Source organism: Thunnus thynnus, chromosome 7, assembly GCF_963924715.1.
Source record: "Thunnus thynnus chromosome 7, fThuThy2.1, whole genome shotgun sequence".
Taxonomy (NCBI): Eukaryota; Metazoa; Chordata; class Actinopteri; order Scombriformes; family Scombridae; genus Thunnus; species Thunnus thynnus.
The window spans coordinates 7,339,566-7,411,654 of record NC_089523.1 but is presented as its reverse complement, the minus strand read 5'-3'; the positions used below and the strand labels follow the sequence as shown (position 1 = coordinate 7,411,654).

The following is a 72,089-nucleotide window of genomic DNA, read 5'->3' as shown; positions in this document are numbered from 1 at the left end:
ATTCCTGTCTACAAACCTAAAAGCTAAAGTCACTTCCTCTCTGTCCTCTGCTCCATCCAACAAATTCCCCCCAGAGAATCTGCAATAAAAACAAATCAGCCATCCAGGACCCCCGAGGACCTCAGTGGCCAAATGCATCTATGCTCGATTATTTTTACCTGACACAGGAAAGAGCCCACTCATAATAAACGCAGGGCGAGGTGGTGACAGATCTTGTTAACCCTATTATGAATGAAAGGGGGGAAAGCGGTACGGGCGTGAGGAGGGGTGTGAGGTGAACGTGTGCCTAAACGTCTCCCTGAGGTTCAGCTCTGACCTTTAGCACAACCTGATGGCGAACACACACACACACACGGATATGTATGCACATATGCCAGCAAGTATGTGCAATAATACTCTACCATTATAGAAATTTCTCATAAAAACCCCAACTTAGTATAAATACAATTATCTTAATCTCTCATGGGTTTGCTTCAACTTCAGTGTTGTGCACTAATGTATTTGAAAGAGCTTAAAGAAACTCAAGTGCCATGGAGGACGTCTGACCACAACCAAAACCTTGTGGCCGCTCAAAGCATCAGTTCAGCCTAATGCTTTACCAGCTACATCAACAATAATCTTAGCCAGACCAAGCCACTGACAGATGTTATATGTGTGATGAGAGGCCAATCATACCTGATTCCAACAAACAGACAAAGAGCATATGGCCACAGCATGTGTCGACAGACCAGACAGGCCACTGTTCTGTCAGTCTGTGCTTGTGTATCTGATGCCAACCTATTTAAAGACTGTTCGAAAGTCATGGACAAGACAATAGTGAAAAGATCTCTCGGTGATGCAAATTATGATAAATCTTGAATAAGTTTCATGTTACCATAGATCATTATAAAAAAAGTTAAATTTAATCTTCCAAGACTACTCTGAGCACAGTTGGCTCCAATCAGAGAAGTTCCAGTCCCATCGCTGCCAAAAAACAGTAGTCATCCAGTACAATGTGCAGCTGCATCCAACCCCCTCTAAGTCCCAGGTGAGTGCAGGTCATGACCTAATCCTGGCTAGCTAAATGAACAAACTGTTTAAAACTCCAGTAATAATATAACGTGTTATTTACCATCCCTTTGTTTTTTCCTGAAATATAGAAATATGTGGAGTTTCATTCTACCAAACTTATCCAATACACTGATATACTGATCACTGAAATTCAGAAGATATTGAAACATTATTTACATCTGAAACTGTTGCAATTGTGGTCCTTGATTGTGACTCCATTCATTTTGTATTTCTGCTTGATTTACTGCAAAAATAATACACAAGAAGAATAAACATGATTACTACAGTAAGTAAGGAAAAGTACCTCATGGTTTTACAAGTTATTAGCTTAATGTAGCTTATGGTTAAATATTTTGGAAGGATAATGAAGCATAAATTTCTTTTTGTCCCTTTAGTACCAAGATTTCCAGCTAATGTACTCTGTATTCTTGTGTCCTAAAAGGTGCGCAGCATCTAATAGTTGAAAAATGAAAAAGAAAAAAACCCCAAAAAACTAGATAATTCAATATATTTCGAGGCCTAACCTTGATATCCCAGGGCAACATAACAATGTAACTTCACAACACTAGTTCTCTTGATTACAAAAACAAACTGGAACTTTTATCGTCTATTGTCTTTAAGTCTTACAGGCTAAATAAAAGACATTACAATTGCAATCTCAAGAGAGCTTGACTTGTAAAGAAGATAGTACCAGTTAGGATACTGTTAAAAAAAACTGACGTGCAGTAGGCGGGGAATCACAATCAACTAGGAGAAGGAAAACACGTCACATAGAAGTCAGTGCAGACTTGGCAGTTGGCCATTGTTCTAATGAGTGCCCATTAGGAAATGGACTGATTCCCTCTCAGAGACCTTAAACCAATTTCCTGAGGCCTACCGACTCCTTTGAAGAAAGGGGGTACTGAAAGGCTGCGTGTGCCACTGGGTCGCCAAGGTGACGGGACATCCCGGCAGGAAAAACAGGAAGTCAGGGTAAGGAGCAACTCTGATTGGACCCCGCCTCACTCGCGTGCAGTCAGATAAGAAAGGCACTGAGTGGCTGGTGGCAGCCCCGCCCCTTTCCCCTCTTTCATTTGTGGTATGAGTGTTAATGGGACTATGTCACTTAAAAAAAACAGACATTGTATCACATGTGACACCCAACACGCACAGCCACACCAACAATACTTATTTTTCTTGTACTGACAATTATGATAGCATTTGTGAATTCAAGGCTATCAGTGACTCGTTCTCCATGTCTGTCCTCAGCACTCAGTGACTCCTTTACAGCTCCACAATCCACACCACTGTGCTACCACTCAGTGATAGGGTGTAAGGCTATAGAAGGTCATTGTTAATCCAACTGTCTCTAGCCACTGCGTTATCTCTCTCTTCCTCTCTACCAAGTCCTTGGGCTCGTTATCAGACAAAACACCTGCTTGTCTACCCAGAAGAAGCGCTTTCAGGTTCACGCATTTTACATAATCCAAACAATGGAAGTATTGTATAAGTAAGAATGTGCACAAAATGAGCGTTTATCCCTTATTTTACTTAAAACTCTCATATTTAGCTATTTAGTCATGGCTCAGTGTCTTTTTGCTAAAACAAAATCAGTCGAAACCACTTAGACTTATGGACCTGTCAGCCTCTTTGAGATCACTGTAACCCAGCTTGACCCTCTGAAAGAGAAACAAAGTTTTTAGGCAGATAAATGTCAAATCCTTTTTCCTCAGAACCTTAGCCGTTGGTCTCGACCCCCTCTGAAGTTGTAGTCCGATGCGTGTATAAAGGACACTGTGTTATGACATGTATAATATGTTTGCTATTTCTTCCTGGAGGAAGTTATACAGAATCCCCCCGGAATCAAGGATGTCTGTGAACACGATAGTTAGACATTCAAACTGTGAACTCAACATAAAACACACAATATTCTTTAGATACATATAGAAACATTTGTGTAAAAAGCTTAGATTAATTTGACCTTTCAATGGGTCAACAAAGGACTATGTGTAAAGCAAAAGGAGGTGCTTGTAATAAACCCACAGAGATTTATTACCCAACTCTGCAGTTTCCATTAGCCCTATGGAGCATTTTAGTATCTTTCAGCTCATTGTTTTGGTTTTACAGTCCAAAAACTTGAATGTTTTTTGGTTCAGTCTCACCATTCTCATTAGCATCTTTTCCAGTTGCAGCAGGCCACTTATTTCCATACAAAAGCTTCAATAAACCCATTGTGTGCTAGCTTCCCGGCATCATGGCAGACAGACAGAGTTAGCGACTAGCTGGTGAAGATAGTGGAGTATTTAGCTTCTAGCAAACATAACTCAAAATGAATGTGGATGTTTCTCCATGTCTGCTGATGTGGAATTAATACATTTTTTTTGCAAAAACAGTCTTTGAATCCAGGCACTTGTATGTTGAATTTCACACAGATTATACATTGTAATTGTGTGGCTGTACGGAGAGAAAACAATGTTGCTATAGTTGATAAAGTGCCACCTCAAATAAATTACCTGACTTAAAAAAAGATTTAAATCTAAAATGGAGAAAAAAGGAAACAAAAACATTGTGAGCCCAACATAACTGCTATGACTTGTCAGGTGTTACGTTCATATTTAACCTTCATCGTCCTCCCCAACCCCCCACAAGTTCACCTGAGACCCTGTTGCACCTGAGAGAGGAGACGTTGGGGTGGTTGAGGGTCTGAGGGTTCGTCACAACACTGGGCTGCTCACACATGTCCAAGGACAAAGACCCCAACACCTGTGGGTGCAGAGGTCGTGAATGAGGTGGGGGTCTGTATGGGTGGATTGCAAGCAGGCTAAAGGAGGCATATGAATGTTACGGAGACATGCATGGTAACCGAGCTAAGTGCTTGAAGGCGTTTAAGAGGATGTGTGTGTGTCTGAAGCATAAACTAGAGAGAGAAGTGAATGAGAACGTGTTGAGCGCAGAGTGTGTCTTGTGTGTGTGTGTGTGCAGCTCTCTCCACGTCACTGCCTTTCCATACAGTCCAGGTGTGCATTGGGGTCTATTGTCATCCAACTGGACTTATCGGCCCCTCTTCTCCCTGTCAGCTACCTGGCCTTTGATGTCTGGGAAGTCTTTCACCCTCTTTCTGTGTGGGTCAACATTCCAGCAGCCGCACACACACGCACATACAAAAACACACCTGCACGTACGCACACAGACATAATGAAACGTGTGCTGAAACACACATGCACATCCAATACACACAGAAGAGAGGGAGGGATGAGGAGAGAGAAGGGAGGAATAACAAAGGAGCGGGAGGGGAGTGAAGTACAAGTAAACACTTGCTCTGTATCAAAGAGACGGGCTTAAAGTGATGAGCTAAAGCAGAATCTGCTGTGGAGAGCAACCCATCAGATCAATGGAATTGTCGATTTTTTTCATTTAATTCACATTCAAAAGTCATATTACACTTATTTCATAACAGTTTGGAGGAAATACTGTATCTGTTGTGGCTTTTGTCCAACTGTTTATGAAATATGGAACAGACAGCAGCAGACAGTCAATTCAACTCGCAATATGAAATAAACAATTTTAACATCAGTAACAGGATTCAATAAGATTAAACTTGAATAATGTTGAGCAGTTATTAACAGGATACAGAAATACTGAGCAGTAGTGGAAGAAGTAAGATATATCTTAGATTATATCTGGTTTGTTTAGTCCATACTGAAACCAGGCCAGGCTAACTGTTTTCCTTGCTTACAGTCCTTGAGCTAAGCTAAGCTAACCGTCTCATGGCTGTAGCTTTATATTCAGTGGATAGACATGATGTTATCAATCTTTTCAGCCAGAAGCTTTTAGGTAGATGAGGCAATACTACACTATAAAAATACTCAATTACTATCAAAAGTCATACATACTTAGCATACTCAATCATTTTCATGTTGTAGCTCTTTGAGGTTGAGCTAATCTTAATTTGCAAAGTAACAAGTGTGTAATATAAATGGAGTAAAAAAACTGACTGAAGTAGAAGTTGAACATAACAAAAACTGAAAATACTCAAGTGAAGCACTGAACTAGCACCTCAAAACTGAACATGAGTGCACAGTAAACTCGCTACCACAGTAATAACAATGGAGCAAATAAGTAAAATGAAAGAATAAAACATTCACTAGGCATGTAGTCACTTCCTCATCCCTACAGACCTGCTGTGTCCATGTACTGTATATAACCATATATTATATCGTCACATAAACACAATGTTTAACCAGAGTTTCGTCTCCTGTTACACTCTTCCCTCCTCACATTGAGCCTGAGTCTGTGTCTGTGGTTGTTTTCTCAGTGCTCTTGATGACTAGTGCTGACAGATGACAGACTGTCAAGGGCCTCTGATCATACAAACAGCTTCAGCAGCACACTTTCACTCACTGTTCAACCCACTTCTATACACTCAGATTGAATGGCACTCCTGCAGGACAGAAGAAGATGGAAATTATACCAAAATACATCAAGAGGAAGGGTTGAATCTTCGGGTTTTTGACATGATTTCATTAGTTTTGTTAAGTAACTATCTTTTCAGTCTGCATTTATGCTGTTTTAAATGCCAAATCTTTTTTTATTGTGTCAGGAAAGGAGAGAAGGGGTGGTCCTCGAGTTCAATTTTTCTATTTGACCTTTGTACTTCATGGTGTAGTTTTACATTTCAGGTTAATTGGTGCAGAGATGATGCCTCTGTGTGTGTGTGTATGTATGTGTGTGTGTGCGTGTGTGTGTGTCAGGGTTTGGGCCATGTCTGTATATCTCCCTTTCTCAGCCAGGTGCATGGCAGCGCTGTGGAGCTTTTATCCCAGGCAGATCCCTGGGAATGTAGGGAATTTCTCCCAGACGCTCCTGGTCACAGTGCCCTGGCAGCTCCTACTTACCAACACACACACACAGATACACACATACACACCTCCTCCAAACCCCCCCTAACCCCGACACCATTGACAGACACAGCCCAAAGAGCAGACACCTGGCTTTACATGCATACACACACACACACACACATAGACACACACACCCTGGGGAACTGCAGGGAAAGTCAGGGATCAGCAGAAACACTCTAGAGAAACAGGAGAAGACAGAAGGGACCAGATGCAAGATAGTACTCAACGAGACAGAAAGAGAGGTTGGGGGCAGGGGGGCAAAAAAGTGAGACTGAAACAAAGACAGAGGCAATGATTGAAAGGTCAACATGTCAAACAACAAAATGTGTTATAAAATGGTAAATTCACATTAGAAAAACATTCCAAATTTTAAAGAAAACAAGATCATATGCTCAACATCATGGTCAAGGTCACACTCACAACCTCTATCGCATGTCATTGACACTCTTTATCAAGCATTTCTCTCATTAAAAGGAAAAAAACCCAAACAACACTTTAAATACCAAAGTTTGAAAATGTCACAGGTACTGCATTGAGTCCAGCCTGGGAAGAGAGACTGCCTCTCCCTCCTTGTCAGTGAGGGCGCGGCCTGCCTGTCAGTCAAGTGTTAACACCACCTGAGAGCCCTGTCAGCCTCACTTCCTCTCCTTTTTACCGCCTGCCAATCAACCCGCCACATCGCACAAACCACACATGTGTATATTAGAGTGTGTGTGTGTGTGTGTCCTCACGTGTGTGTGTGTGTGTGTGTGTGTCTATTATAACAAGTTTGGGTCAACATGCGGAGTTTTGCTTTGATCGATGCCATGCCAATTAAGGGAGTGGAATTAATTGGGAGCGAAACGTGTGAAACGCTCCACAGATAATGTGAAAACAAAACATTGTAGCCACAGAGACCTATTGCTCACAGCTCATCTGCGGCATTTTTCCTTGTTGTTGCACTGACTGGCATGTGCGATAATGTCTTGTCTCAGTTCACACGCTGAAAGAATGAAAATCATTTGGCTGGTGGGAAGATAATCAACATGCTCCTTACATCGTAACACACACACACACACACACACACACACACACAAACGCAGTTCATTATCTAAACACTGCAGGGCATGGTTCTCCACTCCCCTCCTCTTCTCTCTGTCTGTGTCTACACCTCTGAGGCCAAGACAAACACTAGGTGTGTGTGATACACTCATATCTCAACACACACACCTATACACACTCCCTCCTTCCCTCCCAATTCCCCAGATGTGCTGAAACTTAAAGGCAGGTGGTATGTGTGTGTGTTTGTGTGTGTGTGTGTGTGTGTGTGTGTGTGTGTGTGTGTGTTGGGAGTGGTGCAAATCGCATCATATCCACAAAAGGAAAACAAAGGGTCTTCTATCACTCTACACTTTCATTCTTGCCTCTAACAAGCATAAAATCTTCATATTATTATACTTTATGTGAGGCTAATTGATTATCTATAAAAGAACAAACTACTTGTTTGCAGATACTGCCTCAAAAGATTTCAGTCTGTCACTTGTTGTCTTTGGTGACCACTTGAACAAGTAGATTCAGCTGGAGGAAGTGCACGAGATTTACAACAAAGGAAAATGGGTTTAAAGACACAGAAAACGAGTTTAAGAAGATGGCGAGTACAGCTTGTCAGCAGCGCTGTAGCCGTGCAGCTGTGTGGTGTCTCTGTCAGTCGGCTGGTCTCTGTTTCACAGAGAATTCCTCTGCGGCTCTCTAATAGGCCGACAGCCCCCCTCTGGCCTCACAACGCTGACCTGCTATTGGTTCCCTGGGGGCCACAGACCTCCCCCACACTCAAACAGATACAGACTCTGCACTTAAGAGTGTGTGTATGGATGTGTATGCGTGTGTGGGGGAAAGATAGAGAATCAGTGTACACCTGTCTGTTGTTGCGCTGCTCATGTTCAAAAAATGCGTGCGTAAAAGGAATCTCTTGTGAACAGCCGCTCAACACACATTTGTCACTTGTGTGGATGTGAAGCTCAAATTCTGAGGCAGAAATGAGGAAGAAAAAGGCAGCGGAAAGATAAAAGCACTCGCTGTGCTCTGAAGTGGAGAATCTGTCCCGTTTTATGCTGCGGTCACATCCTGTGGGAAAAACTGTCTTTAGAAAGCAACAGTTTGGAAGTGATCATGCTTGTGAACTTCTCTGAATCAATCAAAATGCTGTAATTGAAGTTCTCTGTTGACCTTGGATGCTCCTGGTCAGCTTTATAACACTTAGAAACACATATATTAGAGTTCAGATTGTACAGCATGCCAAACACAGCAATGTCAAGGTGTCCTGCCATTGCACTGTAACACAGATAATAAAATGATAAAAAACATAACTTGGTTACATTTATTCACTTCCTACACATCAGCTGAGATTGGCTCCAGCTCCCCTGCAACCCTCTAGTAGATAAAAATGAAAATGGATGGATGAAAAAGTCCGCCAACAAATTGTCTTGTGCAGCTGAATCTCACAACAGAAAGAGCAAATACCAAAACTCTGACTTTTTGTTTCTTTCCAGGACAGATTGTCACTTTCCTGTTAGCTCACACCTTCACAGACATTTTCACATGTGAAAGCAGGAAAAGCACAGGTGCAATTACAGTAATTACATTAACCATGGCCAAATCACATTTAGTTTGTCCAAATCCATGGCTTCCTTGGACAATTGAATGAAACTGAGCCATCATTAATGTTACCAGTTCCGCCTGTACAGTTCTTGCTTTTGCCAATGTCAAATTGTCCGCTGTGAAAAATGTCTATTGGTGTATGAAGCTGATGACCTCATGTATAGTAATTCCCAGCATGACCCCACCAAACTTCAACCTGTGCTAACTGAAAATACCTGTGTAGGTGTGCAGGGCCTTTAAAACTAAAAGCCAACAATCTGAATTAATATAAATATATTAAATATATATATATGTATACATAATATAATAAAATAACACTGACCACAGCTCGGTTTCATTTAGGTGTACCAGTTAAATGTAAGTTCCCTGCCCAGACTTCTCAAAATGAAATGCAGCAACACGAACTCGACAACTCAAAATGTCTTTCCTAGTGCAAGATATTTAGGGCAGAAGACGGATGAAAGTGCCCTTATCAGGTAAATTTCTCTCCAATTCCAAGTTCACAGAACTGAATTCAATATTTAATGGTTACGCTACCACAAAGTTAGCATTTGCTGGCTGATTTACTATGGGAAACACAACTCAACTGATGTTACTAACCTATGCACTAACGTAGTGAGACGACTGAAAACGTCAAAACATCTCCTGTATAGACGCTGTTCAAGGCAGCAGTAGCTTATAGCCTAAATGAACTAGAATGCCCACAGCAAGTTTAAGTCATCATTTATGATCTTAGCTCATGGTTAATTAGCAGTGTTAAGAAAACGTACTGAAGTGTATGAGAAAGAGAAATTAGCAAAGTTATCACTTACAGGTAAATCCCATGTAGACATTTTACATGTCATTGCAGGTAAAGCACAGGAGGAACTAATAACATTGATGATCCATAGTGCAGCATATAGACTAGGAAGCTTATTAGGGCAGTGAGGGGCAGGTGTGTAGGATAAGGGTGACTGGGGAACAGTGGGAAGAGGTAATGCTGTGTTCATATGTTTTTCCCAATTCTGAGTTAAATAGTGTTCACACCAACTTACAATTATTATCGTAATTATGACCAAGAAACTTTTGTGTGCCTGAAAATCAAGCAAATCACATCAGCCAAAGTCTGTTGTTCCAGGTGATTAAACCCCAATTTAATGGGTATAGTGTTATATTGTCAATGCACAGTATTTTTAATCCTCACTCAACCAACTGTGCGCTCATACAACCAGCTCGAGTTGTCTGATGACATCAAGTCAAGAATGGCAGGGTCTGGAATAAAAGGAGATATTAAAGGCAGGCAAACTCATGGTAGAGGGCGTGACACTCGGCTCCATTCATTCACTCAGTCACAAGGTCTTTCACTAGTACAACTGAAAAGAATTCATCCATTATTAATGTTACGTTACACATGTGTTTGGCAAGTCAGCATGTTCTCCATGATACAGGCTAATTAATCCGCTACCCAATTTATTTAAGTTTTTAACTGAGGTAGTACTATATGTTAACTCATAACTTGTTTTGGCTACAGGCTCAGCAAAAAGAGGCGGACCGAAACAGTCTGACATCTTAGGATCTCACTTTACAGACGTTCACAGCTCAGCCCCAGACTGAACCCCCAGACTATCAACAGGGGCTTGGTAGGGGTACTAGTTTGGCCCTCATCACTACATATGAGCCCGGGAGGAAACTGCTTAATGATCACAGTAAGCTTGGACTTGCACCATCACTCATGCAGTTTTTCTTTTGCCCACCCTAAGCTCCCAAGAAAGATTTAGTGGGAGCATGTGGAAGTAGAGGTGAGTGGGAGCAGAGGAGCTATTTTCTGAAACCAGTTTTAACTGTCTGTTCACAAGAATTAACCAAAAATAACATAACAAATTAATGTTGTGATATATTTTCCCATAATTAGATCAAGTTTTTAGCAAAACTTCATGGATGTTAGGTCGTGGTTATATCAGCTTTGTGAGTTCCCCTGGGTCAGCAGTGGAAGGCAAATAAAGGAAGAACGGGTTACAGTGGAGGTTAGTACAGCAGGAATGAAGGACAGGAATCTGTCACAGAGATTAGCACTGGCAGGGCTCTGACAGGATATATCACAACAGAAAGAGAGAGGAAGAGAAGAAGAAGGAGTGGAGGGTTATCTGTAGCTTATGTGCTGCTGACAGTAATTGTCCACAGACAAAAAGTAAGATTTGCAGAACAGCAGAGGTATTTACATTCTGGTATGGACATAGGGTATGAAAGCTACAACACCTTTACCAAGGGCTACTTGAGGCATTTCCAGTACACACTGTAGATCTGGCAGTGACGGGAAGAGAAATAAAACAACACACTCTCCTCAGTCATCCTGACATTGCGAGCTGCTCTAATGAACACAAACAGGAACAGGGCAGATGGATGGAGAGGGATGGAGGGGTGAAATTAAAGAAGGGAGCTCAAGGACTCTCCTCTTCGGCTCCACACCGAGTGCTTAACAATCTCTCCATCATCGTCATGTCATCACTCAATTAAAAGGTTAGGCCATGTTTGTTCTTTCTATTAGCAAGATTTGGAAAACATCAACAAGCACTTATTACCAAGACTCACCGCCTCCAGGCAAAGCCACTGCTAATTGTAGTGTGTGTGTATGTGTGTGTGTGTGTGTGTATGTGAGAGAAAGAGAAAGAGAAAGAGATGATTCTCTGGAGACTGTGAATTGTTTATTTTCCTAAATTTTACAATCACAAAGAATGTCACTTTCAATAAGGTGAGTTCATATAAAAAGAAAAGTTGTTTTATTGACTCCTGAAGATAACCAACTGTATGCCATGATGTTTTTCAAAGCTATAATCACTATCTTGATACCAGTGACCCACCTTTTTTCTTCAAAATTTCTTAGACAAGTGACAGTGAATTTTCACTCCTTGTGTGACAACATGATGCATTGAGATATTGCCACAATATCTGTATGTGGCAATGTATGTCCTTTACAGGGATGTGCAGAGAGCCCAGTATTTGTATTTATATTTGTTGAGGCAGCAAGATTATATATATTTGTATTTGTATTTGACTAAAAGTGGGAATAGGTGTAAAAATACAGTTTTTGTTTTTATCATGCTTTTAATTTTGGGATATTAAAGTGTTAAGATAAGTGTTTTGAAGGAGGTCCCCACACCGGGTCTCAAACTTGAGTCTCCCAGATTATAGACGATTGTGCTCACTACTGAGCTAAAACCAAATGCATCACAAATATGCAGACAGACCTCTACTTACTTACACACCCATAACATAGAGACAGCACAGCATGTAACACGTAGGGAAGAACTTCAAAGGTGATTCTTGTTTTGCACTTTCCATTTATTGCCTATTTTTTACAACCAGACTTTATGAAATGGAGAAGGGGAACAACAGGTTATGGAAAGTCCCTTAAGAGCACTTCACATGTGTCAGTAGCTCAGCTTTATCTCTGGGGAACACCCCCAACTCCGAGAGTGACGTCCAAAGAAGGAAATGTGCGTCATGTAACAGGCGGATGTGAGCAGAGGAGAGAGACTGAGATAGCATGTAACTGACCTGCGTGCTGGTACTTAACATGTTTCTTTTTTTTCTTCCCAAAAACAGATAATTTTTAAAATATTTGTATGAAACAAATGTTCGTAAAAAACCCACAATTTGTGCTTTGCCGAATAACGAATTTGTATTCGGGCACACCCCTAGTCCTTTATAACCTCAGTTTGGCTGAGTTTAGCCAACCATCTCATGACTGTGGCTTCATAGTTCATGGATATATATGTAGCTTTAAATATGAAGCTACAGCTAAGCAACAGTTAGCTTAGCTTAGCACAAAGAGTGGAAACAGCTAGCCTGGCACTGTATCAATCTTCTCATCTAACTCTCAGCAAAGAAGAGGATTTTTCCAAAAATGATTTTAAGAATAAGTCAACAAAAGTTAGATTAGTTCTTTCAGTCAAAGCGGACTGTGTTCAAATTCAAATAGGCTTTATTGGCATGACAGATCAGAAACCTATATTGCCAAAGCAGTACAGAAAATTATTAACACTGACAGACACTGACAGTAAGGCTATTGGTACAGATTCCTCTGTGTCAGTAGTCATGTGAGTAGTATGGAATTATTATGCATGTACATTGGTATTGATTGTGCAAGATCATGATCATGATCAAAATCTAATTGTTTCAAAATGGAGGAATGTTTTTGCTTGCAGGTGAGACACCAGCCCTTCCCATGGTTTGGGTTAAAACAGTAAAATGCAGTGAAAAGGTCCTGTTTAATGGCACTAAAATCCTGTGATGATAAAAAAAATGTCTGGTTATTGGTGTACAAGAGGTTCCAGAACCAGTACCAATAGAACAAACTACTATCGGCATAGAAAACCAGTCCGGATCAACAGCCTGTGGACTACTGGCACAGAATCCTGTTCCATGTCAATAGTCGGTAAATTATTGCACCGGTTCCGTAGCCGTAGCCAGTGCCATATAAAAGGCATGAAATAACATTTGCATTCAATTCAATTTATGACCATACAGGACAGAAAAGTTTTCCATAATGTATGGAAGGAATGAGTCCAGCAGATAGAATAACATGGCAGCTGTAATACTTTTATAGATATCATCACTCAGAAATATTTACTACAGAGCTTGTTTCTCTTGTATGTGTATGACAACAGTCAACATATTTTACAGCTAATACTGCACACTGACTTTTCTCTCCACATAAATAGGGCAGTTTCTGAGGATCGAGGATAAACTCAGGATACATATTTTTTTATTTTTTCAAAGAAAACCTTTCCTAAATTCTTTCTAACAGTATAGCAGGAAGTGAGATTCTGTCTCAGTGTCTCTTTTATGACAAAGTGAGCACATCCTGGCCTCCCTGGGTGGCCTGTTCTGCCTGTGACAACCTGTTTCTATTGCCAGGCAGTGTCCACTCAATCAACATTTTCCTTAGTTTTTTATCAGTCATGGTGGTCAGGTACTCTGCTACCATGTATTCTCTTTTTAGGATCAAATAGAATTTACTTTGTGATTTGATTGGTTTCATTCCAATATTTGTTGTAATTTTCTTTTTGTTGTGAGAGGATTTGGTTGGGCCAAATGGTTTGGTGTCATTCTGAAGCCCTAGTGTGCGTGGGCAGAGCATCAACAGCAGCTGGCAGAGAGGACTCTTATGTTTGTTCAACTCTTGGCACTGAAGGGCCTTGTGCTGGTAGGAGTGGGGGTCACTAGATTGGAAGTGTTTATAAAATCTGATGGCTCACTTTTGAATTTTAATTATTAAAGGATATCGGCCAAGTTCTGTCCCGCATGGATTATTGGCTGTGTGTCTGTGAACTCTAAGTATGGTTTTGCACAATTCTGCATGCAGGGCATAGTGGCATAGTGTTCACAACTATGTTTGTATGTGTGTGTGTGCGTGTGTGTGTGTAACAGTGCCACGACGTTCACATGATATGCAGGTAAATTTGGAAGCAGAAGATAAAACACCTCAGCCTGTCTCTGCCTCTGAGTCATTCCTCTTCTCCTTTCTCTCTATCCATTTCAGTCCCTCTCTTCCCATCTATTGTCTTCTTAACTCGTCCTCTTGGGTCCAGATAGGCATCTCCCCAAAATCTCAGACAGCTAGGACACACACACCACCACCACCACCACCATCACATACCTGCAGAGCAAGTGAGTGTACAGTATGCCTGTGTCTGAGGTTTGTGCTTGGGTGTGTGTGTGGGTGCACATAAAGTTATGTGTGATCGAATCTCAGCAAATGAGATAAGGTTTGTGCTGTGATGAAGCTGTTTGTGAGAAAGTGCAAAAGGGTGTGTTTGTGGTAGTTGTGTGTGTGCACGTGTGTGTATGGCACCGGCCAGCAAGTTCACTGTATGTATATGTGTGTGAGCAAAGCAGGAAGCGAACTACTCTGCAGCACGATGCTGGCGATAAGGGCGTGTGTGTGTGCGTGTGTGTGTGTGTGTGTATGTGCCTGTGTCACCAGGGAGGTGGGACGGGGTTCAGTGATAGGACACGCTTGTCTATGCTGGTATTCGTGAGAGGCTCCCAAATACCAGGGTAGGGTGGGTGGAGGGAGGTGGTGGGGGGTTGTGGCAGGGAAATGCCCAAATCCTGGTACTTATCTCTCCAAAAAAAATGAAGTCTGCTGTTTACTTCCATCAAGAGCAGCGTACTGTACTCCCAACTTTCTACTCCTTGCTATATGGAGACAAATTCATTCGGCAGGTGTGTTTATCATTATCCAGCAAAACTTCAGAAACACCAAAATAGAGTAAAAATCTTGAGACTAATTAAGCTAAAGCTGACTACTCACAGGATATTATTGGTTAAGTTATCAAATGATCAGCTCTAAGAATAAGAACTGGTTGCTTAATACTTCCACAAAGTTTTGATATGGTGTTTACATGCATTTCTGCAGACTTTTTCTTGATTGCTGCTCTCCATTTAGCATGATTAGTGCCATTCCATATCCACATGATGCTTGTGGTTTATGGACATGTGTGTTGCAGTGCTGTGATGTAGTTTTACTTCAGGGGTGTTTTTTAGTCTGAAACAAAATACAAATTAACAATGAAGTATTCACATTCTTAGTATAAGACACTCTCCATATAAATGAATAGATAAATGCATAAAACATTGAGGATTTGAATGTAAATAATTGATTACTATGACAAGAGAGAGGATTCAAAATATGCAACATTAGTTCAAAAATGTCTTAGAATGAAAGAAAAGAGGATGCATCTCCTGGAACCAAAGTGTGCATTACTGTATATCACGTAATAATCGTGCACATATATGTTTGTACTTGTATGTGGTAAAGGATTAGTGCAGCTCTACTGGGTGAGTTTTTACCCCAATATTTTTTTATTTTTTGTGTGCATTAGTTAGATACTACAGTCTGAGCAATTGTAATAGCTCAGCATTCATAGTTATGTGTATGTTGCTTCATATTGTGCATCATCAAGGGAGACTTGTCTTTCTGTTGGCCCTTCTTGAACGGCTCAGACAAGATGGCCACCGCACACTCGTCTTCGCTCTTTACAGGAAGGTACTTGACATCATGGAACGCATCCCGGACAACAGAGGCTTCAAAGTAATGAGACTGGATGGCACAATAACAATTCATCATGAATTTCATCATGAGTGTACCTGGCAGGCAGTATTAGGGTGTGTGTGTGTATGTGTGTGTGTGTGCGTGCGTGCGTGCATGTGTGGCAGCAGGTGTCAGTAGTGACAGGATGGAATGTCTGAGCAGACTTTGGCTCAGGGTCGAACTGTGAAGTGACACTCAGTACTAACACTCTCAACCTAACTGCTGTTGCACGCAGCTGTTCTTCAACAAGACTCACAACATACAGAAATACATGAAAACTGCCACACTGGAGCAAACTCATATGCAGCTAAACATACAGATGCACACAGAGCGGCTGCATTGTAACGCAGTGTTGAGCAGTTTGGTGATTTTCTGTGTTTAACAGTGCAATCTGACTATCTGTAATTGCATTGACAGTTTGGTAACAAGATAACGGAAAAAGAAACCTTGTCAATTGAACCTGTACAGAAAGTGATCAGGGTATGTTGCGCAAAGACAAACTGCTAGTTTCCTGAGAAGCAGTAATGGTTTTCTCACACATTTTGCACTCACCTGAATCTGCATGTGCATGTGAATCTGTCACACATTGGTATTCACAATGTTTTGCACTGCAAATCCACAGTGTACTGTGTACTGCATAATAATGCACCTGCTTTTGTTTTCATTACTGTAAATAACCATACAAGCATCTCCAAAATCACAAAAAAAAAACAGCAAAACAGTGTGTATCTGGTCTGGTCTGGATGCTCCATACCAGCAAACAGTCAGTACATCATAGAGTGCAGAGCAAAAGAGGAAGAGAAGTGTGACTGAATATAGATTAACACCCTCTACCCAAAGTGCAACACACCCACTGCAAGTGTATGATAACCGATTTCTTCTAATCTAAACCCTTTCACGTGCACTCACTACAAACATACACACACATGGCACAGGAAGAGAATGATGGTGTGGCTGACAGGAGCAAACAAAAGCTGTGCCCCTAAACAAACACACATAAACAATGAGCATTGAGAGAGCTGAACACACAGAAGTGTGTGTGTGTGTGGGTGTGCGCCTGTGTGTGTGCGCTTGCGTGTGTGTGTGTGTGTGTGTGTGTTAAGTATGTGACTATAAGTAGCTCCCATGTAAAGTCAGCTTATCTGCACAACTGTGTTTGTGTGTGAATCTGTACATTTGGTATTTAAAGCCAAAGCATATCCTTCCTTGTTCCACCTTCTAAAAGCAGGCCATGTTGTGTGTGTGTGTGTGTGTGTGTGTGTGTGTGTGTGTGTATGCATGTGTGTGGGTGTGTGTGTGTTTGCATGCATGAAAGACAAAAACACAGTTAGGTTTGCTTTATTATTTTTGAAACAAGTATGAAAACAATCATGCGCTTGCTGAGATACAGTACGCGTGTGTGTGTGTGTGTGTGTGTGTGTGTGTGCATGTATATGTGTATGTGATAGTAGTTGAGACCATTGTGTGCAAGGTGCAAAAGTGTGTGTGTGTGTGTGTGTGTGTGTGTGGGACAGAGAGAGCGAAAGTTGCTTCACTATTTTGAAAATGAATATGAAAACAAACGTAACTGTTGTGATGTGTGTGTGTGTGTGTGTGTGTGAGTGTGTGTGTGTGTGTGTGTGTGAGTGTACGTGTGGTCATACATGTTTTTATACTTTAAATGCCACCTGTTGGCAGTCATTCACTCGCTTACACACATTCACACACCAAAGAACAATCCCAAACAGTAGGGGCTCCTTATATCCAAGTCAAATTATTGATACAGTGAGCGTGTGATATCCATCTGCCGGCGTGTGGCACTGCAAGGTGGAAGAAGCTGAACAGAGGGATGAACGGGGGCGAAAGGTAAATATTTGGTCTAGTTAAAGTGACGGTGTTTACGTTAAGAGTAGCGAAGCTGTTTGTTTGAAGCCTCTCTCCCCTTCCAGTGTGTAAACTTGGCTACCAGATAAAGACTCGGCCCTGCTCGCCTCCGAGAGATGAAGAGAAAGAGAGTGAGGGAAGGATAACAAAATAAACACAAAACAAATGAAGGAGTGCTTTTCCAGCAGCTCCTATCTCTATCAGAAACATTTACTGTACCGTGGCACAACAAATAATGATGTGACAAGTGAGCAAAACATAAATAGCACTGCCGTGGACCCACACAGAAAACAAAGAGAGGGAAACAAAAAAAAAAAAATAACACACAGGCAGACTGATAAAGAGATCAGCCGAAGAAAATATGTCATTCCCATGGGCCTCCAGTGCTTCATAACTCCACTTCTAAATCATTCTGTAAAAATATATGCTTTGGCCAAGAGAGAAATGCAAGAAAAGGTGATAAAATGAGGCGTTCCTGGAAAAAAAAAAAAAAAAAAAAAAAAAAAATGGAGGGGATAGATGAGGACAGAAACATGCAGACGGGGGAGAAAGTGAGGCAAAGAGACGGAGATGTAAAGATAGAGAGCGGCCAGAAAATGGAGAGGTTCAGTCGGGCCAAAGATGGAGAGATAGCTCAGCCAATAAGGTCCTGAGTGTGAAAGAAAGAGGCTTTTCTGTGGAGTTCAGAGAGGTTGTCACTCCAAAAAGAGTGCACGCTCCAACAGAATATTTATTCAGCAAATAGAATAAAAAGAGGGAGAGGGGAGAGGAATGGATGGATGATGGAGGGGCAGGTTCTATTTATATGCATGCGTACCAGCCAAGGCTGCACAATGTGAATGATGTCTAGTATGAATCCTTTTCTTGTTTTAGGATTAAAAATTGGAAAAAAAAAAATGTAAAAGTCTATTTAAATGTGTAAATCTATTTCTATCTAAATATTTAGCAATAATATTTGCTTCACACATTTCAGCTGCTGGAAAGCTTTAAATGTGACACACTTGCAGGCACGTGACATTGATCCAGTCAAAGTCTGCCTACATATTTGACATTTTTCAAAGGATTGAAAGAAAGAAAGGAGCAGACATTCAACTCCAGCAAATATGGTAGAGAAGTAGGAAGCAACTACCACTTTTACCAATCTCAGTTTTGCAGTTTGTATTATGTGTCACATAAATTAATTTTGGATTATTGATACTAACATATAATGTGTCTACATTACTGGTATATATGCATGTGCAGACACATGTACACACATGTATATTTCCTGTTTTTACAACTTGGGTCTTACTTTTGGAGCAAGTCATTCCTGAGATCTGGGAACATAGTGACACGGTTACAACAAAGTTTGAAGGGATGAGAAACACAAGCAGTCAGATGGACGGAGAGATTGTACAAACAACTTTTTTCTTATTCTTTATTTGGATCCCCATCAGCTGTCAGTAGGGTAGCAGCTACTCCTCCTGGGGTCCACACACAACAAAAACATAACATATATAACAAGACATATAAAGCACGTAACAAGTCTCAAATAAAAACATGTTCAAGACAAGTAAAAGCCAAGTAAAAAATTAAATCAGATTGCATTCCATTGTGGTTGTTCAGGTTGGTTGAATAACATTGTAGTTTCTTAAAACTTGCCTTACTAAGTGCCTCAGTGATCATAGTTGGTAACTTGTTCCATATTGTGATGACATTACAGATCTGCACACTGCATCTGTTCTGGGTTTGAACTAGATAACCCATAGTAGCCTGCCTGGTAGTGTGTTGATCTCTCACATACTTTATTTTACTTAATATACCATACTTAATACTTAATTTGGGGTAAAAAAAAAAAAAAAAGGTTTTGGTGGTATTGGACAGGAAAACTGTTTTCCAAGATGATAGTCATTAACTTGAATGTACAATGTTTTCATTACTGTTAGTAATGATGGCCAAATCTACAAACATTAGATAAACTGTATTATGTAATGCAATATTAGTCACTACAACAATATCAATACAGCAGCTTCCACTGTACTAAGATATTTGAACAGCGCCCACACAGAAGCAGCCCACACTGCATTAACATTCTGTGCTACCAGGCTTAGTGGGACCCTGCTGAACACGTGTTGATAACTGAAGGCTTGGAAGATGGGGAGGGATGGGAGGAGAGAGTAGGAAGAGGGCTAAAGAGGGTCATCTGTGTGTGTGTGTGTGTGTGTGTGTGTGTGTGTGTGTGTGGCTTTATTTATCACTTATCAGTGCTGTTGAAATGTATGTTTTTCTCCTTACATCTATTCATGAATTTGCAGACTTCAGTTTAATGGCGCGTACATACAGTAGTCTTTGGCTGATAAGATGAAGTGTCTTGCATTATTTTATGTTGATGTGTGGGCATGTGCAAAGGAGCTCAGGGATTAGCATTCTGTCTGCATTTCCTCTTTTAACAGAGATAATAATCCCAGAGCAACTTATGTCTTTGTGTTCTTGTGTTTTTTTAAGATAAAAAGAAGAAAAGAAAGATGGAAAACTGATATAGATGAAGGAAATCAAAGATCAATAGAATGATCTTTGTGGGTGTTCCATATACTTACATACACATTTGTGACACCGACTTCCTTGTGATGGCTGGATGTAACAGACATTCAGCTGGACTCCTCAGGTAGATGGCACTATTCTTCCTCTTCAAAGAGAGAGAAAGCTGTCAAGAGAGCCTGGTGACAGTTTTAATATATCAGAGATAATCTGATGATCATCTTAAGCACTGTGACATTAGTTTATGGTAATCGTACCAAGGTTTCACATTTAATTGGACAATTATAAATAAGTCATGCTACACTTAATACGTTAAAGCTGATGATCCCTGACTACCCACAAATGTCTCTGGATGCATTCTGCTCACTTGTAGTCGGCATTATTCCTGAAACCACTGTTACAGACTCGATTCCAAATCCACAAAATCTTCATCTGTGGGATAAGAACTTCTCAGGCTTTATTGGAGACTCTTTGATGCTGATGTATTTTGATTGGGAATTAGTTTTCCTCCCCCCTCGACAGTGTCGACCAGCTAAACAAGAGCCAGCTGTACAAGCCTGTGATTGCATCTCATCTCCCCACTGTTTGCCCCAAATACCCCAACAGCAGACTTGTTGCTCACTTCATCAGCAAATACGATGCAGTCCAGCAGAAGTGTATTGGATCAAACGGGCGTGTTTTCTGAACAGGCGTAGGTTTGTGTGTGTTATCTGTAGCGCTGGTGTGTCTGTGTGTTCCTGTAACCAAAGATGAAAAGGTGGGAAAGAATGGGTTTGTTGAAAAAGAGAGACAAAAGGAAAGACACAGGGAGAGAGATTCAAGCTGATGTTAGAGTAGCTCACTGTATATATATACACAGGCCATGAAAGTGCATGAAAAAAAAAAAGCAAAAAGGGAAAGAGCGCTCCAACTTTCACCCTGAGCGAGCCTACACATTCTCCAGATAGTTGGGTTGCTCATATGAAAGGCCCTCGCGTGGCGGGGCAGCACGCTGATTCAGCTGCAGGTTATTGTCCCTCAAAGACGCTTTCTTACAGTGAAAATATTATGATACATCTGCACATATTTAGCTCCCAGCCATACACACACTCACACAGACACAAGCCTGTACAGACGCAGAAGTACACACACACACACACACACACACTCCTACATCAAAAACACACCTCGCGCGTCTGAAAACTCAAAGAGAGGAACCTCCAAGAGCTGTCAGACGTGCTAAAACGCTGGTGGGCTTAAAGTAATAAAAACGCTATCTGCACATCATCAGCAACCCATCAGGCCCCGGGGAGGCCTATTGATCAATATGGCGGCTAATACGAAACGGACTAACCCGTGGTGATTTCCTTCCTTCCTCAAGTCAGCCTTTTCTCCTCACAACCATGCACGTTAAAGGCTTTTGTTATCCCAAAACAAAACGACGAATGTTTCTCACTAAATGTCTAATACCACTTTCAATGGTGCTGGCGGCTATGCTTGGTGAAAATAAGAAAGGACTCTCAATGGGCCTGGAATTCTTTGAAGTGAACTGGATAGGGGGTCGGGGTTTCCACACACACACACATCCTTGAATTGTTAAACATACGAGGACAGAACGTTGACTTATATTGTCTCTTTAACCTCTAGACTCGATATGACAGCATGCCAGCACTCACTGGAACCTTTTCTTTTACCTTATTTCAACCTAAAATTACCTGCAACATCTAAAAATAGCTCCTTGACTGATGTGGTTTCGCCAAACTTCACCATATTTGAAAACTCTCTGGATTCCGGCATATTTGGACCCTGCGGAGGAGTTAAAAAATCTTGTATAAACCACAAAGACACATACACACAGGGCCCTTTGGGAACAGTGAGAGCTTAGTAAGCAGGAAAAAAAAGAGAGTCTTTGCAACATCCAAGCAGCATTATAATATAATGACACACTTCATTGCATCTACTGGAACTGTATATGGCGCGAGACCTCAGGATAACCCTGCATGACCCTCTAGGCCTTTGGACTGAGGCGCCATCAAAACAAGGCCTCACCAGTCACCTCTCTACTCTCTCTCTCTCTCTCTCCCTCTCTTCTCTTGTTATTTGTTCAGTATGTAGTACAAATTTCCCCGTGTTGCAGGCATATAGGGATCAGTGCGGCGAACTGTGCCCAACCTCGGCTTACCTTATGGAGCTCGTTACGATGCCACAGAGTTCAGGCCTGACAGATCCAATAACCCCTCCACCGTCGTTCAGGGGAGAAATTGCTCCGAGCGATCCACGCCGAAAAACGCCCCGCGCCTCACCCCGCGTTTAAAGTTATGATCCTTATCGTAATTAATTCAATAAAGCGGTAATGTGCTGCAAACCCGGCACCCCCCTGCCTTGTCCAGTGTGCAGAGGGATATAGGCTTTCAGGTCCAAGCTCTCTCACTGACTTCAGTGTCGAAGGTAATAGGGAGCAGACAGGAGTTAGACAGCGATAGGTATGTCTGCACCGGTGCGAGTAAAGAGGCCTAATCGAATTTGTTTTAGACTTTAAAAAGATACTTTCAGGGGTTTGTGTTAATAACCTAATAATAATAAGAAATGGAAAGCTGATCCAAGGTCAACAGTGGAAGGAGGCCATTTTTAATTTGGAAAACTGGAGCGGGCTCCAAATAATTGGCTACCATCCTGTGGATGCACACACTGGCTTCCAGGGTTGCCACAACATCACAGGACTGGTGGGCCAGGAAGTAAATTACTGCAACAACTGTTAAGGAGACCTTAAGACTGACATTAATACAAATACACAAACAAAATCTAGAGTTATGCTCAAATGATAAACAGTGTGTACAAATCATTGCAATTTTGAGTGAGGAAGATAAGGAATTTTAAGGACGAATTTTTAAGGAAGATTGAAAAAAAAGAATAAATGCATGAAAAAAACATATAAAACACACTTGATTTGCGTATTTTACTTTGAGAATAGAGGAGTCTATGATGAGAAAAAACATGTAAAGGGAACTAAACAAATCAAAACGGTTTGTTATGTAGGTTTTGCTTTAGTTCTTTCAAAACTTTAATCTAAGCTGCTGTTAAGAGTGACCATTTTATTCACTTCCCGTGCTGAGACACATTACCTGGAATAATATCAATATTTTCTGTGAAAACAGAGAGCATGTCATCACAACATTTTAGAGTAATTGGGAACGTGACCCGGCTTTAGATGAAAAATAATAGTCAGTCGTGTGTATTGTTTTACTCAAGCCTTAATTATTTCAACAGACTTCTGGAGATTAAAATGCTGATTAGGTGTTTTAGATGTTGTTTCACATTGCAAGTCAGTGTGTGTGAGCGTGTGTGTATTGGTTGGTGTATATTTGCCTCACAGAGAAGAAATTGAGTGCAGCAGTCATCTGATTGGAGAAGCTGACCTATGACGAAGTGGCTGCTGGTTTGATCCTCGCACCAGCAGGCAAGTGGGGCATTATGACCTCTGTCAAGATGCTCTTGCACTTACTGTAGCCCTCTATTGCTCCAGTAGAGCTGCTCTGGAACAACTGGAACTAAACTAGGAACTAAAAGTCTCATTTGTGTATTTCCATCACATTTGAAAGAATTGTGAAGGCTAGGCAAATGAGACTGATAACAGATTTAAAAACAACTGTTGCTTTTTAGATGCTGTTTTCACACATGAGGAAGGACAACTGGAAACTCCAGAAAACTTGTAACGAGCGTCCGTGTGGAGTGTTTTATGGTAATTTGTTTCTGCTGTATTGTGTAACTGCACTGAAACTGTTGACAAATTAAAGATGTTTGAGTGAATAGTCAGCACTGGAAAATCTGCCACAATAGTTCATCGACCATCGGAATGTACTATCTGCAGAGCAGGGACTTTTTTTACACCAGAAACTGTGGCTGACTAACTAAACTTACAGTAGACCTTAGTTGGAGGAAACATGGTTGTGTGTAACTGTGAATATGGAGGGTGTTCCTCCAGAACAGCATTGGTGCTTTACTCATGGTAAATATATGGTAAAAAAAAAAAAAAAAACGACAAAGAAAAAAACTGTTGAAACAACAGTGTAGTTGGACCACCTTAGAAAACAGGAAAAAAAACATTGTTGAAGTCCAAACACTAAGCCCTGCTTAGCAGAGAGATCCAATGCCTTGAGGCAATGAGCGCTAAGCCGTATCTCCTGTTACATTTTCAGAGGAAGGAATGGTGTAAGTGGACGTTACTGGCACAGAAAAAAAACCTTGGCACGGATACATTTACCCAAAATTTGAATATTATGAAATCCTCTCTATCCTCACTATGTTTATATTCATTTCCTTGCTAATCCACTCTTACAGATAAAACTAAAGCTTGTGGGGTTATTGTAGATTATGGTCTATGCAAATTCAAGATAGCTATACGTAGAATCAATCAAACATCGAGTTAGATGGTTTTCAGAGAAATATCTGTGATGATATAGGTATATGGAGGTAGGTGGGTAAGAAGAGAGGGGTTCTTGAAGGTCGTGTGTATATATGTGTGTTGGTGGGTGGCGGTGGTGGTGGGGTCTACAGCTCAGTCAGCTCAGGATATTTGACCAACGTTTGCACCCGCCCGCCACTCCACGCTCCCCCCTCTCTTATCCCCCTCCCCTCCCTGAGTCCTCCCTCAGATTGATTAAATTGGATCAAGATGACACCAATAATTGGCTCAAGCTGGGGCCAGTGCGCAGACCCAACGATCCATATCTAACTCCTTTTGTTGCGATGGTGTCCCTTTTCCCGCGCCGCGCTCCATTTGGAATGGTTTACCTTGGCTCCGTCACAAGTGTTTTAGCCCAATCCCCCGCTGAACACAACAGCCCGCTGACATCATGAGAGCGACGGAAAGGTTACATTTTTCGCAGATGTCTGGGAAATTATCGGTGCGCTCGCTTTTTATGGTCACCCAATTCATCCCTTTTGTTCAATATCCTCAGGGGAGACACACGCACACACAGAGGATGAGGTGTTTTGGTGTGAAATGTTCCCCCTTGATATCAATATCCATGACCTTAGGGGGGAAAAATAGATTTAGAACTCCAGGAGATTTATTTTGAGTGTCTAAGTGTTAAGAAGTAGTGATAGGAATCTGTGCTTGATCAGTGTATAGATAAAAAAGGAAATAGTAAATTGGAAGTCTTACAGAGAGTATAACTTTGGCAAAAGTAAAAAGAACACAAATTAATTTTATCTGCATGCTTTCAGAATCCAGGAAAATTCACCTCTGATGCAGAAAATAGAGAACGCAGATCAGAGGCCGCTGCTAATTAGCTCTCTGTTTCATTCCTTCCACAGGGCTGATTTATTTTTTATGGAGATGGCAAAGCAAAATGTTTGAAGCTCTAATGAATTTAAAGTAAATTGTTACAAAGTGCAGCAACATGAGCATAGAACAGCTTAATCAGAAACAATATACACCTCACAGCTCCAGCTAGCGACCTGCCGTTGCCTGTAAATAGGTCTGACATGTTTGTTATGCTTAGAAATTCCTGACTACTGGAATCTACTTTCACCCTTCAGGTTGCTGATTTTCCTGGCCACTGCATCGTCTTGGCCCCGCTCCCCCTACACCCTTAAAAGGCACATAAACATCTCAAGAACTCAGTGAAATTGTTTGATATTTGGAGCCATATATATCCAACCATCCAGTGCTTTTGCAAAATGAGGCGTTACATGGCACGTAGGACACTGGGAACAGTTAAATCAGGTAAATGGTGCAGGTTATCAGTGCACAATCAGAGGTCCATCTACTGCCCTCGGCTGATGCATTCAATTAGACTCTCCGGCACTTTATCTAATACTCTAACTCAGTCCTATAGGCCGAGGTGATCCTGCTGCGCTGGAGCCGTGGACAAAACTCGGGCTGTCACATCTGATTGAAGCAAAGCCTTGTGGATCCCATCGCTTCGTCACTAAGGTTACTAATCAGATTTCCATCCAGTACAGCCGCATGCAGGATTTCCTGATCAAACGCTGCGACTTGGCCCCACTGGCCAGCCGGGCCCATTATCTAACATGTTTTCTATGTGGCGGGGTCAAGCTCAGTGTAAAGCTCAGGGAGAAACACTATACCTGTCTTTTGGAGCAGGCTGGAGGTAGAGCCACCGACAGGTTAAAAAGCAGGGGAATTGATCTCAAGGGGGTCAAAGTCAGGGCTCAGTTTAGTTTCAACTCACATCAGCGGACAAATCCAAAAAACACTGCAAAATATTAAAAGCTTTGTCAGTCTGGAAGTTTATGAAACACTAGAAGGCCGTTATTAAGTGCTTCAGATGCAGGTTAATTTGATTAACCTTCACCTATTTATTCCTCTTATTGATTATAGATATGTGTGTCTTAGTGATACACACCTCAATCACTCTGGGAAGTTATCTATGATCTATTTTTATGTCTCAGATTTAAGCAAAACACTTTTTTTTGCAAAAATTCACCCACTAAGAGATCATTTCAGAGGTGGTACACTGCGTTTACACCAATCAAAGACAGCTACAGTAATGCTTTGAGTCACTGTGGAGCCAATCACATGGTCCCCTGTTTATTGACACAGGGCTGACCTCTGAACCCAGCCGGTGCCTGCCAAGAGGTACGGTATTAGTCATGGTAACTTGGTGCGTGTGTGTGTGTGAGTGTGTGTGTGTGTGCGTGCGTGCGTGTGTATGTGCATGTGTGTGTGTGTGAGTGTGTGTGTGTGTGTGTGTGTGAGGAAGATTTTTGGCTGCAGCTGAGCCTCCTCCAACGGCAGCCAAAGCCAATACCTGTCTGATTCTCTAGATCCTGGGAATGAGTGGAGGTTCAAACAGAAACGAAATTGTCAAAAGATTAAAATTACTTGAGAAGATTGATACCACTCTAATGTCTGTGTGATAAATATGAAGCCGACCACAGGCAGCTGCTTAGCTTAGCTTAGCATAAAGACGGGAAACAGGGGAAACAATTAGCCTGGCTCTGTCTGAAAGTAACTCAATCTGACTACCAGCACCTTTAAAGTTCATTAATTTTCATGTTATATTTCATTTGTTTAATGCACACAAAAACTGATGTGTAAAAACGACAGTCTGTGGGTTTATGCTGTGTTATGTGATGGACTATTTTGTGGTCAAGCACAGTGACTTCTTGGAGTTGCCAGTGGTTGCTTAGCAACCTCATTTTGATAATAAGAGACTTTGAAGTGGTAGTAGTTGGATGTAGTTGCAAACAAACATTTGCATGCTGTCTAACTTGGATGATACATTTATTTGCAACGTTTTGGTACTAGACCTTCATCAGGCGAATAGCACTGAAATGTTGCAAATAAATGTACCATTGCAAGCTAGACAGTGTGCAGGAGTTTGTTTGCAACTTCTTGATCCTTTTGTCCCTCTCATGAAAAAGATGTGCAAAGTGTTCTTCTGTTTGGATTCAGTTGGATTGTGTTACCTTTGGACAGAGCCAGACTAGCTGTTTCCCCATTTTCAGTCTTTATGCTGAGCTAAGCTAATCAGCTGCTGGCTCAAGCTTTGTATTTAACTAAGAAATATGAGATTTGTATCAATCTGCCAATCTAACTCTCAACAAGAAAGCAAATAATCATATTTCCCAAAATGTCAAACTACTCCTTTAAGTATATGTGTGTGTGTGTGTGTGTGTGTCAGAAGAAGGGGTATATAACCATGTGTGAGTTGGGACGTTTTTGTGGTGTTTTCCACCAAAGCAGCTGGATAGCAGAGGTGAAGAGGTAAAGGTGGAGGTGAGGCATGGCTCCGCTCCTGCCAGATGTTGCAGTACTGGGTGCAAACTGCAGGGGTGGGTGGCCAAGAGCCAAAGAAAGGCCGCTGATTTTACCAATGACAGATGTGACTGTGCCTAAAACACTTCCGTTGTTTTGAAAGCTTGCTCCACATGGAATCCCGAGTTTGTATAGTGGCCCGGCGCTGCTGGGCTTCCCTGGTCTTGAGGGTGTTAACATCACCAGCATCCACCAAAGAAAGAGCGGCGTGAGGAGCAAAAGAGAGGAAATGGAAGCAGTGCTAAAGTGACCGAGATGCCTCAGAGACTTTGGAGAGCACAATGAAGTCTGATCACGGACAAAATGTGAGAGAAAGAGGCAGACAGACAAAATGTTGGGACAGAATAGAAGACAGAAACAGAGTGGTGAGTGGTGAGGGTTAGGCTGATTCTATTTCACTTAATGTAACCATGGAGGGCTGGGAGCCCCAGTGCTGCCCGCTCTGGGCTCTTTAATGTAAATAGCTGTCGCTGCCCCAACGCTCAGGCACATGTGAACGCACCATAGCCGTGTTATATGACTCTGTCTAACAAAACAGCACTCACAGACACAGAAATTCCTGCTCAGGCTCTTTTCCCATCATTCGAGTGAGATGGGGTGGGGGGGGGTGGGGGGGGGGTTGGTGGGGGGGACAAGGGGAGACAGACAGAGAGACAGAATGAGAGAGCGAGATCACGGCAGTGAGAGAGGAAACATTTCTTTGGCATGAGGCAAAATACAATTACCAGAGAGACATACTTCTCTAAGACAGAAAAGAAAGCAATTTATGGAAGGAGAAAAGGAAGCAGAGATCTCCTGGAGTGAAAAGTTCATGATCTCTTCAGAAATGTCCTCTGCATGGAGTTCAGTGGTCTCTGGGGGACCTGAGGTGCCATGACCTGATTGGCTGTCGGCCTGAGATTCAGGCGCCTGATTGGCTGTGGCACATTCCACATTCTAACCCACTCCAACTTACATTCCCATTGATGTCGCCCGATCAGATTATACATGGCTGCTGAAGACAGTTGAAATGTGCTAAATTTGTCCTAACACCAAGTTCAAGAGGATCCAAGACACTTTAGCTTATAAACTGTGGCTGTTTTGCTACAAAACTGGCAAAAAAGTACCTTGGTTAAACACATTTTTGGCAGCACCTAATAAATATTGCTCATTTTCATAACCTTTTCCTCTTCCCTTCCTGACCTTATTATGTCACTGATAATGTTGTATTATACAGGCCACTGTGAAAAGTTCAAGTTCACAGTTCAGGTTTATTTCCACGTGCAACAATTCAGCTCTTACCACCATCAGTCATCGGCCTCGTCACATGTGTCAAACCGTGACGTTTGCCTCTGACAGCCCTCGCCCCCTTGCCCCATGGTCTAAAACAATTCACCACATCCTTCCATTGTGCCCGCCATGCCCGCCTCAGCAACCGTCTGCCACTGCATCACGCCCCCTCAGTCCCGGCAATGTGGGCATATGTGTGGGTGCCCATCCTGTCCCCAGGCATGTGCGTGGTCACGCGTGTCTGTGCCGGCGGGCCAGCGGCGAAGGGAAGCGGACGTTCACACATGCATGCATAAGCGGGAATCCATTAAGCCCCATGTTAAACAAACTCAACATGTGCAGCTTCCTCTTCCTATAATGGAGAGCTTTTATCCACACTGACCTAGAGGCTAGCAGCTAGAGGACCCGGGCCTGATCTCAGAGTTGAAAGACAAGGGCAGACCCTGAGGTTACTTCATGTAGGTGAGAGGTCAAAGACGATGCCAATGCAAATTATAACTGTTGTTGTACATTGCTTGATGTAGCAGACAGGTGGTTGGAGGTGCATTTGCCATTACGTTTAACGGTCAAGCAGCATATCTGCTAATGTTGGATGGTAAAAAGGACAAGAAGTGCATTTATGTTTTAAGATAACTAATAATACTAGAGTTACTACATTTTTGTCATCAAGTCAAAGATGAATCATTCTGTCTTATGTTCCTCCCCTAATTCCCATTATTTTTAATTAACTGACAATGTCAGATAATGTAGGTATGCATGGAATTAGTAAAAATTATTTTACAAAATTGTATTTTAACTTGGTGTAATTATTCTCACTATAATTAACTAATAATGTCAGTTAACACAGACTTGTATGTAATTAGTATTGATGCATAATTCCCTTTTGAAAAAGTATATTTTATTTTGGTGTAATTATTCTCACTATTTAATACTTGATTGAGCAAAAGAACGACAAGAACATCAGGTATGACATTATCTTTCTTTATAATCATTCAAATATGAACACACTGTTTAGTAAATAAGTACGAGTAATAAGTTACATGCTGCTCTTTTAATAATATAATAAACAAGGTCAACTTCGATGCAGCTTCAGCAGATATGAAGTTTTGTAATGCATAGTGGATTTTACTCAACCCTCTATGCAAATGTATTTCTGCTTTATCACAAACATTCTGGCTGAAAAGCTTTTCTACCTGACATCCTCTGTGCAGCCGCAGCCGTGTCCTCTCTTGTTTATCAAACGCCAGCATCAGGATTAGCCCTGCTGCTCATGTAAAATTCCAACTGATCCTAAAGTACCAAATGCTGGGACTTGTGCTGAAGAGCTGGCAGAGCACCAACAGGAACTGTTGGGAAGACGAGGATAGATAGAGGCCAGCCCAAGAGGTAAATGAACAAATGAGCTCATGTACAGAGGAAAACGATGAGAACACTGAGTATACTTTGACTTAACTTTGCCTTAACAATGGAGATAACTCTTTACATTACGTCATGACAAGAGGAGGAAGAGGTTTAGTCAAACACCTTCCTCTAGGTTATAAGGAACAGAAACAAATGGAACCCAATGGAAACAAAATAATCTCTACCACACACATCCACCAACAGATTTTGGAAATTTGGGAAAACAGTTTTACTCAACCCACTAATGCTAACATCCACATCACAACAAAGAAGCTTTGCACATAACTCAACAGAATATTATTCATAACAGTCCCTAACTGGAGACCGTGCCTAAGCAGTGCACTAACCGAGCACAAATTTCCAAAACAGATATGGATCTTATCTATTCCACATTTTGGATTTGGAGATTTGGAATGCGCTGCAATTTTTGTCAGTTTTATAAATAAACGTGTAAAAAAAATGTCAAATGAATCTCATAAGTAATGCATGTTAGAGTACATTAACAAGGCATTTAAAGCATATTTCTTTTTACAATCCACTCACACAGTGTGGTACTAGTGCTGTCTCTGTCGTAATTTGAGACCGGAGGGGACTTTTCAGAGGAAAGCAGCTCAAAGCTAAGTGAGAGCAGCTGATGTTGCATCATACTTCAAACATTCTTCAAATTAACAATATGTCAAAGGCTATGGAGTGCTCTTCGGCATGCACACACACACACACACACACACACACACACACGCACACACACAGGCGCACACACACGCGCACACACACACACACACACATACACACGCTCAGATCTCCTTTAAGATAAGGAATAACCCCATCACCTCTACAGATAAGTCCGCTCAGTGTGTGAGGCTATGATGAAGCGTTCTTAAAAACTTTTTTACTCTCTCACAACTGTTTGAAATGCACCATGGGAACACAAGAGCAACGGATACTGTAGAAAACGGCGCCCTTTCAATATCATTCCTAATCCACCAACTCTATTATCATAAGGTTATGTTCTGAAGCGGCAGGGGGTGAGATTCTCACCAGTGGCGGACGTTGCAGATGTTTCTGGAACTGTCTGAGGCCAGCTGTTGGAATGTTTTCCCACCGCATGAAGAGGCAAGGGCAGCAACACTATTGGCTGCCCCCACTGGGTCACGTGACCCGGGTCATGTGACCGAGGAGAACCTGACCGGTGGGTTTGGCAGCTGACCGTCGTTGCTGCGGTCATTTCAACCGGGCCACTGATCTGAGGCCAGAGGGAGACAGGAGGCGACTGTCAGCCACATCAAACGCCTGGAGCCTCCCACTCACAAGGGGATACACAGTCTGCAGGCCCGGAGATACAGTACGGTGGACAGACTGAGGTCACTCACACAGATGGACACGCACACCCACGTGCATGCTTCAGTGCATGCACACTGTGCACTGTGGTCAAACTTAGCAAACAATTTAGTCTCGTACTCATATGCACATTGCAAAGTTGTCATCCTTCTATCTTTTTCTATCAGATGAAGTCATAACAGGAGTTTACCTATGGCAGATTGAACAGGTGCTAACTGGGTAATCACCAAAGCAATAAGGTCAACTGCAGCTGATTTGTTCAAAACCAGCTTGGCTCTAAGTGATTGGCGCTGACAGAAACGTGTAAACATCTCTAATGTTGGCTGCTAATTAAGATTAAACCCTTCTACACAGCACTGACAAGCAATTTAATATATGGGTGTAGTGTGTCTGGGTGTGTACGTGGGAGTGTGTGTGTGTGAGTGAAAGAGTGAATGAGTGATGTAAGAAGTGTAAGACAGAGCACGGAGTGAAAGAGTGTGAAATATCTTGTGACAGTACACTTAAACATCTAGACCTGGATCTAGATCTTAGACATTTATTATTTTCATGTAGAAACCTACAAACAGACTCCTCCTCACACTCTGCCCAGTCAAAACTTTCCTCATGCCAATTATTCCAACTGTCTTATTTCCTTGAAAGGTAAGATTTTGCGCTCTAATTTTCATTTAATATTCTTGATCCACAATAAAAACTGTAACACCTCATTTATTAGTTTAACCTGCCCTGTATGTAACTATGTAGATTCACTCAAGTACTGAAGTACAATTTTGAGGTATTTACAATTTAAGCTACTTTATAATTCAACTCCTCTACATTTCAGAGGAAAATATTATAGATCTTGATAAATATGATGTATTGCTTTACACAAAACTACCAAACAGTAAATAAAGCAGTGAACATCATCTTCACTTCAGCCAGCTGCAGCATTAAACACTGCTTACATGCATCAATAATAATAATAATAATCCAATAATATAATCTATAAAAATCTAACAGACAGTGGCCATTAATCCTCCATAATGAGCGTTTACTTTTGATATGCTAAGTGCATTTTGCTGATTATGCATACTTTTACTACAAACTTACTACTTGCACTTACTATTATTACTTGTAAAATTAAAACTACTGCTTGTAAAATTTTGAATGCATTTTTACACTGAGATATTGCAACTTTTAATTAAGTAAAGGATCTTTCTTCTAACACTGATCAAAGCAATACATTTTAACCCTGTCATGACAGGAAAATGGTTTATACACTAAGATGCCAAACCCAATCAGATGAACATTTTTATTTTACAGATATTAAAATGTATCTGATGTGATCAGTATCTGTAAAATGAAAGAATAATACACTGAAATACTTGTGGTAAAGAATAAAACATGGCCCATACAAGTTCTTGCAAAGTCATTTCTAGACTGAAGCAAAAATCCTCCTCAACACACAATATTTTGAAACCAGTCTGGAGTATTTGAGGAAATCAGGTGAGGCTGGTTCTGTTATCACCCGCAGCGCTCTGAGCTGACGCCCTCTAGTGGCTTGTCCTCTATAAGATCAAGCTGGATGTCATTGTGCAGGGATGTTAGAAGAAAAATCAGACCACAATATAAAGATGGAGATTGAGATCATGTTCATGAACATATATAAGTTCGGTGAAAGCGGAGTAAAGTGAAGGTTGGTTTGAAACAGGTAAAAGAGGAATGACAGAATATTTGACCTGCGGCAGACCAGCTGTGATGGCTGCAGTGTGTGTGTGTGTGTGTGCATGTACTGTATATATGTGTGTGTTTGTGTTATCAATGTACAGACACAGTGTTCAGCCACTGCTTCACCATCAGAACGCTCTGTCCAACTCTTTCTCTCTGTGTTTTCTTCATGACAAAAAACACTGATTCTTTTTATGTCATGAATTAATACCCATACTGTAGAAAATAATTCTCAGGGGATACTATGACAACTGGTCACTAATCATCATGAAGAAATCAATCATAGAAAGGCAATAACTTATTTGTTTTGCTTACTGTGAATGAACTTCTCAATTTGCATCATAATTGCATCATTTCTCTCAGCTTCCAAAAAAAATTACAAGATGTTCTAACTAATGATGAGATATGTGTCTTCATTCAAGATTTAACGTGATCTAAAAGCTTCTCTCTGTTGCCACAACTTCCAATGTTCTCATTAAAGTTTAGGTATTAGGTATCTGTACTGCACCAAGCGCAGAAACATGCACACAATCCTCCCCGGACAACAACAACAACAAGAACAGCTGTTAGCATCTCGCGTGTAACTCCATTTCCCCCACAGCGTCATGGCAGCGACCCCTCCTCTCTCGTGTGCGACTCTGCCGTGACAGACATGACAGTTATTAATCACCTTTTCTTCCGCCTATTCCCAACCGGACCCAGGATGCAAAGGGCTGCTGGTTGGGAGCCGGGGGTCTGTGGCTAAAATTAGAGGCCGGCTCAATCAACAGTCTGATTTAGTGGTAGCAAGTGTGTGTGTGTGTGTTGTCTGAGTGCAGGGGTAGATCAGAAGACTGATCCCACTGGATTTCCTGTTCCTATGGGACACAGATTCAGCTTACTGTCACTGAGCTGCTGGAGTAAAATCATTCCCACCTTTTCCTTCTGCAGCTTTTTTCTTGTTTTTTTCAGGTTTTTTTTTTGGTTATTGCTAAATATAAAATTGTAAAAGACAACTTCCCGGATAAGAAAAACCCAGTCCTCCCACAGCAGTCCAACCAGCCCCCCCTCCTCCTCCCAGTCAAGCAGAGGTGACCTTTGACCTTTTAAAAAGCTGGGTATTAGCTACCTTATCAGTGCCACACTCCCCCTGTCACCTCATCTCTTGCCCACCCCAATCTTGAATTATAAAAATAACAAAGTCAGAGTGAGGGAGGGGAGGGGGTGCAGGAGTGTGCGCTGCTTCTCGCGTTGCATGAAAACCCCCGTAAACCCACCCGGGCCGGCCGGGGGTTTAGTTGGAAGCAAATGCGGTGCTGAGGTCTTTCTGATGGAGGTGTGTGTGGGTCGGTACTGGTTTGCCTTTCAGCTTGAGCTGGTGGGGGGTTGTGGGAGATGAAGGTGAGGCTGATGTCAGGTTAGTGTGTGCATGTGCATGTTTATATCTATGTAAGGGTGCATTTGTGTGGAAAGTCTTTCCTTACAAGTGCATACATAAGGGATAATTATAGTTTATAAGAACTTGGGTCTTATTTTTATAGTTTTGGCCATCATTTCTATCGGTTATGATAATATTGTACTCACTCAAGTAATTACTGAGAGCTAGGAATGTGGCAACAAAGTCCCACAGGGCAATGAACACAAGCGGTCAGATGATCAGACAGGTTTTAAACAAGCCAACAGCTTTTCCAGATTGTCTAAACCACTTTATTTGAAGATAAAAGAAAATGGCAGCACACCTGAAACAAAACTGTGTGTGAATTGAACCACTATAACTTTAGAACTTTAAAATTACAACTATAAGATCCTGTTCGGAATTACTCAGAATTATCCTTTCATTAAGTTATTCAACTTAAACCAGTTGATGCTTAAGTCAGTATTTAATACATAATATAATTAGTGGCTTATTAAGTAAGTATTAAAGTTAATTGTGACAATGCAGATACAATACAACAATACAATACAATACAAAAAGTACTTAAATGTTACCTGCTTCATCAAATCTGTGTCTGTGCAAGATGGAGGCCGACATGCAGTCTTTTCTGGGAGGCAGGAATCAGCGATGAACATAAACAGATGGATGGAGGTCAGTGAAGGTCATTAGGTCCAGGTGAACTCAGCTGCCCTCAGCATTCATATCTTCTGCATTCCCTGACATACCGCCCCCCCACCCCTCTGACACACGCTTGAACATTTTGTCAACTGGTTAAGATTATTCCTCTTGGGTTGTCCTGGTGCCCTCACATAGCATATAACTGCAATGTCATACCCATCTCTCCATCTCTCTCTCCCTTCCCTCATTTCCTGTGTGTATCTCTACCATCACTTTTAAATAGAGGCAAAATACCAAAACTAAAAAGATGATTCCACTTTATTCCAGTGTGTTTTCACTTAATTCAGGTATTTCTTACTGAAACTATGTTTTGAAATAAGGTTAAATCAAGCGAATCATTTTTAGTATTTATTTAATTTCAAAGTTGCAAAGAAGTTTGGTGGATCCATTTAAAATTTATTAACTGGCAGATTTTTGCTTTTGTTTGAATAAGCCCACAACAATTAGATTTTTTTTACTGACAAAGAGAGTAAGAAAGAGGAATCAAAAGGAGTATATACGACTGGTTTATACCTTGTTTTCCCAAAAAGACAGGTTATAAATCTGCTTAACAAATTAAATAAATACATTGATAGTGTTCTGCATATTTCACACACAACCACACACCCTGCTTCCCCTTGTATTTGAATCTCTCAGTCTTTGAATTATTAAATCAGCTTCAGAGGGAGGTTGTGGAGGCAGTCAGAGGTAATGTCACTGTGCCCTCTGCCCCCCCCCTTCACTCCCTCCTTCCCTCCCTCCCTCCCTCCTCTCCTTCTGTCTCCCCCTCACTTCTCCTATCACTGCGTCTCCTCTGGCCTTCTATCTGCCCTCTCTCCCATCTTCATTCCTCTTCAAAGACCAGGAGGAGGGGGGGAATAAGACTGGCCTTGAGTGCCCACTCCCAAGCCACAACATCTCACACACAGGTGCATGCACATACACACACACACACACACACACACACACACACACACACACACACACACATAAATAAATACATAACTGATGACACCTTTTTGTTACCTGTGTGAATATTCGTTCCTATTAGCATACTAACACAAATTATTAAAAATGTATTTGGCTTTTATTTAACTACATCATCTCTTCAGACACATCATCTCTTTTAAAAGACAGACTGGGCAAAAAAAACCGGCAGCATAAAAATAGTTACAATAAAAAATAGTTTACAAAGATCACGTGTGGCACTCTAAAGATAAAACACAGGAGTCACAGATGGAAATCATAACTTTGCCACCAAAATTAAAACATTTACATTTCTCATGAAACATTTCTTGAAAGGGCATTGTTCTGTTTAGGAGAGAGGAGGCCCTCTTTAACAGCTCAAATAACAAACTTAACATTGTTTTATTAGCTTAAAACTTTCCCTAATTTCATGATGATTGCTTATAAACACGATTTTGAACTGATGACATGTTTCAGTCTGCTACAGACAACGAGACATTACTTCTATTTGGGGTCTCAGAGACCACAGCTGTAAAACATGTTTAAATACAATGAATCTTCATCTGCTCTACATCTGTACAATGTACAATAGATGTTAAACATGCTCGTTAATAGTCCATTTGGATCCTTGTTAGTGGAGTTTTATATCAGTGTGTTCATGAGAGATCTGTCTAATTGACCCCAAACAGTCACTATGTACTGTACTGTATTTCTTTGTCTGTGAAAATAAAATGAATATATGTAAAATTAATACATATTGTATGTGTTAAAGCGTAACCCATTTGCAATAATATATAAAACATGAAATACCTCTTTATTTAGTGTAATAACAATGCTTTATGGCCATTTTCATATTTTGTCACCTTCATCAAATGTATAAGCCGTGTTTGTTGCAAAGGGTCACCACTTTATTACTGTTCTACATATTATGTTTTTAATAATGTCAGAAGAAAAGAAAAATATATATTTGAGCCACAAAAATGTTTGATTTTACAATTATTAAATGATTCTGACATATCAAATGTAAAGAATGTTTGAAGCTTATTGCATAGAAAAAGGGACTGGAAGCATTTGTTATATGAAGAATATTGAGAAATGGGCCTACTGACTGCACCATATTTGCATGTTACTTAATAATGACACACACATATTCTCATCACCTGATAAATCCCATAAATCAGAAATGAAAACAATGTGCCAAAATTCACAATGACAAGTTTAAAATGAGGTTATTTGTTCCATCTCCTCTTGCACTCCTACATATTTGATGCTCTATGTTTTGAGGATAGACATCCTCTTCACATTTTCTCTTTCGCTCTCTGTGCGCGCACACACATACACACACACACATACACACACACACACACACCTTTCCGTTTCACCCTGCTCTGAACCCGTTCTCCGTCCACCATGCAGAAAGCTAAATAAACATGTGCGGCGAGTCATTCCCAGACTGCCCCACTATAACCACAGCTCACCCACCCGCCCACCTACCGGCTCACCACCCTTTACACCCCCTGCATCCACTCTCCCTGACCCCCCCACCCCCCTCTTAAACCCCTCCACCCCCATCCAGCCCCTCTTCTACACTCAGGTTTCACCTCTCAGCTTCCTGCTGCTCCCAGTCACGCTGACACACACTCTTACAGTCAACCTATTGACTGTCGTTGTAGGAGTGTGCACATGTGTGTGTGTGTGTGTGTGCGTGTGTAAAAAGCAAACAGAACCTTCTTACAGTAATACTAGTAATTTATACTGTTTTTGACTCTCATACATTCTCTCATTTTTTTGCCCTGACTTTATTACAGTGGAAGCCAACACATTTTAACAATACCTCTTTGCTATAAACTGAGCCTGCTCATTTGATGAAAGTGATAGATTGCAGAAATTATAAACCTTTATTATTACACCAAATAAGGACATAATTATGTACTGTATATGCATTTTGTTTGTGTAAAAGTCATCAAGAAATCAACATCAATGACAGATGAAAATCCACTGCAACCATTCCATTGTGACTGGGGTCTGTGAGACCCCAAACAGGAATAATGCATCATTCTGAAACATGTCGTTAGTTGAATATCATTTTCAGTAATTCTCATAAACACAACATTAGGGTTAAATCAAGCATAAGATTTTTGATGCTTCATTGGTCTTATGTAGTCAAGCTTATTTCAAAGATGCTAAAAATGACATGATGAGTGCAGTAAATGACACATGAAATTGCAATAAAAATCGGCACTGATATTATCTCTCCTAACTGGCAGAAATTAGTCGAAGAGAAATATGTCTGAATATGACGTTAAGTTATTCCAGTAAGTAAGATTTTTTTCTGTGAGTGTGTGTGAGCAAAAGTAGTCACGTCCATGTGCCTCCGCTGCATGCGTTCTGTTTCAGGGTCAATTCAATCTCAGTTCAGGAGGTGAACGGAAATTCCAATTCAGCAGCGAGCATTTCACATTTCATACCTGGGAGCTGAAGCTAAGTGGATCTAAGTGGACTTTAGGATCACTTAGAGTTACATTGAAGGTTCATGCTCCCCTTTCTGCCAAAAGATGTAGATAGATAGACAGATAGATAGATAGATAGATAGAAGATAGATAGATAGATAGATAGATAGATAGAAGATAGATAGATAGATAGATAGATAGATAGATATATACATACATACATATATAGATATATAGATACATAGATAGATAGATAGATAGATACATACATAGATTTAAAACTGCACAGAAGAGACTCTAATCCTGTCTCTCTCTCTCTCTCTCTCTCTCTCTCTCTGGCAGTGGGATGGGGGTCGCAGGATTACTTTCTGTCAGCAGTGTGACAGCTGTGTACATCTGGTTGTGTAGGGGCCTCTTACAGCTCAATCCACACGTCGTTTCGCCGGTGTCTGGGCCTCCGGACTCGCTGCCACTGCTCACCTCATTACCGACTGAGCCACACCTCCATCTGTCTGCCTAATATCTAAATCCTACTGCAGATTAGTGGGGGAGTCAGGGCCCTGAGGAGGAGGGTGGGGGGCGTGGGGGGGAGAGTATCTGAAGGGAAACAAGATCCTGGAGGGAGGGTTTGTGCGTGGCACATGAGGTTTTATTAATGATCTCTATGGGTTGTGTGGTGGTGGGGTGGAGGGGATGGCGGCTGCTTTTTGGGTTGTGGATGGTAGTGGCTCGTTGGGGGGGCTTGTGACTGTGACTACTTTGTGCATGTGTGTGTCAAGGGTGAAATAGAAAAAGATGGACAGAAGGTATGAGCTCATAATCCCTCAAAGATGGTCTAAAATGTATGCAATCTTTATTCTAAAGTTTCTGTTCTGCATGCGAATCTTCATTTGAATGCTTGTCTTTATGCATACTGAACCTTTAAGGATATGTCTGGTGATATTCTGTGTTTTTACTATTGTCAACAAATCACATGAAAAGACAAAATCAAATGATGAATTGATCCTATATTAACAAGTATTGTCTTTATATCCAAAGGCTATTAAAAACGCATAACTGAGCCACACTTCCACACTGGGTGACATGTTCCTTCATTACAATGAACTCGGACACCACCCTGCTGCACATAAATACATAATTTATTCTTGTCTGAGTCATGTTTGCTGAAATCAACAGTACCCCAGAGAAAGTTTATATTTGTGACCCGTTTTTAAAGATTTACATCTTCAGAAGGACAGAGAGCTACAGACAGGTAGGGATCTTGGAAAGCGTTAAGGGACGGACTAATACGTGACGATTTTTTTTTCATTGGATTTGTTGACAATAATAATAATATAGAATATCGCGAGAATGATCCTTTAACTGCTGATTACGATAACATGCAAGGCCACTCTCAGATCAATAGATTTTGGGCTAGTAGGGTTGAAAGTGCTATTTTTCTACTATTAATTAGGTCATTTTTAACATTTTTAACATGAGTATTTGTAAGAAGTGCTGCTAGAAGAGAATATTATAGTTTCTTTCCACTTCTGCAAGTTTCTGTGTCAAAGAGTAATAATAGTTGTTCACTTATAGTACCAATAATAATAGTTGGGGTTCAATTTCTAACACAGAAAATCATTTTTAGGTCAATCTAAATTATGGTATTACACATAATAAATCAATTTGTACTGAAAAAAATCATTAAATATGTTTATGTGGTCGATAAAGTGAAGTGATCAAATTTGTGTTTTTTACCGTGTTAGAGCAAAAATCTGTTTTTCAACCACTGTTTGAATTTAGTCAGTGAAAAGGAAAATGTGAACCCACTGTTGGCTTTTTCTAATATACTGTCAGGACTAATGTGATGGGAAGAAAACAAGGTGGAAAGGTACATTTTTTTTGCATCTTGGAAAAGTATATAAACCTCTTGGAATGAAACTGTAAAATCTGCTACAGCAGCTAAATCTGAGCCAAACAACTCCTGTAAAGATTACTCATTCTCAACTTTATCTTCATTCCTTCACATCAGCTTTTAATGATAGACCTTTTATGGTTTATAATCAAGGTTGGATGTGTCTATAAAGCACTCTGATAGCGTGTGGTTCAATTTTATGTGTCAATTATTGACTCATTGTTGAAGCTTAGAGACAGTAAATGACTACAGAGTTACTCGGCCTGGTGAACAGTATCTCTACTGTTCAAGGACTCTTTGGTCTGTGTAAAGCACCGAAGAAAACAAGTGGCATTTTTATCTGTTTTACTTACAACACTTTCTTTTGTTTTTGTTTCAGTTTTTGAGCTGAACCAAACCACCTGTATGAGTAAAACACTTCAGAGACACACAGATTTGGTCCACATAATCCTGTCTTTGTCTTTTTGTTGTTCAAACACTGAATGCGTAACTTATCAATCATTAAAATCTATTATGAATCAAAAAGGAGAAAAAAACTTGTCAAGTAAAACTTGACTAATTGTCAAGTAATTATTATATAACGTGATATCATATGCAGACTGTTATGATTATGGATGGTTAAATACCTACAAATTTCTGTTGTACACTGCACAATAAATAATAAGGTGAGTGAAAATAAATCAGTGGGCAAATAGAAATGTTGAAAGTGACTGTAGTTCTACATGAGCCTATATGAGTGTGTGTGTTTACACTAAGTGGAGTGTGTGACTTCTAACACAGTTCTTATTGTCCAGACAGATTTTAAAGTTATCAGCCAATTCAAGAACATACTGTAATGACGAGTTCGGTATGTGTGTAGGCTACACAGAGTTGAGGCAGTGTGACACAATATGTATGAATGGGGATCATGTCTGACACTGTTCTCACTAAGTGCAAGGTTAAGATATGATCCTCTGGTTTGGGTGGCGTAGCAGGATTTCAGGATTATGGTAGTACAGTGCCATCTGGTGATCAAAATAGCATATGAATTGACAGTTTTGGTAATTATTTTAGTATGACTAGTATACCTTTCTATTATTTCATTACAAGTCAGTACCAAAAAACCATGAGCCTACAGGAGTCTGGACCAGAATTATATTAAAACAAATTAATCACTCCTGATTTCAAAGGCCAAATATCATCATGGTGTCTTTTATGATATTACAATGTTATTTTCAATGATATATTATGTGTGTTATATGTGTCTTTGTTCTTACATTTTTTCCTATTACATTAGAACATGTTTGCTTGTCCCAAAGTTAAAGGACCTTTGCTCATAAAAAAGTGCCACAGATAAAATTGCAGAGCAGCACTGACAACCTAAAGTTTCTCACTTCTTGGTCTATTTGTTTTGTCTATTTTTATACTGGTGATAAAATGGCCAATGATAAGCAACGGGAAAGGAACATAAACAGATGAAATGTTGAGGCTACATAAAGCCGCATAAACACTACATATCCCATGACCGCTCGGCTGTAAGGTGAAAGGTCGGGTCGCCTCGGTGACGTAGTAACAAACATGGCGGGGCTCGGTACCGTGCGGTGCTTATTTCGAAGCTACTATCGGGTGAAAAATGTTCAGAGGAGCCAGCAAATGTTGGTTAGATGTAGCGTCAGGACGCTTTGTAGCGGAACACAAGATAACGGTATGTAGGCTGTCATTGCTATCATTGTAACCGAGTAAAACTCCTAATTATAACACTGACCTTGTAACGTGTTTCGCTCGCCTCGATAGGATCCGTGTCAAACTCTGTTGACAAATCTGGTCTGTTTAATGTTGCTTTATGTATTGGCAGAGACCTAGACCTTGCTGAAAGGTGTTTAATCTATTTTACAAATCGTTGGAGTCCTTGTATACATTCGGCTTTACAGTAAATTAGTTATCTCTGTGATGAAATCTAAAGATTTTGATTCTTAGTGCTTTTCTAGCTTACTCGACTGCGCCTATATTTGACAGGAAAATGACTGTAACTAAATTCAAATTCATTTTAAAGTGAGTTTTAATCTTGAGAGGTACACGCGGTTGACGAGCGGACACGTATGAATTGAAATAGGCTACATTTTGCTACAGCTTTTATTGATGAGAAAGGCAGCTAGCAAAACATGGTGATATTAAAAAGGAGATTTGTCTGTTTTTTCATCTGAGCAATAATAACACTGATCTTTATTTGTATGGCACTTTTCTTAAAATAATGTTTACAACGTGCTTTACATACAATCAAACCCAAAGAGACAGTGATGTAAAATCATCACAGATAAATAAATAATAGAGCTGAATAATAGAAAATAAAATAATAAAACAATAATAGTATTAAGAAAAATAGGAATTAAAGGTCATACAAGAGATAAAAACAAACAAACGATTAAAAACCGATGAAACCTTACAGAAAAACACAAAGACCCCTCAGTGGCCCCAAACTCCCAAACAGCAGTGGATAAGGAGTGATTCACATAGAAGCCTGTCTGATCAAGACGGAAGAGCTATTATAATGTCCTTTGTTTAATTAACTCTGTTACAATTACATTCCAGTACCTTTCAATATATCTCTAACAGAAATCATTGTTACAGTTGAAGGTAGCTTATACACTTAGTTTACTTCAAGTATTCTTATTCAGTTATTTATCATTTGTACAAGTTATTAAGTAATGTGTCTTTCTCTCCAGCCCTCTCAGACCATGCAAAGCCCCAGTTCACAGATCCAGCTGTGCAGGACATCCTCACCAGGATAACAGGCCTGGACCTGCAGAAAGTGTTCCGACCTATTAAACAGGAGCTGAGGCCGCCCACTTACAAACTCATGACCGAGGACCAGTTGGCACAGGTGCCCTTTTAATACACCATCATTTCTCAATCACAAACCCACATCATGCCTCAGTAACAGCTGAGTCATACAGAGTCTTGTGTGTGTTTCCAGGCGGTGGAGTTAGCCACAGAGCAGGCTAAGCACCTGCTTAAGATGCCCCCTGTCTTACCGGAGAGGAAGCCCATCGACGATGTGCTGTCTGAGGACAAGATCCTGGATGGCATGGACACGGCCAAATACGTCTTCACAGACATCACCTACAACATCCCACACAGGGTAGACACACAGTGCTTTATTTATGTGCATGTGTGTAACTGGGGTTTAGAAGTGTTATTTCTTGGTGTGTGCCACAGCAGAGTTAATGAGTTAGTACAATTTTAAGAGCATTAACATAAGAGAAGGTCAGGCTGAAAATTTAAAAATGGGGATTTGAGTGTGTTTTAACAAGATTAGGGATAGTATCTGTAAAAACACAAAGCATTTTAAACTGTGTATCCAATTTTGGAGGTATCAGCCTTGCTGTTTTTTGGTGGTGATGCTACACAAACTTAGGTGTTGATAGTTTCGGTTGTTTCTTTAATGTATTATTTAATTGCCCTTATGTTTTTACTTTTACATATATATTTAAAAGTGTATATATAATAAATATACCCCAAAGTCTTACATTTAAGTTGATCAAACCTGCAGATCTTTGATTGTCTAGGACTCACCTTTGTACTTTGTTGATGGATTCAGAAGGATTTTACATTGCTCAAATCTACCCCTTACCTATATAATGTTATAATTGTTCCTCCCCTCAGGAGAGGTTCATTGTTGTACGAGAACCCAACGGGACTCTTAGGAAGGCAAGTTGGGAGGAGAGAGACCGGCTCGTTCAGGTCTACTTCCCAAAGGAAGGACGCAAACTCACAGCACCTCTCATCTTCAAGGAGGAGAACCTCAAGGTAAGAAAGTGTGAAAGGATTCTTTTTTGATTATTAGAGACGTGTTTTATCCCTCCTGCTTAAGTTACTGAAAGTGTCTGTCCCTCAGCTCTCTTGTCTTTCTTTCTTCTACTTTGTTTTCCTCTAAGCTCCTGCCATAGACCTTTTTCACAACAGACATTTTGACTTATCTCAGTAGGAAAAACACAGATGTTTCTAATGACATTAACAATGGCTTAGTTCTGTTCAAGTGTCCCAGTAAGCCGTGACAGTGAGCCAGCTTGCACAGTACCAGGACCCTGAAACTGATGCAGCTAAATGGAAAATGGTTTACACCTGTGCTTTTCTTAAAATGACAAGTCAAAATATCTTCTTTGAAAAAGGCCTATTTCAGCATACCCTCCAAGTTAATTGCCTTTAATTAAAGCTAATGTTGTACACCTGAGGTCTGAGGCTTGTACATGTACATACTGTTTTCTCTGCAACTTGTTGTATCTGATACATTTTGCAGATGTGAATATTTTACTTTTTACCAGCTGTTTATTAGCACTTCATACAGGCACTTTCTCTTCTTATGATTTTTTTGAGTTGTCACTTTCCCAGTGTGAACACACCATGTGTTCAAGATGTGCTTAAAATTAGTATGTAGAATGGAAATGGGACACAGCTCAGGTACTTTTTCTCACAGCAGGAGAAGTACAGGTGTAATTAATAACATTAATAATTCAGTTACAGCACCCTGGTATTGCGCCTGCAGGATCACTGACATGACTTACTGGAACACTTTTGAACACACAGTTGAACAGAGACAGCATTAGTGGGATTAATTACACCTGTGATCTTCTTGCTTTGACATCATCTGGCTCACTGCTATAAACTGGTAGAGATGTGTGTCCAACAAATCTCCAGAGACTTTAATTTTCACTCTGTACTTCTCTCTCCATCAGATGGTGTTTTCTCAGGACCGTCATGAAGATGTGTTGAACTTGTGTCTGGTTCAATTTGAACCCGACTCTTCAGAATACATCAGGGTAGGATGACATTGAACTTCCTGTTATTTTGACCTGATGACCAACTGTGCTGGAAACTGTAGACTGTATTAAGCCAGTACAACCATGAAATTTCCTCAGTCACTTTCTATGTTTTCTTTGGGTCACTTGATCTGTAGTGTAAAATAGAAGGGGGTGGTGGGCGGGGGGGGTAGAATGGAAACTTGTGAATTTGATGTAATCTGAAACAGCATTGCGCTGAGAATCGACAACACGCAGTGAATTTAGTGGGATATATTTTATTCATTGAAACAGTGACAACCGCAGTCTGTGAAAAAGGTGAAACATCAGCTCGGACAAGTGTGAAGAAATGAGACAAAATCACTATGAGGTCTGCATTCAATTATATGCAATCAAATGTGCTTTGTGTCTAGGTGCACGCAGCCACTTATGAAGACATAGACAAGCATAGCAAATATGAGCTGCTGCGCTCCACCAGACACTTTGGAGGAATGGCCTGGTACCTGGTGAATGCTCGCAGGGTGGATGGGCTCGTTGTGGACATGCTGAAGAGAGAACTGTGAGTTTGTGTTAATTATGCATGGATGCATGTTTAAGACCGTTATGTGAGACTGTTTTAACCCTAGCGTAACGGATGTGCCGGCTGGAATATGTGGTTTCAAAATCTTTGTTTGTTCTTTTTAAATTGAGCAACACGCCACTGATAGTATACCTGATGGCAAAGAGCTCTGACTTAAGTCCTTGTTGTGTGTGTATTCAGGATCCAGGATGCGGTGAGCCTTGTGTCTCTGTTCCACATGATCCACCCTCACAGCGAATCAGCCCAGGAAGCCGCCAGCCAGCAGGCCACTGGCACAGACCTGCTGAAGGTGAGAACATACTCAATAAAAAATATCTCCTGACTCCTTGTTTTTTTCTTTTACCCTTCTACTCACTTCCCTATGTGTATATAGAATATTGACATTTTATCCAGGAATTGTCCAGGTCATATAAATGTTGTCCCGCGGGTATTAGGGTAAATCAGAAGTCAGTGTAGCTCTTGAGAGGTCAAGTCAAGGCCGTCTCATCTAAGGTTTCCTGTGCGGGAGGTTTGGGTTTTTCTCCAGCGTGGGAACTGCGGGGCCAGGCCCAGGACACATCAGGTCTTATTAGTGCTCACAGCCCCTTGGCCTTGAAGCAGAGGGGATGGACATTGAGAATGACAGCCATTTAATGTGAAAGGTTCGCAGCAGGAGACATGGGTGTCTGCCCACTACAGTCACTGTCATGCAAGGCCTCTCATTTAGTCATGGTTGATTGTGAAGCACTTTCTAAGCAAGTACGCCACCAATTCAATAAATACTGCAATTCTACAGTCTTATTTCTAGTCAGTTATGTACTCAGCCACAACTTTCAAGTAATTCTATTCATTTCGCTGACCTTTAAAATTTGTCCCTGCAGATCTATGCCCAGAAGGAGTCGCAGAGGTCGGGCTACATCGAGCTGGCCCTGCAGGCATATGAACAGACTGCTGCTGAGAGCTCGGCTGCCTGACTGGCTCCCTCATAGATAGAAATATACAAATCCATCCATGAGGAATGATACCCACATCCAGAAAGGACAACGTGAAACTTGCCTCCCATATCTAAAATATGATTGCATTCAGTTCTTTCGCTGTTTGGGGTGAAGAGTAAAATGTGATTCATGACTGTGAGAAAGCCATATACTTCACGGCAGTCAATTTGAGGAATTTGCATGGAAACCTACTGTATGGAGAGAAATTGTCTATGTATGTATTCCATTTGGAGCTCCGCGTCAAAGCAAATGTGTCAAGTTAACGATGTACATAACAAAATAAAACAGATCTTTGTACTTGTGTGATGTGATGGAGTAAAATAACTTGAGGCCTCGCTGATGTGAAGAACTTTATTGACATAAGTTCACTTTTCAAGTCTAGGTAAACAGTACCATCCATCAGGATTTTTTTATAGGAGAAAAACAATTATTAAAAAAACCTGTAACAGCAACATACTGTAGATTTCATATCAGTTTATTTGATAAACTGAAAGCAGCAGTATGTGTTGATTTGGTTTTGAGAAGTAAACATGCAACAAAATATTAAAACCACAAAGTGGTAATACAACCCAGTGGGGGTTTGTTCAACATTTCAGAATGCATTATTATGTAGAGAACACAGCAATTGGCAGACATAAAGGCAGCCTTGTACCACATAAAAGTAAAATACTGTTCTGATCAGCTAAACTCAAGCACTTTTATGAAAAATAAACTGTTTTAATTTCAGCTCAAGAATGGGGAATTCACCAGTGGCTTTGATAATGCCCTGATTGACAGTGGTGTTACATGAGGTATGAAGAAAAAGAGGTACGAAGAGTAATTATTACTGACTTTTCATGATGGTGTAAATTGCAGTCAGGAGTCACCTAGAATAGAAAATAGAAATCCCCAAATATCTAGATTGGTACTGTGAACTGATGACACTTAAACTACTAATACTTAATAAAACTGTTTCTTGGTGGTTACAATATGTCAACATAGCAAAAGAATTGTAAAAAAGGCCACCAAGTTGCATCTTAATGTTACTAATTCCTACAACAAAGAAAAAAAATGATAAACTTGAAATAAGTTTAAAAGGGCATTGTAGTCAGGTTATAGTTTCACCTTGTTCACGAAATCAGCCCTTTGTGTTTTTTTTTTTTTTTGGTCACTGCTTTAAAAGTTGAAAGGTTTTGACTCATGAAAGATATCTCTCTCTAGTCATCTAAGAAATCTTCATCCAGGTTGACATCCGTGGTGTCGATATCTTCCAGGTCTAAATTTTCCAGATCCAGATCATCCAGCACCTACAGGGGAAAAATATCAGTGGATGAGAGTCAAAAGGCCTGGAGGTTCTGATTTTGTATTCAGAGCAACAACAAGTTCATGGCTACATACAAGTTTTCACATGACTGTATTCCCGAATTTATTAATCTTGGTCATAAACTTGAAAAATGTTGTTTACCTCATCATTCAGCTCCGCCTCAAGGTCCTCTGCTGGTTCCTCCGCTCCCTCGGGACCTGCCTCCTCCGCCACAGTCTCCACTGCAGGAGCTGCTGCTGCTGGGGATAAAACCTCTGGCTCAGCCTGCAGAGGCACAGCAGGTTCCAGGTTGTCCTCTGGCTTTACTGGGAGTGCTGTGGTTTGTTCCTCTTGTGCTGAGACTGGTTTCAATACTGGTATCGCATCGCCAAGTGGGTCTAAAAGTGGGTCATCGGCCAAATCTGGAAAACTCTGGACTGGGACTGGAACAAGCACATCCACCACTGGACTGTCTGTGTTATCAAAAGTAATGAGCTCCTCCACCGCTACGGGTGGTGGTACTTCCTCGGTAACAGGAGTCTCTTGTACTGCTGCTGCTGCTACATCTATAATGGTTGGTGCTTCTGAAGAGACTATATCTTCTTCCAGTTCTTCATCAACAGGCATTCCCTCAGTTACTATAGCTTCTGATGCTGTTACATCAATATCAGCTGTTAAAGCAGTGGTTACTAGAGCATCCTCTGTTGCTATGGTTTCTGTCACCACTGCCTCACTTGGTGCTTCTTCTGTTGCCATGATGGTTTCTGATGTTGTCTCACTAAGAGAAGTTTCAGAACCACAAGCAGCAGGTATGACAGCAGTTTCTGGAGACATTTCCAGAACCTCCTCCTCAACCGGAGACCCAATATCTTCCACAGGACTGGACTGCTCCATCTCTGGCTCTTCGGGGGGAATGTCTACGATAGGCTCCTCTACTGAGACTGAAGGCTCTACCTCCACCTCCGCCTCCACCTCCACCTCCGGTTCAAATGCAGCCACCTCAGAGGACACTGGTGGTGCGAGTTCTGGGTCAACATGTTGTTCTGTTATGGTGACAGGCAGAGTAGGTGCTGCGGTTGTGATGGATTCTTCTTCCATTGTTGAAGCAGCATCAATAGACCCCTGCTCTTGTAGTATGGGCTCTTCCACTAACGCCGCTTCTGTAGGTGCAGCCTCTGTTATTGCTGCTGCAACAAGAGCTTCATCCATGCTCTCCACCACTTCCTGTAAACAGACCAAGCAGAATTACCATTCTGTTGTTTCGAATTCAGATATTCAATTAGTTTTTGTATTAATTTACAATTTTGGGTCATAGAGTTGGTGGACTATTTGAAATGATGAGCCCTTTTCAGACATGCAATACGTAACATTGCTGCCTGTATCTATCTGTTGAAGTGATGGCCTTTAGTCAGTCACACAAAGCAGGTGTCTTCTCAGTAAATGTTTGTAACTGCTTTGTTCAGACATGAAGGAGTGGGTGGCACTGCTGAAAACAGCTGTGAGTGACAAAGTTTAAAGATATGAAGGAAGGAAGGGTGTTGTCTGTTCTCACACAGATTGTATCAGTGACAGATTTTGAAACTTATTTTGCCACTGTCATGAGTATGAGGGACACTTGCCCGCTCTTCTCACTAATCCACAAAGTGTTTAACTGGAGATGTGTAATTTCATACAGTTGGCGGGGATGAAAGTGATTACTATTGTGGTTGTATGAGAGGTTTTTCCTTGCACTAAGAATGGAAAAAATATTTTTTATAGACTGATCTGACATGAGAATAATATTATTAACAGAATTTATGACTGTGCTTTTAGAAGGCAGAACAAGACATGCATTTAATCTCTGTGTGTATTTGACATTGTGCTGCTGCAGCCTTTACGTTAATGTGATGACATTCACTTCAGACATGCTGTGTTGGTGTGTTCTGGAAATGTTACTAGGTCCGACTTGGTAAGACTGTCGTCCTGACTTTTAAAAGTGACTCGGGCAGTCATTCAGGCATGAGAGCGATATACAAAATTGACATCACATTTATGCTAAGAGGTGCATGTCTGAAAGCATGAGGTGTAGATTCTGGTCCTCACCTCTGGCTCAGTGATCTCTCCTTTTGTCACAAAACCTGCAGATTCCTCCAGAACATTGCGGTCCTCATTGGGCTGAAAAATAGAGGAATAGACAAGATTAGGTCTCAAACATACTTGATCTTTGATTGATGCTCAAAGTATGAAGTCAACTTATGCAGCGATTAATCAAATTCTGTGCACATATTTGTATCAGAGCACACCTCGGTAAATAAAAGTTTTCTTATACAGTTCTTCTGACTTTTCCACTGACCATGATGAGTGGATATTCTGCAGCAGGTCTGACCCTGACATGAGTCTCCTTTAGGTACTGCTCAGCCAACAGGGTTTGTTGGAGGCCAGGGAACAGGTTGCTGTACTGGGTGGGGTCAGCCAGAGCATCTGCTGCCTTCTGGTTGACCTTGGAAAGACTCTCCTTCCACAGCTTCACCACCCTGGAGGAAGGGAGTGATATACAGCTCAGTGGAGATGCATAATGCAAATATGCACATACTGTACACAGATGTAGTCATGCAGACTCTTTCTATCATCAGAAAGTTTCAGGAATAGCATTATTCCTCCACTGATTTTGATTTGGACCTGAAAAATTTAGCAAATGCCGGTATTTATTACAAATTACAGATTGTATACACTGCACACTCATCTACACATAAACAACTTTACCTTGGCACATGGCTGGGCAGATATGTTCTTGCCAGGAATGCGGCCTCTGGCAAACGATCTGTTTTGATGAGAAGGTCCAGACATTTGTCCAATCTGAGCAAACATAGACAAAAAATGGTCATGACAAAAATAAATAAAAGATTTAAAAAATTGTGAACATAAACATATTCATTAAAATTTGGGTTCAAACATAGTTCCTTTTCCCAGCCCCCTCCTCTTCCCTCTACTCCTCAGACACTCACTTCCCCTGCATGAAGTAGGTGAGGAAGGCCACGTTGGTCTTGCCATCCCTCTCTGCCCCCTCAGCCAGTTTTCCCACCATGGTGGCGTTGCCCGAGGCAGTGGCCAGCAGCAATAATCCCCCATAATCCTGAGCTTGGTGTAGACACTCCTGAGCCAAACTAAACTGGCACTTTGTAGTAGCAAGCTCTGCCAGCTGCTTCCATTTCTGCTCTGACTGGAGCCGCCACATGTCAAGGTGCCAAAGAGACAGGAGAGAGGATTATCACAGGGAGAAAAGCATGAGCCTCAACAACAACACACTGTGAAGCAGTTACTAAGTACGGGTTGTGACTCACCTTGTAAGACCTCTAGAGTAAAAATTACTGATTCTTCATACATTTTCCTGCGTATTATCAGTTACTAGTAAATGTTTGCTCATGGTAATGCATTTAAAGTCTCCGGACTGTCATTCTTAAAGTCGCAACACCTTCTATACATTTACATATGTATAGCTGTTAGCTATGCTAGTGGAGTGTCAGCCAGTGTCAACATCTATTGCATAGTTTTCCCACTGACTGAAATTTGGATTGATTGATTGAAATTTTGTACAGGAATTCATGGTGTACAAAGGTTGAATCCCACTGACTTCAGTGATCTCTGACTTTTCCTCTAGTGCCATGATGATGTCGGCATCTGTGGTTTTAAGTGAAATGTCTCGAAATGTCCCAGTACAGTACAACATACTAGTTAATAACTACAATATTTACTATATACTAATCTTCATAGTGTACTGTTTGAGTATATGAGAAATCAACACACTACATTGTTTTATACTTGCAGGAAATGATGCAAGTACAATGTGCAAAGGAAATCGGCCAGTTAAACCTAACAAAAAGACAGCAACGTGTTTTTTTTCCACAAAGTTGTTTCCTGAGGTGTTCCTGTAGATGTTTCACCATCATCCACTATTTTACTTTTTCCAGCTGTGAGTAGCTCCTCCATTTCCTTTGTGCATTGCACTGTGGGGGAACAGTGTGTACAGCACACTTAAAACTCAAGGGCTTTTTAGTATGCATAATGACTGTTTTGAGTTTAATTCATTTTGTCACTTTTCCAGTGCTCCCTACATACTGAAAACCTGCTTAGAATTAGTGTGTAGTGTGGATTTGTGACACAGCTTGTGTCTTGTTTTTGTGTGTGTGTGTATGTGTGTGTGTGCTCTGACCTCTGCCTCCAAGGCCAGTTGGTAGGCTGTCTTGAGCTCTCCCAGCTGCAGAGCCAGTTCAAACTTATGGTCTGGGTCAGTGGACACAGCCAGGGCCTGCTGTCTGAAGCCCTACACAATGTAAGCAACACAATACACAACAAGCTCATTTTTATTTAAGCACAATGGCCAACAGTAGAAGACTAAATAAGTAGTACACAACTTTCAAGTATAAAGTAGTAGAAGAGACTGTGTGAGAAGCAAAACATTCCCTGGATTAAATACACTTTAAAAGAAACACAAGAATTCTGCCCAGAGGTTGTACCCCATCTGGTTGCCTGATGTTCTCTAAATAGCGAATTCATAAAAACCTGAATTTATAATCAGTTCAAGCAGAAAGAAAAGCACAGAGATGAGTGTGCACTTCCAAGGGCAAAGGCTAGAGGACACACATACCTGTTTCTCCAAAAAGAGGGCTACCCTAGTCCTCTGCTCCTTGGGGATTGTGGGGAGAACCTTGTCAGCCGTGCTGAAATCCCTCCTCATGACGGCTGTCTGGTATTCCAGTACTGACAGCAGCAGGGAGTAGCTGATAACATTCAGCTCCTTGTCTCCAAGGTACAGACGGTCGTCCTTGGGGATGTAGCCCAGCAGATACATGGTCCTACACAAAAGAAAATCTGCTTTTAATATACATTTAAAGCCACTTCTTTGAGAATGTTTTATGTTTTGGCTTTGTCAGATAGAAAGTAGAAGGAAGAGAAGGGAGGATGACACGAGACATCAAGTGGATTAAAAGCCATAATTAAATGGCATAAGTACATTTTTCCAGCATGCCGGGCATACGGATGGACCTGATGTAATGCTGACAGTGCACATGTACATGCATCGTACCTGTCCATGTGAGCAATGGTGATAATCTCTCCGCCAACATAGTAGTTGAGTCTGTTAACAGAGCTGGTGTAGATGAAGCAGTCTCCCACCCAAACGCCTGTCTTCACCACCTCCTGGACCTCCCCCAGCACCTGCTCAGCACAGGAAAACAAGATAAGAAGACTTAAAAAATAATTCCTCTCCAGAGTATCTTGAGCTTCCAGAAACATCACTCCACTATTCAATTACAGCATAGTCAAACAAAAATACACTTATATTGGTTTCTGACCTCAAAGGCGTCCTCGATTCCATCTTCCGTCATCTCTTCCTTGGACTCCTGGGCCGCTGCCACTCTCTCTGGCAGGTAGCGCAGCACAAAGAAAGACTCATCTGTGGCGATGCACACCAGCTCCCCAGAGTCAGACCAGAAGATCTAAAGACAGGAAAACAATAGAATAACAAGGAGTATAAGGGGGCCAGCGCTTGAAAGAGTAACATTCATTATCAGAGTACGACTCACATGTTTTGGTTGAATCTCGATGCGGCGGATCAGTTCGGCGTTCTCCCAGTCGTAGAAGGCCAGGCCACTGTTTGACCTCACTCCCAGTAAGAAGCCACCAAAGATACCTATTAGACAAAGAAATTGTTAGCATTTCATACAATAAAGAACAAATACTATTTGCCCACACAGCTTTCCATCAGATCAAATCATGGACTCACCTTCAGCCCCAAAGTCGGGTTTGAAAGCCTTCTTCTCTTTGAAGTTCTTAAAGATTTTGACCATACTGTTTCCTTCCCTTATAGCATACCTGTAAATATGATGCACACATTTAATGCCACACCTGAAAATGGAGTGACTTACCTGTGGTATATAGTATGTGGTACAGTTCCGACTGGTTAAAATGTTTAGGAATTCAGACTTACTGTGAGGAGTCATGCGCCCAAACAAACTCTTGAGCTGAGCCAAAGCTCTTGTTCCTCAGGGCCATGGCAGTGTAGATGATATACTCCCCATCTCCACACACCACTACAAACCTGCCAATACAAAAAGAAAAAATACAGCTCACAAAGTGCACCAAGCAAGCATGCATTTTTATGATAGTAAAAACAAAAAAACAAACAAAAAAAGATTTTTGGGGCATATATTACTTTACATGACAGTATACAGTCAAGATCCAGCAAAATCTGGATATGGAACATATTTTCACCAGGTATAAAGGAATCAGTAAATGTCCTCTGATTGGTTTACACATATACTGTCATCAACACTGTTTCCATCTACAGTCTGGTCTCTCACCTCCCGTTGGGGCTGTGCTGGATGGTCTGGGGATAAATCTCACAGCTACCCATGTCTTTGATACTCAGCAGCAGCTTCTCTCCATCCTTGACCTCTGCCTCTCCCATGGCCTTCAAGTTGGCCTGCTGCACTTCAGAGTGGCGAGCCCACATGACCTTCCCACTTGAGTCCATGGACATGGCCGGTTCCTCCCGACCCAGCTGGGACAGAGAGGGAGAGGAAAGAGGAGGATGAGGTGCAAGATATGAAAAATAGATGAGAAAAGATCATTGTGTTAAAGGAGGGGCGCCATTTGAATATCACAGGTCAATAAATGTTCCATCAGCTTACACAAAGCTATCTGCTATAATACTCCAGGTGACTGCCCATAGCTGCTGATAGCTGCTGATGCAGATAGAAAGGTCATGTCCTCTATTTTCTTTGAATATTTGGATGTTTTAACAACCTGAGGTGCCGTTTGCAGTTTAAAATTCAATGTTAATGTTCAATTTTCTTTTGACACAAGATTACTGACCCCAACCCAAGCGCTGATTGATTGGACCTGGTGCAGAAGTTAAACTGGCCTGTAAACTGCACTGGGGAAAACGTGAACTACGTGATGATGTTTAATCTCAAAATGTATAAAAAGCTGAAATTTTTTTTGGCTCATATCATCCTCTTCCTATGGATTTAAAGTGCTTGGAATAGGTTTTGTTTTCTTCATTAGCTCTTTATTCTTAAGATAAATTATTGTTTGATAGTCACATGAATGCTGTAAGATCATGACCCTTCTTGACCTGTTGGCCTACTTGTAATCAGCCCTTTAATTTAGGAGTTGCAGTTCCTTCTATTCTTGAGTACAGTATAGTACATAAAGCCTAAAACATAATATATGAAAATATAGATATAGATAAATAGTGCTATATACAAAACAACAGCACAGTATACCTTGATGATGATGCTTCCTTCATCATAGCCCAAAGCCACACTGTTGGAGCCAGGCTGGCCACAGATACACCACACCCTCTCCATGCCATAGTTGAGTGTGTTTTCTAGTCGGTAGGTGTTGGAGTGCCACACTCGAACAGTGCCTAATGAAAAAATAGAGAGTCAAATAGAACAATAATGCTGTGCTAACTGTACTATATAGTTAGTCTGTGTCTGTGTTTAAAATGCTCCATTAAATCACACAACCCACCGTCCTCAGAGCCTGTGAGGATGATTGGCAGCTCGGGGTGGAAGCTGACGCAGGTCACATTCTGGGCATGACCCTCCAGGGTCTGAACACAAGTTTTGTTCTAGGAGAACACAGACAGCAAAAACACTCATCACAAAATGCTATTAAAATACTTCAGTACTATAGAAAAGTGTTGTATGTTATTATGTGTTTTTATGTAGACACTATTAATGAGCGTACACTACCAAAATGCAACATTAAACATCAACATGAAGTATAAAATGCTACTGGAGTGCATGTATGTTTTATTTGATCACAGACAAGCCAACATCATAGGTTTTTTTTAAAACTAGATATTTAGTTTTAAAAATTCCATGAATTGTAGACAAATATTTCGTTTTTGAAAACTGATACACTGCACTGTAGAAATACACTACTGTTACTCAGTTGCACTACTCTTTACTACTACTGCCACTGTTACATCTATTTTTACATACATAGTACTATTATAGCTTATGTCTAATCCCCAGTTAACAAATTGACAGATGGACAGGATGCTGAGCAAAAGAAAATACCTGATAATCCCAGATTTTGACCAGGCGGTCATCAGCCCCTGATATGAGGTAGGGTTTGTCTCCTCCGCTGTAGTAATCAATACAGTTCACTCCCTTTTCATGGCCCTCCAGAGTGAAGTTGGGGGTCCTGGAGCCCAGCTGCCACACCTTCAAAGTTGAAACATGTCGAAATAGTGTATGGGACAGTGAGCAAGCAAGATAAGTTGATGCAGTATGAGTTACAGGATGAGTTAAGGGTATTTGATGGATGCATTATAAATATCAGTGTGTCCATTTTTTGTAACTGGTGGAACAAACTGAACAGTGAATTTTGCTTCTGGCTGTGAAGGAAATGATCCTACTTTTTGTCTCTTTCACCTTCACCTTCACAGCACCTTTGTCATGTTTGTACCTTAAAGCAATCTTCTGCGTGCTCTTAAAAATGTTTACATATGTGTGTGTGCACCTTAATAGTTCTATCCAGCGAGGCGCTGGCAAACTGGTTGTTGTCTTTGGGGTTGATGACAATCTGCATGACGTAGTGCGTGTGTCCCTCAAACACCTGAGTACATGCCCACTTTCTGTCCCAGTCCCACAGTTTGATCAGCATGTCGTCTAAAAAAGATACACACACATAAAATATGACAATGAGTGTATACAGTTAGTAAAGCTGAAGGTCTTAAAACCCCTCATGCACTCAATTTTAGATAGATTTAGAAAGTGCACATACACTAGACCTACTGGACAGCAGAATATATTGTTAACAAATATATCAGAGCAATTCATAACTATTTGTCCATGAGTGTGTTCTTGTTTTAGTCTTTCACTTCAAGGAACCTCTATAGAAATACGTGGTTTTTGGGGTGTTTTGTGTGGGTGTAGTTCTTTCCTACCACTGCTGGTGAGGATGTAGGGCTGCGTAGGGTGGACAGCGATGCAGCGGATGTAGTCAGAGTGAGCCTCAAACATGTGAACTCTCTCCAGAGTGTTGTAATTGAACACACGGATGTGCATATCATCCTGGTGGGGGAACAAACAGATTGATAAGTGCATTTGGCCCTCAACAAGTGATTGATGAAAGTACATCTAAAAGGAGTGAGTGTTCGCAGAGTGAGTGCTCACACAAAGGAAAAGTAACAGATGACTGTTCAAACATGACCGTTTAATGTAGGAGGAAAAATAAAGCAACTGAATTCAACTGACTTCAGATATGGAAAAGATTCATAAACATTTAACACACATATATATTCTCCAACTGAGTTACAATACTTACTGATCCAGCAATCACCCAGTGTTTCCTGGCTACAAACCTAGCCACTCTGACAGGCAGATCACACACCTCAAAGATTTTCACCATCGTCTACACAAACAAACACACACACAAACAGAATTCAAGATTATTAACATTACACAGAATGTATTTCCATCCATTTAAAGATCAGAAAGTTGAGTTGATTGTGTTTCTGAGGGAATGACTCTATGGGTGATTAGGTGATTGATCAGTGAAGTGATTGAGTGATTAGATGAGTGTGTGTCTGACTGATAGTGACCTGTGTCTCATGGTTCCAGACCACCACACTGCCGCTGTAGAGGCTGGCCACCATCCACGGCTCAGTGGGATGCAGATCCACACTCTTCACCCGGTCGGACCGAGCCGTCAGCTTCCGCTTGATGTCCAACCGCAGAGGCTACGGAGGGAGAAAGACAAAAAGGAAGACACATGATGACCCAAGAAGCTCCTCTCAACAACAGACAGTTTATGTAAAAAAAAAAACACTCAACAAGAAGACAATAAGCAGTCTGTATTTAAAAACATCATATTCTATATAGCAGGTTTTGCACTGTAGACACTTTTTTATTCAGAATGACCTATATCTGTGAAGGCTGGGCGATTTCAGTATTTCAATTTAATTCTACTCGAACAGGTTTTGGAGATAGTTATGGAGGGGGCGTGTCTGTTGATACTTCCCATTCCACATTTTTTATGCATGCCTGCTCCAGAATGACTGGGTCCTTTCAAGTCTTTTCATGTCAATGAATATATTAAGACTTTTCATTAATCAGCTTATATTATTAATATATGAAAATGTAAATCCCCTGCAAACAAATCTAAAGACTTTGTCATATTATGCAAAAATGTTTTTTTTTCTGTGCTGGTTTAACCATGTTGATCATTAAATTGTTGGAGTTTGTAAAAGCTGTTGTTGCATGTGGCTGCTGAATGAATCGTACTGTACTGTATGTTTTGCATGGAGTTTGCATTTCTAATCTTTGAAATTAAGCATAAAAGTTATTGTAAGCACATAAAGTCATGTTCCACTGACATGAGAACAAGAAAACAACAAACAAACTACATTTTATAAAGTATTTTGCTTGTTTGTTTCGCCTACCATGTTTCCACGTCCGTAAGTCCGCGGTGCTGTACACTGAACAGACCGGCCTCCCAGCTGCCCTCGTCGGGCTTCGTTTGTGGATCGCTTAGGAAAACTTTTGTCACAAGTGAACCACACTAACAACAAGATTACGTCCGGTATGACTTTTCACAATAAACTTCAAAGCAGTAAGGACCGAAAACTTTTGGGAACCACATAAAATTATAAGGAAAATTATGTGTGGAAGTAAAATGACAAAGCCATAAACATATTTAACGTAAAACTCAAATTCTATTTTGCAGTTTTCACTATTAATCAGCAAAATTAAGAGAAAACTAGTCACCAGTAATGTTTACTCATAGCAGAAATTTGCCTCGTCTTAACATATTTACACGCAGTTCAAAGAACAGTGTTGTATCATAGATATAATAGTTACATGTGTGTTTATCTAAACAACAAATGGACACACATTGTTAAAGACAATGTAAAGATCAGACTGTTACTGTAAAAAGGGATGAAACAGTACAAGTGTGTGTGGAAGTGCAATCAATCAATAAAATATGTGTAATGTAACTGTACTGACTATATACACATGCCTTATGTGGTTTATGTGCAGTATATACAGCCAGCTTAGATTGACATTTGATAATAATATCCAATATATGCATGTGTTATTTCACAATGTGCACATTAAACTGTAATATTTATAAATTGAAAGTGATATACCAGTGCTTTCCCAAAGCTGTAACTTTGTAGTGACAATTATGTAACTAACAAGAGTTTGTTTTTACTCCAATATATTTTTTAATCATTTAATTCGATGCTGTTGCGTAAATTGGCGGTTTAATTTTGACGACAGATCTCCCCTCTTCCGGTTTACATCTGTCTGCCGCTGTCTGACTTGACGCTGCTTCTTTTGGCGACGTGGATCCTGCAGCGCTTCCTGTGTGGAGTAGCTGGAGATCCGGCAGAGAGGCAGAACATGTTGTACCTGCCCGTGAGCTCGTTCCACACTGCAAAAAGTACAGACTGCAGGCTACAACCACACTAAGCACCAGTTAGACTCTTTAAATCTAAATCCCCACAGTTTACTAAAGCGAAGGCAAACATATGACCACGGGTTAAAATAATCACGTGTGCCATGAACATCTTAAGAAGTTCAGCTTGTTATATGATACTGCAACCAATTTTATTTCGACTTTTTTTGCAGTACATTACAGCCTTTCTCTTCATATGATTTTGTATATTCAAGTCATAATTTCCATACAATAGAGAATCACGGCCTCATGAATCTGCCACGAACAAAATGTCCCAAAAGTGATACTTGAAAAAGAAAAGGAAACTAAAAAAAACAAGAAAACTGTTTTCAATCAATTTATTACAGGTCTTCACAGTCACATTATAAATAGACAGCAACATGCAATACACGACAGTTTTGAGCAGTGATAGTTTGTTCCCATCTTATTATGCCCTCTTAAACACTTGGTGGCAGACTTTGTCGAGCACAGTGATTTCCTGAAAGAGAAGAAACAGACCTTTAGACTGGCAGTCCAACATGATGTAACAGATGGTTCATTATCTCGTTTTATTGTTATTGCCTACAGATATGAAACAAATCAATCTGATCTAAATGAGGCTTTGAAGAGATTCCGTCAGGCAAAGTGACAAGAGAAAGTGTTTTTTCTTTTTATATTTTTATTGGTGTTTGGTTAGTGTGGCCAACTTGTGTCTACATGTACAAGCTCCTGCTGCAGCAATATCCACACAGGAATATTTCATTTCTTGGGGAACATATCAAAACTTTTACAGCCGTGTCCCATGTGCGTCACCCTCCTGCTCTTACCTGATGTAGCATGTCTCCTTCGATCCAGTGTTTCCAGCCACGATTTTCCTTCTCTCCCTTCTGAACACACACCAGCTTGTCACCATCCCAGGTAACCAGCGTCTGTAACATCACATAAATATATTCAAACTACTGTTTTATAACTGCTGTCAATGCATATACGGTTACTTTCAGTCATTCAGTGAAAAATATTTTTCAAAAACTCAGAAAACGGTCCCACCTTGACCTTCCGGTTGTCCAGGCCCTTTGTGTGCTCCTCAAACTCCTCTCCAATGGTGAAGTTGACCTCGTAGTTCCTGAAGGTGCTCAGGGTCTTTGTTTCAAACTTGTCCCCGTTCTGGACGATCACTTTTGTCTGATGCAGGTGGGAAGCGATCTTTCTGGTGGCAAAGTCAATGTCTGCAAGCATGAACACATGCACAATTTGGCAAGAGCTTTATGGAGTTGCAAAAAGAAAAAAAAAAAAAAGAAAAAAAAATCTCATCCTGGTTTGGCATGTGGTTTGACTTTTTTTCTACTTTATGACTGCTCAGATGCACCGCAAGCACACATCCACACAGACACACATGACACCACAGGCCACTTATTATGATTCCTCTCCTAGCCCACTGGTCTTCTGACAGTCTCATTTACCCTTTAAAAACGACCTTGCTCCCAGTCAGAATAGGCCTAAATGAGTTTCTCCGCCCCGCTCAGCATTGGGCCCTGCCAAAGAAAACCACCCACCCTGACCATTTTGATATATTCATATCCCATTTGCCCTCAAGTGAAAATTCAATTTCTTCCCATCACTCTTACAGATGAGGCCCCTATATTTACCCATCTAAATGATATTTTTGACCCATTTCCATAAGGATGTCATTTTCCCATCCGCTCGATGGAAATGAGGTGCCGTGGAAGAACGAGGCATTCAGGATTCCCCCGGATTTGTGTGAGCTCAGTGTACCGGGGTTGTTTTATGAATTGCAGATAGAATCGTGAATAATGAAAAGTGTTTCTGGGCTTGATCAATGGTGCTCTTTTTTTTTTTTTTTTTTTTTCTTTCAAATTATGAGCTGGCCTGCTGCCTGATCCAGGGTCGGAATCTGTCTTCCTTCTCTGGGATCAGGAGGATGAAAATGCAGAAAGGAGTGAATCAATATTTATTTGGCGTGGTAACAGACGGCAACCGCTCTCAGAGTGGAGGTTAACTTGGCCTGACAGCAGCTCAATGAGGAAATGAAGCAGTGCCACAGCATTCTTCTTTTTTCCTTTCTCTCTCTCCCTCACACTGACACTCTCTCTCTCTCTCTCTCTCTCTTGCTCCTGCTGTCACACTCAGACTCTTCTCTCATCCACAGTTTCTGCTCAAGCCTTCCTTCTCACTTGACTGCATTTTTAAAGGTTACCGTCTAATTGATCTATGTGTTTTAATGAGGGTTACAAGCCATATTCTCTATTTCTTTGACGTTATACCTTCATTTAACCAATTCAAGATCTCAAAATTAAGAGCAGGCAGTATGCAGGCAACTCACCGAGGGCCTTCATGACTTCCTCGAAGTTTTCGTTGCTCACCATCTCCCAACGTCCATTATAGTCTGCAGGCATTTTTGACTGGTCTGTGAGTCAAGGTAGCAGCTTGTCTTTAGGTTCGTTTGTCAGACTGACAGCTCAAGGAACCAGCCCTTTATATACACTCTGTGTGTGTGGGTGTGTGTGTGTGTGCGTGTGCATGTGTGGACCAAAGGACAGGGTCCGCCTGATAATTCCTTAAGGGCAGTGTGTGTGTTTGGTGTGTGATGTAAAGTTCAGGCTTACATTGTGCATTGTGAACACACTACTTCTCTACATGGACTGTGTGTTGATACAAATATCATATAACCTGGATATACAGACTTGTGTGTCTGTGCTATAAGTGTGCGCACATAGACTTGGATGCACTTAGTCTACTGCACTTTTACCCATTTCCTCCCAGCAAGCCAGCATCTGCAATCACTCATTTCAAAATGCTGGCATAAGCAGGGAAAGAGACGAGTGCTGATTACCTCAGTTGACTGTTGACTGCTCATAAGTTTATGTCTCAAGTCTTTTGGGGCTTGCAGTGGAAAGATCCCTTTCTGGTTTCATGTCGGAGAACAAAGTTTTTAACTTCATTGGGAGAAATTTTGTTGACACAAATGCAACTCCACAAGACCGCAGTTCAATCCTTATTTCACAAAAAATGTCTCAGAAGTTTCTTCACTCTTTATTTTGGAATCAGTTCAAGATAAAACACCTATGTCTCAATCAGCTGGAGCTGCTTTATCAACAAAAGAGTTTCTGTGTACCTACTCATCCCCCTGTTTTTGTGTGTTACATGTCCAAGGAGCCCAGCTGCTGGCTTATGCAAAGTGGCTGATTGGTATGGGTCAAGGCCACAGTCTTCACATAAATAATGAACTGCAGTTCATTATTTATGTTTAAGAAATGTGAAATGGATTTTGCGTTGCCATCTAATACCTGCTTCTGTTCTTTATCTCAGACATCACCAGAGACTGTCTCTCAGCAGCAGCTATAATCAATACAGTTTTCTCTCTGGATCTCTTTCAGAGGAGCTGAAGTGCTTTCAAAGAGCATACAGTGAAAAAAAAAAAAAAAAAATGCTGTGGTCGTGATATGGTTTCACAACTGCAGCACTATAGTGCCCTATCTGACAGATGCCAATTTGATCTTCTGGCGATAGGGCTGTATGTGGAGGGTCAAAGGTGAGGCGGGCGGTGTGTGTCATGCTTTATCAGAGATGATAAGATGCCTGAATATACGATTACACTAATCCGTCACGCAATATCTTACTGCACTCATTACTTTCACCTTGAAATGACAATGAATTATATATTATCTGTGATCAATAAGATGCATATTTTCCCCCTACATATGAATTACTATCAATTAATATACAGTACATACACTAAATGACCCATAGCATCATCAAGTAAGGTATTGTAGAAGTGTGTAGCAAGTTAAATCAATATTTTTAAATTAACAAAAGAAAAAATGACAACTGGTTAAGTGAAAGGTGTCACTTGTGGTGACAAACCCACAGAAAATTACTACCAAACTTTTATGACCTAAAACTTTAATGTTTTGGTTCAGTCTCTCCTCTCTCATCAGCTTTGTCTCTTGTAGCAGGAGACAACTGTTTTCAGTGAAAAACTCTGACTGCCCAGAACCAAAGAGCAGACAGACAAAGTTAGCAATTATACGGTGAACACAGAGGATCATTTAGCAGCTAAAAACACTGATATTCTTGTCAGGAGTTGGTGTAGAGCAAAACAGAGCTAAAAGGAGAGTTTATATTGGATTCACATTTGCAGAAACATGCTACCAAATAAACGCTAATGTTGCTGTGTGTCAGCCGGACGTATATGTACCCAACTGTCAGCTAACAAGTTCTCCATAATAACTCTATAAAGTGATAATGCTGTATAATACTGTCTAAATTGTGTTTACAGCTTGTTGTGCTGCCAGCAAATGGCAAAAAAACCCCAGACATTTCCAATGCTACTACATAGTTAAAATGAATACTGTATTCTTTTTTTTCCACATATCAAATGAATTTACCTGCAAATGATATGTCTTTAAATTCAGTGAAACACAAATGTTTGAGAAAGGTTACATTTGAAATTCTGAATAGAAAATTGGTACAAGTTCTTTCATTTTATACAATTTATAATGCTGCTGTAATGAATTGCACTTTTACTTTGCATACAGTCAGCATCAAGTTGTACAATAAGAAAGAAACTTTATTTATAGATCGGTTAAAAGATGTTAATTCAATGTATTATTCTTGTGACTAATAAATTACCATACAATGCTGTATGTACACCGCAGCAATGCAGCTGACCTCAACTACGTCTATTTACACAATGTGCTATAAAAGTAAATCAGCAGTCTATTAAGAATCATGGTGATTAGTAACTGATTAACTGATTTATAACGTACTGGCAACCTGTCAAGGAAACTCGATTGTTGATATCCTGGTTGTTTTTTTTTTGTTTTTTTTTAAATCAAGCTTCACCTTAACTCAACTTCAGGATTGCATGAGCATTTTTTCATTTCACCACACAGGGGCAATGTTGCTACGTATAAGTCATAGCTCCTCATGAAAACAGGCAACAGTATCCTCCTGAGTTGTGTGCAAAACATTACCACATGTTACACCGAGATCAAAGTTATGATGACACACAGCCATCTGGTAACCGAGGGCTGACTTGGTAGAAATCTGTTGTCTATGGTTTGTTACTTTAGTAGGTGAATTGGAGGAAATGTGTAACTTATATGAACTAACTAAAGAGAGGCAATAGCTGTTTTAAGCATCAATCCTTTTAGTGAGAGGGATTGCACTCTCTTGCGCATGCATGCACGCTCACATGCACACATATGTTTGCATGCATCGCACGCTTACATAGCATCTGATAAACTTATGCAAATGCAATTAGGGTAGTTTTAATAATGCACAGCAGATTCATTTTTAATTCTGCCTAATTCACACCTAATGGCACATCCTGCGCCCCATAACCTTAAAGGCACACATACACACACACACACACACACACACACACACACGCTCATACACACATGCACACTGATGACTTCTCTGGAAGTACATCATACATGTCTGTGTGAATGTGTTTCAACATTTCTGACCACGTGGGCAACAGCAAACACGCTCTGTGCAGATCTGGATCTCATTTCAGACACACATCGTATACACTGGTCAACAGGCTGTGAACGAACCCTGCTCTTCTATTTCCTACGACTCTTCATCTCTCCCCTCTTCCTCTGAGAGCTCATTGTTTTATCCCTCCATCTCAGCCTAATCTTTTAACAGTAAGTTGCTGTGCATTGTGCTTGCATGCTGCGTCACTCCCCGCAATACACTTTCAATATCCTGTCTGATTCAATTCAATTTGCTTCATTAGTGTGGCATTCAAAGCAGTGCATTACTAAATCTTTAAAACCCCGTGCAGATCCCCCAGCGGCCTCCTCATCTCTCCCATCTCTTCCGCCTCCCTGTTGTTTCAAAACATCAAAGGTCAGATTAATCACAATCCTCAGTGGAGTTAAATGACTGTAAAATTCTGCACTTTGTTATGAAAGCCTAGTCATGGATTTCAGCAGATAGTAGATATATTTGTAATATATTTTCATCCCACCCATGGACTCTAATAGTGCAGCGGCTTGCTGTGTGCTTTGATGTCCCAGTGAGATTTGAAAGGGCCCCAGTGTTCCCACACAATTGAATGATTTTTGCTTTTATCCTCCTTATGGAAGCCTTTCTAGGGGGGGAAAAAATGCTCAGCAATGGTGTTTCATGCGTCAGTGCAAGATGAAAAATAGCCACGTTAAGAGGAGACTGTACACAGAGTACAGAATGAACACATGCCTACACACACACACGTACGCAGAAAATTACACTTTATATATATTCGAAAAGCTTTACAATTTCAGACAGAGGACAAAAGCTAGGTCAGTGACCTTTTTTATAGCTTCAGCACACTCACAAACAGTGTACAGTCCTTAGGAGAACACAAAATAATAGGTCTGCTGGTTGGGCAGCCTTGATGTCAATAGATAAGACCCATTCAGCTGCCACAGACACATTCTCATAGCAAGGTACATGTGGAGGCTTATTCTGTTGTCCAAGCGCTAAAAAAAAACCAAACAAAACAAAACTCCATGTCCTGTGCATTTGTATCCTGTCATGAATATATGCATGCACTGTATGCTTGCCTGTGGTTGTTTGTCCATTTATGTATGCTAAATGCCTCGCCTTGCCTGACCATCATCACTCTCCTGCACACGCGCTTTGATTCCAACCTATACCAGCCAAGCCCATTCTTCTCACTGCTTCCAAGGAACATAAATCAAATCCCATGTTCCACCTCTGCGCATGTCATCTCGTCCCCTGAGGGGAATATCCTGCGATCCTGACCTCCACCAGTTCATGTGGTGTTTCCTCACCTATCCACCCCCAGAGAAGAGCATCCAGATAATCATAGGCAGAGAACATACTGTAAGCTCTCTGCCATCTTTCACTTTTTTTTTCTTTTTTTTTTGTTGTTGACTTTTTTCCCCCTCAGGAAGTTTGAGCTGGAAAGTAGAGAGGGGAAGAAGGGGATGACAATGCTAAATATTTCATGTGTTCCTCTTGGTAATTCCGTATGGTCGGAACGAGACCTCGTTTTCCACAGAAACATGAGCAACTGTGGGACTGATTGCGGGAGCCTGGGAAGCTCTGTGTTTCTCTCTCTTTTTTTTTTGCTTCTCTGCTCCGAAATAGGCCTGGATGGTGATGCATAATGCATGGGGCTTCCTATATGGAGCTGGAAAGGGCTGTGGGTCCTAAGGGATCAGAAAGGGAAAGGGTGTCCAGATTCACATTCTGCAGTGTAGGGCCAAGCACGTCAAAGAGATGAGATGGAGGAAAAAGATTTGTTTGCCCAGTACTCACTCCTATGTTTTTGTGTTAGTGCTACAGATTACTGTAATGCTTTTCTGGTTTTCTTAAATTTTAATCTGGCAAACTGTGCAGAATCCAGAATTCTCATTTTGTCAAATTTGATATTTAATGAATACATCTCATGTCATCTAATGCGTATAACATATTTATACATGATTACATAGTGTAATAGTGTATACAGTTGTATACACTAGACAGTTGTACTGTTGTGTGGGCATTTTCAGTCCTTTTCTAGCCCATTTACTGGTTGGCAATTGTTTTCATCTGATTAAAATCATGTACCATTATTAGTAGCTATTAGTAGCTATTATTAGAAGTAGCACAATCAAATGCTAAATTGCTATATTTTATGTTCTCTTATAGAAAAGAAACAGCTCAGAACTGATTGAAATATTGTTTCACCTCCCTCACAGAATCTGCAACCATGTCTCCTCATCTTCTGATTCAGGAGAGAATCAAGCAAGCAGCCTTGTATGGATTTTTTTATGAGAAGCTTGTAGTGTAACTTATTACTGTCAACAAAAGTGTGGCGTTGCCATCGCTCAATATATTTCCACTAGTTCTAGCTTCACTAGCTACAGTTTCAATGTACACTACTCACAGTATTTTTAATTTTCTTTGTCTGTACATGTTCTTCTGATGTTCGCAATTTTACTAAATATTTTTTTGTCACATTTTGTTTTGTTGCATCACTTCACCTGTCATAAGGAGTATTACTGTGAAAACAGATGTATAAACAAATGTCATCAGCGTTTTCTTGTAGACAACTAATGCATGTAATCTAATTCCGAACAATCCCCAACAAATACGTAAGGATCCCCTCCAGACAGTGTGTTTTCAGTTCATGAAAGTTAATTGTAACATTTTGGTCGCCTAAAAAGGTCTTGTTCAGTGTTTGGTTGTAGATCCTCTAAGGAATTAGTTGTTCAGTTTTTCTTGTACATACATTTTGTTTCAATGGTTTTAGGCCTGTTTTTTGCTAGTGAAAATTAGCATTAGGATTAGCATTATCACAGTTAACCATAGACTGTAAATGCACAGTGCTAACCAAGCTAGCAGCTAGCGCTAGAGTCAGCTCCACCCTTTCGTCGAAATATGCTCACTTCTGGCTCCAAAAATCCAAGATGGCGACGGTCAAATTGCTAAACTTGAGGCTTCAAAATGGCAGTCTACAAACCAATGGGTGACGTCACGGTGACTACGTCCATTTTTTCACAAAAAAAAAGTATAAATATCACATTAAAATCCTTAAAATGACATCTACTCCTTCTCTCTCATTAAAAATTCCAGATGTAAATATTGTTCATTTGAAAAGTTGAACTGCTGGACACAAGATGTCTCCTGCTATACTGACAAGTCCATTCTCAGTGTATATGCAATGGCGACTTCAAGTTTCCACATGTATAAGTTGAATATTGGACCAGGATCGGCATCCAAACTATTTGTGATGTCACAAATCATGCTCGTAGGGCCGCCTTTTAAAATCAGATTTTCACTGAGCATGGAGAAACTTTCCAATTTCAGCAGATAAATGTGAAAACAGCCTCCTAGTGTCAAACTCTGCACATACATCATTCTGCACTGTGAAGCGCAAACATTCAACTGTAGGAACAAGAAAAAAAAACACATTTTTGAGTGGAGGACTTTAACAATATATTGGTATCATTTCTGTCTATGTAACTGCTTTCAGACTCTTTCTAGCAGTACACTGGTTGTGCAGGTTTTGGGGAGGAGAGGAGCTGTTGGTGGGAATGAAAACCTGCTCTGAGACAGTTGGTTGTCAGTCTCTCTGGATGGAGGTACAAAGTGCTCTAGTTGTCACAAACATTCTGTGTTTCTGCCTGTGCAATCTGTAACAAACGCTGAGAAAAAAGGAAGGAAGGAGAAAAGGAAGGAGACAGAATGAATGAAAGAAGAAGAGGTGGTGTAAGGCAATGTGAGAAAAAGGAAGGAAGGCATAAATATAAGAAAAGTGTGAGGAGGAAGAAAAATCCCATGAAAAGGTAAACCGTTATTTCACATCCTTTCTTCACTGTAAGATATGTGAATATCGTCAGTGCTTCTGATGCAAGGCGTGGGAGCAGAATGAGAAAACTTTGGCCCAGGTTCACGTCTAATTTCTCTTACTTATTTGGCCTTTCCGCTACTGAAGCTTTCAATCTCGCAGGCCTTCAGGGGGTCCAGATTATCTCTTTCGTTTGGAGAAAATGAGCTGAGCTGGAAGCTACATTACCTCCCCTGCCTTATGTGAGCTCAATTTTTCCCACACCACCATTAGCACGCTAAAGCCATTTGGAGATACACAGTGGAGTGTTTCCATGTTCATCAGTAAGTGCCTGGCATTCCTTCAGTCAATTATCACCAGAACTGTCTCTGTGTGATAATTCACGCCTTAGGCTTGTGTCTCTGCGCCAGGATGAATATACAAGGGACATTTTGATGAAGGTTTTGAGTAGAGATTTGAAACTCAAAGTAGTATTCAGTCATCACTACTCCATTCTCACACTTGAGTTAGGGTGATATAATACAAGCTTTATTTAGACAATGAGCTGTGACTCAGGGGCGGACTTTACTATTAGGAAAGTTAAGCAACTGCCATGGGCCCCCCAACAAAAAGGGGCCGCAAACAGCTATAGATTTAGTATGACCTTTTATCTAACGTTTAGATATGAAACATATAAAATGGTGTTACTATTCTAACTCATTAAACCATGAAATTACATACCAGAGGGCCCAAAAAAAAAAAAAAGGTCCATGTACGACCCCCCCCCCCACTCTACAGATTAATGGACTATTCCTTCACTGGAGGAGCATTGTCACCTGTGCACTCATATGTTGACAGGGACAAAGAAACTATTCCAGGTAATGTGCAATCCAACACAACATCAAACCGCGCATTTTAAAAGAAAAAATAAAAACTGTTGCTCCCTTGGAAACTACTAGCTGGACCACAGTTACTACCATTTTCCTGTCACATCAACTCACTTGTTAGATGATCGACCCCCCCCCCCCCAACCCTAAAGAAAACAGACAAAGAGAATGATGATAAGAAAAAACTGTATTCAATGAAGAGAAGGCATGAACTAGTAGCCTATAAGAAAAGAAAACTGCTTTCAGGTCAATGTGCAACATCATGCTGCACCCAGTGATGGAAGAAGTATTCAGATCCTTAAAGTACACAGAGTATATATATATTGCAATACTACCACATCGAAATACACTAGTACAAGTCAAAGTCCTGCATTTAAAGTTTTACTTGTGTTATATGAAGTTTTACTGTGTTACATGTATTATTATTACAGATGTATTGCCTTATAAGCATCATTTGAATGTTAATTTTAACATAATTTTAACATCCTTATATACTGCTGGGTAGTTCAATGTATAATGATGCGTCATATTTTAGCACTTCATATATTTTGTGTTGAAAATCTTAATCTGCAAATGTAGTGGAGTATAAATATAAAGTAGCATAAAATGAAAATATTCAAGTAATTGTACCTCACTTGAGTAAACAAATATAGTTTTTGTCAATGGCTGGTTCAGTGAGATGTTCATGTCAGAGAAGCAGAGGACAAACCTGGTAAATGATTGCAGTAATGGAAATCATCAACCTCCTTAATACCATATGTTGAAAAGTAACCAAGTACATTTCCTCAAGTATTATGCTTACAATTACAAGTACTTTAATTTATGCAACTGTATGCTTCTCCTCCACTTCTATAGGAGGGATTCACTTCCTTCTATGTCAGAGAGAAACACTGTACTTCTACTCATTCTACTAGATTTATCTGACAGCTTATTACTGGTTACTTTATAGATTAAGGTTTTACACAAAATATATGATCATCAAAGAAAATATGATGCGTTACAATACACTATCCAGCAGTATATAAAGCAGCTTAAATGAGCTCCACCTTGACCAGATGTTAAGTAAATGTAAGTCCATTGTGCTAATAATTCTTCTGCATTTTTACCTGAGTAAATTTTTGAATGCAGGAGTTTTACCCCCCAGCCCCACCCTCAAACACGCAAAGAAAACAAAATAATAACACAACACATTACCCCCATTCCCCACCCATCATCACTGAGACTCTTGTTAATGCAACTGAAATCTTATTTCATGGTAGGGGGCTGCTGTATCACAGATACATATATACATATGGATACATCCGTATTCAAGCAACTTGAATACAATAAACAAAAAACAGAAATGCGGCAACAATACAAAACAACAACCAGTAATTCATGCATTTTCAAGGAACTGCCTGATTTTTTCCAGCAACTCTGCCCAGCAAGTGATGTTTTGGGGTTTTGATGTTTTTAACCTTGCACAGGAGGGCTCCAGTATGACAAGAGCCATTCTTTTATCGATAAGGAATGTGGAGGTTTCCAGCAGCGGACCACCATCCTTTTAGCTGCAGTGAGCCCAGCAAGGAGGAGACGTCTGCTCTGTATGTTCAACTCCAGTACTGAGGTATCATTAAGGAGTAATATGTCCTGTGATGCAAGGATCGGTCTCCTCAACGGGGTGGAGAGAACAGTAGAAACATTTTCCCAAAAACCTTTAACCTCTGGGGCATCCCAAACCATGTGAATAAATGTGCCAATGGTGTCATCTGTACAAATAGAACAGTAGGGGTCTGCTCTGGTTTTCATTTGGCAGAGCCTTCAGGGAGAGAGATAAGCCCTGTGGATAAATTTATAGTCTATCATCTGGCGGTTTGGGTTTCTTGATGACAAGGTGATGCTGACGTATGACTTTCCAGTTTAGGAATTGGGATAAAGTGCCATCCTTTCTCCACAGTGTATCTAAAGAGAGGGGCCTGTAAGAGGCTTTCACCAGGATAT

The 72,089-nt window shown here is 40.7% G+C and overlaps 3 protein-coding genes across 3 annotated transcripts; 1 reads left to right on the top strand and 2 right to left on the bottom strand.

Annotated features, from left to right (window-relative positions):
- Window positions 1-42,408: 42,408 nt before the first annotated feature.
- Window positions 42,409-47,513, top strand: mrps22 (mitochondrial ribosomal protein S22). The gene is made up of 8 exons (XM_067594049.1): window positions 42,409-42,567; window positions 43,586-43,743; window positions 43,837-44,001; window positions 44,526-44,669; window positions 45,596-45,679; window positions 46,072-46,217; window positions 46,419-46,527; window positions 47,099-47,513. Exons 1-8 carry the CDS (start codon window positions 42,441-42,443, stop codon window positions 47,189-47,191), a joined length of 1,026 nt encoding a protein of 341 aa, XP_067450150.1. The 5' UTR covers window positions 42,409-42,440; the 3' UTR covers window positions 47,192-47,513.
- Window positions 47,514-47,549: 36 nt separating this feature from the next.
- LOC137185719 (coatomer subunit beta'-like) lies at window positions 47,550-59,106 on the bottom strand. The gene is made up of 22 exons (XM_067594048.1): window positions 58,933-59,106; window positions 58,093-58,230; window positions 57,816-57,902; window positions 57,436-57,562; window positions 57,009-57,157; window positions 56,564-56,710; window positions 56,010-56,109; window positions 55,760-55,902; window positions 54,833-55,032; window positions 54,460-54,570; window positions 54,256-54,344; window positions 54,056-54,162; window positions 53,825-53,968; window positions 53,557-53,687; window positions 53,119-53,326; window positions 52,684-52,794; window positions 51,479-51,693; window positions 51,237-51,329; window positions 50,827-51,007; window positions 50,577-50,648; window positions 48,657-49,718; window positions 47,550-48,498 (listed from the first exon to the last, which is right to left on the bottom strand). The coding sequence occupies exons 1-22, from the start codon at window positions 58,933-58,935 to the stop codon at window positions 48,409-48,411; spliced, it is 3,708 nt and encodes a 1,235-aa protein (XP_067450149.1). The 5' UTR covers window positions 58,936-59,106; the 3' UTR covers window positions 47,550-48,408.
- A 1,169-nt stretch (window positions 59,107-60,275) lies between these two features.
- Window positions 60,276-62,443, bottom strand: LOC137185718 (retinol-binding protein 2-like). The gene is made up of 4 exons (XM_067594047.1): window positions 62,272-62,443; window positions 60,978-61,156; window positions 60,758-60,859; window positions 60,276-60,429 (listed from the first exon to the last, which is right to left on the bottom strand). Exons 1-4 carry the CDS (start codon window positions 62,342-62,344, stop codon window positions 60,379-60,381), a joined length of 405 nt encoding a protein of 134 aa, XP_067450148.1. The 5' UTR covers window positions 62,345-62,443; the 3' UTR covers window positions 60,276-60,378.
- Window positions 62,444-72,089: the final 9,646 nt, after the last annotated feature.

Coding starts and splice junctions, on each gene's coding strand:
- mrps22 (XM_067594049.1), top strand. CDS start 42,441: ATGGCGGGGCTCGGTACCGTGCGGTGCTTATTTCGAAGCTACTATCGG. Junction 43,744..43,836: donor CCGAGGACCAGTTGGCACAG/GTGCCCTTTTAA, acceptor GTGTGTTTCCAG/GCGGTGGAGTTAGCCACAGA. Junction 46,528..47,098: donor CTGGCACAGACCTGCTGAAG/GTGAGAACATAC, acceptor TTGTCCCTGCAG/ATCTATGCCCAGAAGGAGTC.
- LOC137185718 (XM_067594047.1), bottom strand. CDS start 62,344: ATGCCTGCAGACTATAATGGACGTTGGGAGATGGTGAGCAACGAAAAC. Junction 61,157..62,271: donor GGAAGTCATGAAGGCCCTCG/GTGAGTTGCCTG, acceptor TCATGCTTGCAG/ACATTGACTTTGCCACCAGA. Junction 60,860..60,977: donor TGGACAACCGGAAGGTCAAG/GTGGGACCGTTT, acceptor GTGATGTTACAG/ACGCTGGTTACCTGGGATGG.
- LOC137185719 (XM_067594048.1), bottom strand. Junction 54,345..54,459: donor TGGGCGCATGACTCCTCACA/GTAAGTCTGAAT, acceptor TCATATTTACAG/GTATGCTATAAGGGAAGGAA. Junction 52,795..53,118: donor CCCTCTTTTTGGAGAAACAG/GTATGTGTGTCC, acceptor TACATTGTGTAG/GGCTTCAGACAGCAGGCCCT.